The sequence below is a fragment of the Amblyomma americanum genome, unplaced genomic scaffold (assembly GCF_052857255.1).
Source record: "Amblyomma americanum isolate KBUSLIRL-KWMA unplaced genomic scaffold, ASM5285725v1 scaffold_40, whole genome shotgun sequence".
Classification (NCBI taxonomy): Eukaryota; Metazoa; Arthropoda; class Arachnida; order Ixodida; family Ixodidae; genus Amblyomma; species Amblyomma americanum.
The window spans coordinates 334,874-406,962 of record NW_027526512.1 but is presented as its reverse complement, the minus strand read 5'-3'; positions in this window follow the sequence as shown (position 1 = coordinate 406,962).

The window sequence follows — 72,089 nt, the reverse complement described above, 5'->3', positions numbered from 1 at the left end:
TGTGACCTGCCCCACCTGATCTGCTACCAGCAAGAAAAGGAGCATCTGTTCCCCGTCTACTCACTTAGCAGCAGCGGCGAAAACAGCTGTCATCGCACTAATCACTTTTCTGCGCTCTTTGCTGCAGGTTTAATTGCATCAGAGCTACGTACAAGGCTGTGTTTCCGGTCATCTGCGTTACTACACGTGGGCAACTGATTGACTGCCGGGATTCCAGCTGAGAGCGATACCAGGTCAATACAGCATATCAACTGGCCCCTGTGACCTGCCCCACGTGGTCTGTCGCCAGCTAGAAAACGAGCACCTGTTCCCCGTCTACCCTCACTTAGCAGCAGCAGCGCAAACAGCTTTCATCGCACTAATCACTTTTCTGCGCTCTTTGCCGCAGGTTGACTTGCATCACAGCTACGTAGCAGGCTGTGCTTCCGGTCATCTGCGTTACCACACGTCGGCAACTGATTGACTGCCGGGACTCCAGCGGAGAGCGATACCATGTCATTACAGCATATCAACAGGACCCTGTGGCCTGCCTCACGTAATCTGCTGCCAGCAAGAAAAGGAGCATCTGATCCCCGTCTGCCCTCACTTAGCAGCAGCTTCGAAAACAGCTTTCATCGCACTAATCACTTTGCTGCGCTCTTTGCCGCAGGTTCACTTGCATCAGAGCTACGTACCAGGCTGTGCTTCCTGTCATCTGCGTTTCCACACTTGGGAAACTGATTGACTGCCGGAATTCCAGCGGAGAGCGATACCACGTCATTACAGCATATCAACTGGGCCCTGTGACCTGCCCCACGTGGCCTGCTGCCAGCTAGAAAAGGAGCATCTGGTCCCCGTCTGCCCTCACTTAGCAGGAGCGGCGAAAACAACTTTCATCGCACTAATCACTTTGCTGCGCTGTTCGCCGCAGGTTTATTTGCATCAGAGCTACGTACCAGGCTGCGCTTCCGGTCATATGCGTTACCACACGTTGGCAACTGAGTGACTGCCGGTATTCCGTCAGAGATCGATACCACGTCATTTCATCTTATCAACTTGCCCCTGTGACCTGCCCCACGTAATCTGCTGCCAGCAAGAAAAGGAGCATCTGTTCCCCGTCTACCCTCACTTAGCAGCAGCTTCGAAAACAGCTTTCATCGCACTAATCACTTTGCTGCGCTCTTTGCCGCAGGTTTACTTTCATCAGAGCTACATACCAGGCTGTGCTTCCTGTCATCTGCGTTTCCACACTTGGGATACTGATTGACTGCCGGGATTCCAGCGGAGAGCGATACCACGTCATTACAGCATATCAACTGGCCCCTGTGACTTGCCCCACGTGGCCTGCTGCCAGCTACAAAAGGAGCATCTGTTCCCCGTCTACCCTCACTTAGCAGCAGCTTCGAAAACAGCTTTCATCGATCTAATCACTTTGCTGCGCTCTTTGCCGCAGGTTTACTTGCATCAGAGCTACGTACCAGGCTGTGCTTCTTGTCATCTGTGTTACAAGTGGCCAACTGATTGACTGGCGGGGTTCCAGCGGAGAGCGATACCACGTCATTACAGCATATCAACTGGCCCCTCTGACCTGCACCACGTGGTCTACTGCCGGCTAGAATAGGAGCATCTGTTCCCCGTCTACTCTCACTTAGCAGCAGCGGCGAAAACAGCTGTCATCGCACAAATCACTTTTCTGCGCTCTTTGCTGCAGGTTTACTTGCACCACAGCTACGTACAAGGCTGTGTTTCCGGTCATCTGCGTTACTACACGTGGGCAACTGATTGACTGCCGGGACTCCAGCGGAGAGCGATACCACGTCATTACAGCATATCAAATGGCCCCTGTGACCTGCCCCACGTGGTCTGTCGCCAGCTAGAAAAAGAGCATCTGTTCCCCGTCTACCCTCACTTAGCAGCAGCAGCGCAAACAGCTTTCATCGCACTAATCACTTTTCTGCGCTCTTTGCCGCAGGTTGACTTGCATCACAGCTACGTACCAGGCTGTGCTTCCGGTCATCTGCGTTACCACACGTGGGCAACTGATTGACTGCCGGGACTCCAACGGAGAGCGATACCACGTCATTACAGCATATCAACTGGCCCCTGTGACCTGCCCCACGTGGACTGCTGCCAGCTAGAAAAGGAGCATCTGTTCCCCGTCTACCCTCACTTAGCAACAGCGGCGAAAACAACTTTCATCGCACTAATCACTTTGCTGCGCTGTTCGCCGCAGGTTTACTTGCATCAGAGCTACGTACCAGGCTGCGCTTCCGGTCTTCTGCGTTAACACGTGGGCAACTGATTGACTGCCGGGATTCCGGCGGAGAGCGATACATCCTCATTACAGAATATCAACTGGCCCCTGTGACCTGCCCCACGTGGTATGCCGCCAGCTAGAAAAAGAGCATCTGTTCCCCGTCTACCCTCAATTAGCAGCAACAGCAGCGCAAACAGCTTTCATCGTACTAATCACTTTTCTGCGCTCTTTGCCGCAGGTTTACTTGCATCAGAACTACGTACCAGGCTGAGCTTCCAGTCATATGCGTTACCACACGTTGGCAACTGACCGACTGCCGGTATTTCAGCGGAGAGCGATAGCACCTCATTACACCATATCGACTGGCCCCTGTGACCTGCCCCCCTGATCTGCTACCAGCAAGAAAAGGAGCATCTGTTCCCCGTCTACCCTCACTTAGCAGCAGCGGCGAAACCAACTTTCATTGCACTAATTACTTTGCTGCGCTCTTTGCCGCAGGTTTACTTGCATCAGAACTACGTACCAGGCTGAGCTTCCAGTCATATGCGTTACCACACGTTGGCAACTGACCGACTGCCGGTATTCCGGCAGAGAGCGATACCACGTCATTACATCTTATCAACTGGCCCCTGTGACCTACCACACGTGGTCTACTGCCGGATGGAAAAGCATCTGTTCCCCGTCTACCCTCACTTAGCAGCAGCGGCGAAAACAGCTTTCATCACACTAATCACTATTCTGCGCTCTTTGCCGCTGGTTGACTTGCATTAGAGCTACGTACCAGGCTGTGCTTCCTGTCATCTCCGTTACCACACGTGGGAAACTGATTGACTCCCGGAACTCCAGCGGAGAGCGATACCACGTCATTACAGCATATCAACTGGCCCCTGTGACCTGCCCCATGTAATCTGCTGCCAGCGAGAAAAGGAGCATCTGTTCCCCGGCTACCCTCACTTAGCAGTAGCTTCAAAAAACAGCTTTCATCGCACAAATCACTTTGCTGCGCTCCTTGCCGCAGGGTTACTTGCATCAGAGCTACGTACCAGGCTGTGATTCCTGTCATCTGCGTTACCACACGTGGGAAACTGATTGACTGTCTGGATTCCAGCGGAGAGCGATACCACGTCATTGCAGCATATCAACTTGCCCCTCTGACCTGCACCACGTGGTCTACTGCCGGCTAGAAAAGCAGCATCTGTTCCCCGTTTACTCTCACTCAGCAGACGCGGCGAAAACAGCTGTCATCGCACAAATCACTTTTCTGCGCTCTTTGCTGCAGGTTTACTTGCATCAGAGCTACGTACAAAGCTGTGTTTCCGGTCATCTGCATTACTACATGTGGGCAACTGATTGACTCCCGGAACTCCAGCGGAATGCGATACCACGTCATTAAAGCATATCAACTGGCCCCTGTGACCTGCCCCATGTAATCTGCTGCCAGCAAGAAAAGGAGCATCTGTTCCCCGTCTGCTCTCACTTAGCAGCAGCGGTGAAAACAGCTTTCATCGTACTAATCACTTTGCTGCGCTCTTTGCCGCAGGTTTACTTGCATCAGAGCTATGTACAAGGCTGTGTTTCCGGTCATCTGCGTTACTACTCGTGGGCAACTGATTGACTGCCTGGATTCCAGCGGAGAGCGATACCACGTCATTACAGCATATCAACTGGCCCCTCTGACCTGCACCACGTGGTCTACTGCCGGCTAGAAAAGCAGCATCTGTTCCCCGTCCACTCTCACTTAGCAGCAGCGGCGAAAACAGCTTTCATCGTACTATTCACTTTGCTGCGCTCTTTGACGCAGGTTTACTTGAATCATTGCTATGTACCAGGCTATGCTTCCGGTCATCTGCGTTTCCACACTTGGGAAACTGATTGACTGCCGGGATTCCGGCGGAGAGCGATACCACCTCATTACAGAATATCAAGTAACCCCTGTGACCTGCCCCACGTGGTATGCCGCCAGCTAGAAAAAGAGCATCTGTTGTCCGTTTACCCTCACTTTGCAGCAGCGGCGAAAACAACTTTCATCGCACAGATCACTTTGCTGCGCTCTTTGCGGCAGGTTTACTTGCATCACAGCTACGTACCAGGCTGTCCTTCCGGTCATCTGCGTTACCACACGTAGGCAACTGACTGACTGCCGTGATTCCGGCGGAGAGCGATACCACGTCATTACAGTATATCAACTGGCCCCTGCGACCTGCCCCACGTGGTCTGCTGCCACCTAGAAAAGGAGCATCTGTTCCGCGTCTACCCTCACTTAGTAGGAGCGGCAAAAACAACTTTCATCGCACTAATCACTTTTCTGCGCTCCTCGCCGCAGGTTTATTTGCATCAGAGCTACGTACCAGGCTGTGCTTCCTGTCATCTGTGTTACAACAAGTGGGCAACTGATTGACTGCCGGGATTCCAGCGAGGAGCGATACCACGTCATTACAGCATATCAACTGCCCCCTCTGACCTGCACCACGGGGTCTACTGCCGGCTAGAAAAGGAGCATCTGTTCCCCGCCTTCTATTACTAAGCAGCAGCGGCGAAAACAGCTGTCATCGCACAAATCACTTTTCTGCGCTCTTTGCTGCAGGTTTACTTGCGTCATAGCTACGTACAAGGCTGTGCTTCCGGTCATCTTCGTTACTACACGTGGGCAACTGATTGACTGCCGGGATTCCAGCGGAGAGTGATACCACGTCACTACAGCATATCAACTGCCCCCTCTGACCTGCACCACGGGGTCTACTGCCGGCTAGAAAAGGAGCATCTGTTCCCCGCCTTCTATTACCAAGCAGCAGCGGCGAAAACAGCTGTCATCGCACAAATCACTTTTCTGCGCTCTTTAATGCAGGTTTACTTGCGTCATAGCTACGTACAAGGCTGTGTTTCCGGTCATCTGCGTTACTACACGTGGGCAACTGATTGACTGCCGGGATTCCAGCTGAGAGTGATACCAGGTCAATACAGCATATCAACTGGCCCCTGTGACCTGCCCCACGTGGTCTGTCGCCAGCTAGAAAAAGAGCATCTGTTCCCCGTCTACCCTCACTTAGCAGCAGCAGCGCAAACAGCTTTCATCGCACTAATCACGTTTCTGCGCTCTTTGCCGCAGGTTGACTTGCATCAGAGCAACGTACCAGGCTGTGTTTCCGGTCATCTGCGTTACTACACGTGGGCAACTGATTGACTGCCGGGATTCCAGCGAGGAGCGATACCACGTCATTACAGCATATCAACTGCCCCCTCTGACCTGCACCACGGGGTCTACTGCCGGCTAGAAAAGGAGCATCTGTTCCCCGCCTTCTATTACTAAGCAGCAGCGGCGAAAACAGCTGTCATCGCACAAATCACTTTTCTGCGCTCTTTGCTGCAGGTTTACTTGCGTCATAGCTACGTACAAGGCTGTGTTTCCGGTCATCTGCGTTACTACACGTGGGCAACTGATTGACAGCTGGGATTCCAGCGGAGAGCGATACCACGTTATTACAGCGTATCAACTGCCCCCTCTGACCTGCACCACGTGGTCTACTGCCGGCTAGAAAAGGAGCATCTGTTCCCCGTCTACTCTCACTTAGCAGACGCGGCGAAAACAGCTTTCATCGCACTAATCACTTTTCTGCGCTCTTTGCCGCAGGTTGACTTGCATCACAGCTACGTACCAGGCTGTGCTTCCGGTCATCTTCGTTACTACACGTGGGCAACTGATTGACTGCCGGGACTCCAGCGGAGAGCGATACCACGTCATTACAGCATATCAACTGCCCCCTCTGACCTGCACCACGGGGTCTACTGCCGGCTAGAAAAGGAGCATCTGTTCCCCGCCTTCTATTACTAAGCAGCAGCGGCGAAAACAGCTGTCATCGCACAAATCACTTTTCTGCGCTCTTTGCTGCAGGTTTACTTGCGTCATAGCTACGTACAAGGCTGTGTTTCCGGTCATATGCGTTACTACACGTGGGCAACTGATTGACAGCTGGGATTCCAGCGAGGAGCGATACCACGTCATTACAGCATATCAACTGCCCCCTCTGACCTGCACCACGGGGTCTACTGCCGGCTAGAAAAGGAGCATCTGTTCCCCGCCTTCTATTACTAAGCAGCAGCGGCGAAAACAGCTGTCATCGCACAAATCACTTTTCTGCGCTCTTTGCTGCAGGTTTACTTGCGTCATAGCTACGTACAAGGCTGTGTTTCCGGTCATCTGCGTTACTACACGTGGGCAACTGATTGACAGCTGGGATTCCAGCGGAGAGCGATACCACGTTATTACAGCGTATCAACTGCCCCCTCTGACCTGCACCACGTGGTCTACTGCCGGCTAGAAAAGGAGCATCTGTTCCCCGTCTACTCTCACTTAGCAGACGCGGCGAAAACAGCTTTCATCGCACTAATCACTTTTCTGCGCTCTTTGCCGCAGGTTGACTTGCATCACAGCTACGTACCAGGCTGTGCTTCCGGTCATCTTCGTTACTACACGTGGGCAACTGATTGACTGCCGGGATTCCAGCGGAGAGTGATACCACGTCACTACAGCATATCAACTGCCCCCTCTGACCTGCACCACGGGGTCCACTGCCGGCTAGAAAAGGAGCATCTGTTCCCCGCCTTCTATTACTAAGCAGCAGCGGCGAAAACAGCTGTCATCGCACAAATCACTTTTCTGCGCTCTTTGCTGCAGGTTTACTTGCGTCATAGCTACGTACAAGGCTGTGTTTCCGGTCATCTGCGTTACTACACGTGGGCAACTGATTGACTGCCGGGATTCCAGCTGAGAGTGATACCAGGTCAATACAGCATATCAACTGGCCCCTGTGACCTGCCCCACGTGGTCTGTCGCCAGCTAGAAAAAGAGCATCTGTTCCCCGTCTACCCTCACTTAGCAGCAGCAGCGCAAACAGCTTTCATCGCACTAATCACGTTTCTGCGCTCTTTGCCGCAGGTTGACTTGCATCAGAGCAACGTACCAGGCTGTGTTTCCGGTCATCTGCGTTACTACACGTGGGCAACTGATTGACTGCCGGGATTCCAGCGAGGAGCGATACCACGTCATTACAGCATATCAACTGCCCCCTCTGACCTGCACCACGGGGTCTACTGCCGGCTAGAAAAGGAGCATCTGTTCCCCGCCTTCTATTACTAAGCAGCAGCGGCGAAAACAGCTGTCATCGCACAAATCACTTTTCTGCGCTCTTTGCTGCAGGTTTACTTGCGTCATAGCTACGTACAAGGCTGTGCTTCCGGTCATCTTCGTTACTACACGTGGGCAACTGATTGACTGCCGGGATTCCAGCGGAGAGTGATACCACGTCACTACAGCATATCAACTGCCCCCTCTGACCTGCACCACGGGGTCTACTGCCGGCTAGAAAAGGAGCATCTGTTCCCCGCCTTCTATTACTAAGCAGCAGCGGCGAAAACAGCTGTCATCGCACAAATCACTTTTCTGCGCTCTTTGCTGCAGGTTTACTTGCGTCATAGCTACGTACAAGGCTGTGTTTCCGGTCATCTGCGTTACTACACGTGGGCAACTGATTGACTGCCGGGATTCCAGCTGAGAGTGATACCAGGTCAATACAGCATATCAACTGGCCCCTGTGACCTGCCCCACGTGGTCTGTCGCCAGCTAGAAAAAGAGCATCTGTTCCCCGTCTACCCTCACTTAGCAGCAGCAGCGCAAACAGCTTTCATCGCACTAATCACGTTTCTGCGCTCTTTGCCGCAGGTTGACTTGCATCAGAGCAACGTACCAGGCTGTGTTTCCGGTCATCTGCGTTACTACACGTGGGCAACTGATTGACTGCCGGGATTCCAGCGAGGAGCGATACCACGTCATTACAGCATATCAACTGCCCCCTCTGACCTGCACCACGGGGTCTACTGCCGGCTAGAAAAGGAGCATCTGTTCCCCGCCTTCTATTACTAAGCAGCAGCGGCGAAAACAGCTGTCATCGCACAAATCACTTTTCTGCGCTCTTTGCTGCAGGTTTACTTGCGTCATAGCTACGTACAAGGCTGTGTTTCCGGTCATCTGCGTTACTACACGTGGGCAACTGATTGACTGCCGGGATTCCAGCTGAGAGTGATACCAGGTCAATACAGCATATCAACTGGCCCCTGTGACCTGCCCCACGTGGTCTGTCGCCAGCTAGAAAAAGAGCATCTGTTCCCCGTCTACCCTCACTTAGCAGCAGCAGCGCAAACAGCTTTCATCGCACTAATCACGTTTCTGCGCTCTTTGCCGCAGGTTGACTTGCATCAGAGCAACGTACCAGGCTGTGTTTCCGGTCATCTGCGTTACTACACTTGGGCAACTGATTGACTGCCGGGATTCCAGCGAGGAGCGATACCACGTCATTACAGCATATCAACTGCCCCCTCTGACCTGCACCACGGGGTCTACTGCCGGCTAGAAAAGGAGCATCTGTTCCCCGCCTTCTATTACTAAGCAGCAGCGGCGAAAACAGCTGTCATCGCACAAATCACTTTTCTGCGCTCTTTGCTGCAGGTTTACTTGCGTCATAGCTACGTACAAGGCTGTGTTTCCGGTCATCTGCGTTACTACACGTGGGCAACTGATTGACAGCTGGGATTCCAGCGGAGAGCGATACCACGTTATTACAGCGTATCAACTGCCCCCTCTGACCTGCACCACGTGGTCTACTGCCGGCTAGAAAAGGAGCATCTGTTCCCCGTCTACTCTCACTTAGCAGACGCGGCGAAAACAGCTTTCATCGCACTAATCACTTTTCTGCGCTCTTTGCCGCAGGTTGACTTGCATCACAGCTACGTACCAGGCTGTGCTTCCGGTCATCTTCGTTACTACACGTGGGCAACTGATTGACTGCCGGGGCTCCAGCGGAGAGCGATACCACGTCATTACAGCATATCAACTGCCCCCTCTGACCTGCACCACGGGGTCTACTGCCGGCTAGAAAAGGAGCATCTGTTCCCCGCCTTCTATTACTAAGCAGCAGCGGCGAAAACAGCTGTCATCGCACAAATCACTTTTCTGCGCTCTTTGCTGCAGGTTTACTTGCGTCATAGCTACGTACAAGGCTGTGTTTCCGGTCATCTGCGTTACTACACGTGGGCAACTGATTGACAGCTGGGATTCCAGCGAGGAGCGATACCACGTCATTACAGCATATCAACTGCCCCCTCTGACCTGCACCACGGGGTCTACTGCCGGCTAGAAAAGGAGCATCTGTTCCCCGCCTTCTATTACTAAGCAGCAGCGGCGAAAACAGCTGTCATCGCACAAATCACTTTTCTGCGCTCTTTGCTGCAGGTTTACTTGCGTCATAGCTACGTACAAGGCTGTGTTTCCGGTCATCTGCGTTACTACACGTGGGCAACTGATTGACAGCTGGGATTCCAGCGAGGAGCGATACCACGTCATTACAGCATATCAACTGCCCCCTCTGACCTGCACCACGTGGTCTACTGCCGGCTAGAAAAGGAGCATCTGTTCCCCGTCTACTCTCACTTAGCAGACGCGGCGAAAACAGCTTTCATCGCACTAATCACTTTTCTGCGCTCTTTGCTGCAGGTTGACTTGCATCACAGCTACGTACCAGGCTGTGCTTCCTGTCATCTGCGTTTCCACAATTGGGAAACTGATTGACTGCCGGGATTCCAGCGGAGAGCGATACCACGTCATTACTGCATATCAACTGGCCCATGTGACCTGCCCCACGTAATCTGCTGCCATCAAGAAAAGGAGCACCTGTTCCCCGTCTACCCTCACTTAGCAGCAGCTTCTAAAACACCTTTCATCGTACTAATCACTTTGCTGCGCTCTTTGGCGCAGGTTTTCTTGCGTCAGAGCTACGTACAAGGCTTTGCTTCCTGTCATCTGCGTTACCACACGTGGGACACTGACTGACTGCCAGTATTTCAGCGGTGAGCGATAGCACGTCATTACAGCATATCGACTGGCCCCTGTGACCTGCCCCACCTGATCTGCTACCAGCAAGAAAAGGAGCATCTGTTCCCCGTCTACCCTCACTTAGCAGCAGCGGCGAAAACAACTTTCATCGCACTATCACTTTTCAGCGCTCTTTGCCGCAGGTTGACTTGCATCAGAGCTACGTACCAGGCTGTGCTTCCGGTCGTCTGCGTTACCACACGTGAGCAACTGATTGATTGCCGGGACTCCAGCAGAGACGAATACCACGTCATTACAACATATTGTCACATAGTGGGGACGGCAGTCGAAGCAGCGATGAAGACGGACGAACGGGTCTTCTAAAAGAACTTTTTATTGGGCTGACTTGCACCCAAAATGGACTGAATCACTCGGCGGCGGCGAGGCGACAAGCGTGCTCGGCGGTCGTCGAACAGAATGCCCGCCGCTGTCGGCCGTGCTCAATTTAAAGCTGATAGCGAACATTCGAGATAAAGGGCGCAAAGTTACTAGAACATTCCGGAACAACGTAGAATCAGCTTTGCCTGGCTGCGATCAATCGAGATAAATCTAGTCGCGTCTTGCGTCGCAAACAAAGCGATAAGGTGGTGTCGCGGCAGATTTGAAAAACGAACAAACACTGCAAATATTGGCGGCATTACTCCCCTCTCAAAGAAGCATCGACCCGATGCATTAAAACAAATAATGCGACTAGTAAGGGAAAAAAACAGATCTTGCGAAAATAGAGCATGGAAGTGCAGCGGCCTTTAGCGCGCATAATACGGCTTCAGACGGACTACATGGACAACTTCTGGTCGTACGCGGCGTCGCGGGGATGCAGTCATTGCGTCAGGGATGACTTCATAATCCAGTTCACCCAGCCGACGAAGAACCTTGTACGGGCCGAAATAGCGGCGCAAAAGCTTTTCACTCAATCCACGGCGGCGAATGGGCGTCCACACCCAGACTTGGTCTCCTGGCTTGTATTCCGCGTTGCGTCTTCGTAGGTTGTAGCGTCTGGCGTCGGACCGCTGCTGATCTTTGATCCGTAATGGGGCAAGCCTTCGAGCTTCTTCTGCGCGTTGAAGGTAGGCGGCAACGTCGACGTTCTCTTCTTCTGTAACGTTGGGCAGCATGGCGTCTAGCGTGGTCGTGGCCTCCCTGCCATGAACGAGCCTAAAAGGCGTCATCTGGGTGGTCTCCTGCACTGCGGTGTTGTAGGCGAAGACGACGTAAGGCAGGATGACATCCCAGGTTTTATGTTCGGCATCGACATACATAGCGAGCATATCGGCGATGGTTTTGTTCAGGCGCTCGGTCAGTCCGTTGGTCTGCGGATGGTATGCAGTTGTCCTCCAGTGGCTGGTTTGGCTGTAGCGCAGGATGGCTTGCGTGAGTTCCGCCGTAAATGCTGTTCCTCTGTCCGTGATGAGCACATCGAGGGCGCCGTGTCGAAGAAGAATGCACTCCACGAAAAATTTGGCCACTTCTGCTGCTGTTCCGTTCGGTAGGGCTTTCGCCTCGGCGTAGCGGGTCAGGTAGTCGGTCGCTATGATGATCCACTTATTTCCAGATGTTGACGTTGGAAAAGGGCCAAGCAAGTCCATGCCAATCTGCTGAAAGGGTCTTGAGGGAGGTTCAATGGGGTTCAGAAATCCTGCTGGTCGTGTGGGAGGAGTCTTTCGTCGCTGACAATCTCGGCATGTTTTCACATAGTGTGCGACATCGGCAGACAGTCGGGGCAAGTAATACTTGTCTTGAATGCGGCGGAGGGTGCGAGTAAACCCGAGATGTCCAGCTGTCGGCTCGTCGTGTGAAGCCTGTAGAACTTCTTCGCGGAGACAAGTAGGTACAACAAGGAGGTAGGCTGTTTTGTTCGCTGTAAAGTTCTTCTTCACAAGGACCTCATTCTGCACACAGAAAGAAGACAGTCCTCAATGAATGAAGCGGGGGGTGAAGAAACCTTGCCTTCCAGGTACTCGATGAGGCCTTTTAGGTTGGGGTCCGAGCGTTGCTGCTGAGCAAAAGAGCTTGCGCTGATGGGTCCCAGGAAGGCGTCCTCATCGTCGTCCAGCGGCGGTGCATCTACAGGGGCTCGTGAGAGGCAATCGGCGTCAGTGTGCTTGCGTCCGGACTTGTAAACGACGGTGACGTCAAACTCCTGGAGACGCAGACTCCATCGAGCGAGTCGGCCAGAGGGATCCTTCAAATTGGCAAGCCAGCAGAGCGCGTGGTGGTCGCTGACCACCTTGAACGGCCGTCCGTAGAGGTAGGGGCGGAATTTCGACGTAGCCCAGATGATGGCAAGTCACTCTTTCTCAGTGGTCGAATAGTTAGCCTCGGCCTTGGAAAGGGAACAGCTAGCGTATGCGATGACCTTCTCCAGCCCGTCACTTTTTTGAACGAGAACGGCGCTAGTTCCACGCTGCTTGCGTCCGTATGAACATCAGTATCGGCGTTTTCGTCAATATGCGCAAGGATGGGTGGGGACTGTAAACGACGCTGAAGTTCCTTGAAGGCTTCTGCTTGCGGCGCTTCCCATTTAAACGGCACGTCTGCCTTCGTCAGTTGGGTCAGGGGCTCGGCGATGCGCGAAAAGTTTTTCACAAATCGTCGGTAATAAGCGCATAGTCCGAGAAATCTGTGCACTGCTTTCTTATCGGCCGGCGGTTGAAACTGTTCAATAGCAGCTGTTTTCTGTGGGTCTGGGCGTACTCCTTCCTTGCTAACGATGTGGCCTAGAAACAGCAGCTCTTCGTAGGCAAAGTGGCATTTCTCTGCTTTCAAGGTTAGGCCAGACGACTTGATTGCGTCTAGTACTGTTCGAAGTCTTTTGAGGTGCTCTTCAAAGTTCGAGGCGAAGACAACGACGTCATCTAAATATACCAGACAAATCTGCCACTTCAGGCCTGCCAGCACTGTATCATACTCGCTGAAACGTCGCTGGTGCGGAACAGAGACCAAATGGCATCACCTTGAACTCAAACAGCCCATCCGGAGTTATGAATGCTGTCTTCTCGCGATCTCGTTCGTCGACCTCAATTTGCCAGTAGCCGCTCTTGAGGTCCATCGATGAGAATTATTTGGCGTTGCAGAGGCGGTCCAGTGTGTCGTCGATGAGGGGGAGGGGGTAGATGTCCTTCTTTGTTATGTTGTTCAAGCGACGGTAATCCACGCAGAATCGAAGTGCGCCGTCTTTCTTTCTCACTAGAACAACCGGTGCCGCCCATGGGCTGTTTGAAGGCTGGATGACGTCGTCGCGAAGCATTTCTTCGACTTGGTCCCGGATGGCTTGTCGTTCTCGCGGAGACACACGGTAGGGGCTTTGACGGAGAGGTCGGACGTGTTGATCCGTTATAATGCGATGCTTGGCAATTGGCGTCTGTCGCACCTTCGGCGATGTCGAAAAGCACTCACTGTAGTTTTGAAGCAGATTGCGGATCTGGTCTTGTCTGTTCCGGTGCAGGGCTGGGTTGATGTCGAAAGTGGGCGAGTTCTCTTGGTCAGGCGGATCTTCTGCGGAGGGGTCGGAGAGGGCGAAGGAATCTCGTACGCCAGATATTTCGTCGTAGAAAGCAATCGTCGTTCCTCTGTTAATATGCCGGTATTCTTCGCTGAAGTTAGTCAGCAGTACTTCGGCCTGGCCATTGCGGAAATGTGCGATGCCTCTTGCGATGCTGATTCCTCGGTCTAGTAGCAACTGCATGTTCCCCTCGATGATGGCTTCAGTGTTTATGGCTTTCGTGGCGCCTACGGTCACGATAACGCTTGAACGGGGTGGGACGCTCCCTTCTTCCTCCAGGACACTTAGGGCAACGTGATTTTCCCGAGTTTTCATCGAAGCGATGGCTTCGTCCGTCGAAAGCGTGATCAGCTTGGATCGCAGGTCGATGATCGCCTGATGCTCGTTAAAGAAATCCATACCCAAGATCACTTCGCGGGAGCATTGCGGTAGCACAACAAAGGTCGCAGGATAGGTATGTCCTTTGACAGTCACTCGCGCTGTGCATCGTCCTGATGGCGTAATGAGGTGGCCCCAGCGGTGCGAATTTGTGGGCCGTCCCAAGCCGTTGTGACTTTTCTGAGCTGCGCAGCGAATGTTTCATTCATCACCGAGTAATCGGCTCCTGTGTCGACTAGAGCGGTAACTTTCCGGCCGTCGATAGTCACTTCTAGGTCGGAGGTCCTGGCTCTTGCATTGCATGTCGCTCTCGGCGTCGGGTCACGGCTTCGTCGCGTATGCGAGTCACGGGTTGGGCGTGTGGTCGAAGCTCCTCTGGGTGGCGGCGTCGATTTCAAGGTAGCTTGCGTCGTGGTCGAGGTTCTCATTGTGTGCGGCGTCGGTGCAGCGAGTGTCGGTTCTTCATGCGGCGTCGCGGGTACAGCGTCTTCATGGGGCGTGGTCGGTGGAGGATCTTCGGCGTTTAACTCGTGAGCAACCTCACCTCCAGAGGTTGCTGCCTTTAGTTTCCCCTACGGGGGCTGGGCGACCTTCCTCGTACCGCGGCTGCGTAGCTGCGGCGTGGCGACGCAAAGCGCGAGGTTGACGGCGATGATGAGCGCGAAAAGCGGTTCGGCGTGTACTCTTCTCGACGCAGGTACTCGTCGATTTCCTGCGGACGTTGCCCGAAGCGTGGTCGTGGGGCGTTAATGGCAAATCCTGAAAGATCGATACGTCGGTACGGGCAGTGACGAAGATTATGGCCGGCCTCACCGCAATGGAAGCACAACGGCCGGTTGTCGGAAGTCCTCCAGGCGTCGCATTTCCTGGGGTTTGAGCGTCGGTCATAGGCTGGGCGGACGGGGGCTGGGAGGCGGCGTTGTGGAACAAGTGGCTCATCTCGGGGAGGATGTGGGGGTTGTCGTTGGGGCTGGGCAGTCCTTACTGCAGCGGCGTAGGTCATGGCCTGGGGTTCTGTGGCCGTCGGGGTGCCAAATGCCTGTTGCACATCTTCCCGTACCACGTCCATCAGAATCGCTGCTTGTGGCTGTGGGGAAGATGGCAGTAATCGGCGTAGCTCCTCTCGGACGATTTCGCGGATAACTTCCCGCAAGCTGTCGCTGGTGGTGGCCGGCGTGTCCGAACGGATTGCACAGGCAGAGGAAGGACGATTGTACTGCCGAGCTTGGACGTCGAGGGTCTTCTCAATCGTGCAGGCTTCTTGCATGAAATCCTCGACTGTTTTTGGCGGCTGGCGGACGAGGCTTGCAAAGAGGTGTTCTTTTACGCCGCGCATTAAAAACTGAACTTTCTTTTCCTCGGTCATCCCGGGGTCGGCGCGACGAAATAGGCGCTTCATCTCCTCGACGTAACCGCGGACGGGCTCATTCGGAAGCTGGATCCTGGATTCGAGGAGTCGTTCGGCTCTTTCTTTCCTCACGACACTGGTGAATACCTTCTATAGTTCTCTCTTGAATAGCTCCCGGGTCGTAAGGGACGACTCGTAGTTTTCGTACCACGTGCGTGCGGAGCCATCCAATGAGAAGAACACGTGTCCAATTTTTGCCGCATCACCCCACTTGTTGAATGACGCCACGCGCTTAAATTGATCCAACCATTCTTCAAGGTCTTCGCTTAGGGATCCATTGAAAGTTGGCGGCACCCGCGGCTGCTGCAGTATGATCGGTGTCGACATCTTCGGCGAGGTTGCGGTGCTCGTAGCCGCGTCTTTTCGCTGTCTTGTGCGGTCCGGCAGTTTCCCGAACTCAGGCTCCTCTCTCTGGAGACGTCGGCTGGCTCGCTGAGCTGCTGGCTCGTACTCGGGTGCGAAGCGCTCAGGGCTGGCTTCATGACTTGAAGGGGGCGTCCGGAACATGGAAGATACCCAGCACCTACACCAGATGTCACGTAGTGGTGACGGCAGTCGAAGCAGCGATGAAGACGGACGAAAGGGTCTTCTAAAAGAACTGTTTATTGGGCTGACTTGCACCCAAAATGGACTGAATCACTCGGCGGCGGCGAAGCGACAAGCGTGTTCGGCGGTCGTCGAACAGAATGCCCGCCGCTGTCGGCCGTGCTCAATTTAAAGCTGATTGCGAACATTCGAGATAAATGGCGCAAAGTTACTAGAACATTCCGGAACAACGTAGAATCAGCTTTGCCTGGCTGCGATCAATCGAGATAAATCTAGTCGCGCCTTGCGTCGCAAACAAAGCGATAAGGTGGTGTCGCGGCAGATTTAAAGAAACGGACAAACACTGCAAATATTGGCGGCAATATCAACTGGCCCCTGTGACCTACCCCACGTAATCTGCTGCCAGCAAGAAAAGGAGCATCTGTTCCCCGTCTACCCTCACTTAGCAGCAGCGGCGGAAACAACTTTCATCGCACTAATCACTTTGCTGCGCTCTTTGCCGTAGGTTGACTTGCATCAGAGCTACGTACCAGGCTGTGCTTCCGGTCGTCTGCGTTACCACACGTGAGCAACTGATTGACTGCCGGGACTCCAGCAGAGAGCAATACCACGTCATTACAGCATATCAACTGGCCCCTGTGACCTACCCCACGTAATCTGCTGCCGGCAAGAAAAGGAGCATCTGTTCCCCGTCTACCCTCACTTAGCAGCAGCTTCGAAAACAGCTTTCATCGCAATAATCACATTGCTGCGCTCTTCGCCGAGGTTTACTTGCATCAGAGCTACGTACCAGGCTGTGCTTCCTGTCATCTGTGTTACAAGTGGGCAACTGATTGACTGGCGGGTTTCCAGCGGAGAGCGATACCATGTCACTACAGCATGTCAACTGGCCCCTCTGACCTGCACCACGTGGTCTACTGCCGGCTAGAAAAAGAACATCTGTTCCCCGTCTACCCTCACTTAGCAGCAGCAGCGCAAACAACTTTCATCGCACAAATCACTTTTGTCAGGGTGGAACCAGCGGAACACAGACGCAGGACAAGAAAAGGAGGTACACACCAGCGGTGTGGTGTGTGTACCTCCTTTTCTTGTCCTGCGTCTGTGTTCCGCTGGTTCCACCCTGACAAAATTATGAACCGACTAGCCCAGCAATTTACGCTCCTAATCACTTTTCTGCGCTCTTTGCCGCAGGCTGACTTACATCAGAGCTACGTACCAGGCTGTGCTTCCGGTCGTCTGCGTTACCACACGTGAGCAACTGATTGACTGCCGGGACTCCAGCAGAGACGAATACCACGTCATTACAACATATCAACTGGCCCCTGTGACCTACCCTACGTAATCTGCTGCCATCAAGAAAAGAAGCATCTGTTCCCCGTCTACCCTCACTTAGCAGGAGCGGCGGAAACAACTTTCATCGCACTAATCACTTTGCTGCGCTGTTCGCCGCAGGTTTACTTGCATCAGAGCTACGTACCAGGCTGCGCTTCCGGTCATCTGCGTTAACACCTGGGCTACTGATTGACTGCCGGGATTCCAGCGGAGAGCGATACCACGTCATTACAGCATATCAACTGGAACCTGTGGCCTGCCCCACGTAATCTGCTGCCAGCAAGAAAAGGAGCATCTGTTCCCGGTCTACCCTCACTTAGCAGCAGCTTCTAAAACAGCTTTCATCGCACTAATCACTTTGCTGCGCTCTTTGCCGCAGGTTTACTTGCATCAGAGCCACGTACCAGGCTGTGCTTCCTGTCATCTGCGTTTCCACACTTGGGAAACTGATTGACTGCCGGGATTCCAACGGAGAGCGATACCACGTCAATACAGCATATCAACTGGCCCTTGTTACCTGCCCCACGTAATCTCCTGCCAGCAAGAAAAGGAACATCTGTTTCCCGTCTACCCTCAATTACCAGCAGCAGCAGCGCAAACAGCTTTCATCGTACTAACCACTTTTCTGCGCTCTTTGACGCAGGTTTGCTTGCATCACAGCTACGTACCAGGCTGTCCTTCCGGTCATCTGCGTTACCACACGTAGGCAACTGACTGACTGCCGTGATTCCAGCGGAGAGCGATACCACGTCATTACAGCATATCAACTGGCCCCTGTGACCTGCCCCACGTGGCCTGCTGCCAGCTACAAAAGGAGCATCTGTTCCCCGTCTACCCTCACTTCGCAGCAGCTTCGAAAACAGCTTTCATCGCACTAATCACTTTGCTGCGCTCTTTGCCGCCGGTTTACTTGCATCAGAGCTACGTACCAGGCTGTGCTTCCTGTCATCTGTGTTACAAGTGGGCAACTGATTGACTGGCGGGGTACCAGCGGAGAGCGATACCACGTCATTACAGCATATCAACTGGCCCCTCTGACCTGCACCACGTGGTCTACTGCCGGCTAGAAAAGGAGCATCTGTTCCCCGTCTACTCTCACTTAGCAGCAGCGGCGAAAACAGCTGTCATCGCACAAATCACTTTTCTGCGCTCTTTGCTGCAGGTTTACTTGCATCAGAGCTACATAGAAGGCTGTGTTTCCGGTCATCTGCGTTACTACACGTGGGCAACTGATTGACTGCCGGGATTCCAGCTGAGAGCGATACCAGGTCAATACTGCATATCAACTGGCCCCTGTGACCTGCCCCACGTGGTCTGTCGCCAGCTAGAAAAAGAGCATCTGTTCCCCGTCTACCCTCACTTAGCAGCAGCAGCGCAAACAGCTTTCATCGCACTAATCACTTTTCTGCGCTCTTTGCCGCAGGTTGACTTGCATCACAGCTACGTACCAGGCTGTGCTTCAAGTCATCTGCGTTACCACACGTGGGCAACTGATTGACTGCCGGGACTCCAGCGGAGAGCGATACCACGTCATTACAGCATATCAACTGGAACCTGTGGCCTGCCCCACGTAATCTGCTGCCAGCAAGAAAAGGAGCATCTGTTCCCGGTCTACCCTCACTTAGCAGCAGCTTCTAAAACAGCTTTCATCGCACTAATCACTTTGCTGCGCTCTTTGCCGCAGGTTTACTTGCATCAGAGCCACGTACCAGGCTGTGCTTCCTGTCATCTGCGTTTCCACACTTGGGAAACTGATTGACTGCCGGGATTCCAACGGAGAGCGATACCACGTCAATACAGCATATCAACTGGCCCTTGTTACCTGCCCCACGTAATCTCCTGCCAGCAAGAAAAGGAACATCTGTTTCCCGTCTACCCTCAATTACCAGCAGCAGCAGCGCAAACAGCTTTCATCGTACTAACCACTTTTCTGCGCTCTTTGACGCAGGTTTGCTTGCATCACAGCTACGTACCAGGCTGTCCTTCCGGTCATCTGCGTTACCACACGTAGGCAACTGACTGACTGCCGTGATTCCAGCGGAGAGCGATACCACGTCATTACAGCATATCAACTGGCCCCTGTGACCTGCCCCACGTGGCCTACTGCCAGCTACAAAAGGAGCATCTGTTCCCCGTCTACCCTCACTTCGCAGCAGCTTCGAAAACAGCTTTCATCGCACTAATCACTTTGCTGCGCTCTTTGCCGCCGGTTTACTTGCATCAGAGCTACGTACCAGGCTGTGCTTCCTGTCATCTGTGTTACAAGTGGGCAACTGATTGACTGGCGGCGTACCAGCGGAGAGCGATACCACGTCATTACAGCATATCAACTGGCCCCTCTGACCTGCACCACGTGGTCTACTGCCGGCTAGAAAAGGAGCATCTGTTCCTCGTCTGCCCTCACTTAGCAGGAGCGGCGGAAACAACTTTCATCGCACTAATCACTTTGCTGCGCTGTTCGCCGCAGGTTTACTTGCATCAGAGCTACGTACCAGGCTGCGCTTCCGGTCATCTCCGTTAACACGTGGGCAACTGATTGACTGCCGGGATTCCAGCGGAGAGCGATACCACGTCATTACAGCATATCAACTGGCCCCAGTGACCTGCCCCACGTGGCCTGCGGCCAGCTACAAAAGGAGCATCTGTTCCCCGTCTACCCTCACTTAGCAGCAGCTTCGAAAACAGCTTTCATCGCACTAATCACTTTGCAGCGCTCTTTGCCGCAGGTTAACTTGCATCAGAGCTACGTACCAGGCTGTGCTTCCTGTCATCTGCGTTTCCACACTTGGGAAACTGATTGACTGCCGGGATTCCAGCGGAGAGCGATACCACGTCATTACAGCATATCAACTGGCCCCTGTGACCTGCCCCACGTGGCCTGCTGCCAGCTAGAAAAGGAGCATCTGTTCCTCGTCTGCCCTCACTTAGCAGGAGCGGCGGAAACAACTTTCATCGCACTAATCACTTTGCTGCGCTGTTCGCCGCAGGTTTACTTGCATCAGAGCTACGTACCAGGCTGAGCTTCCGGTCATCTCCGTTAACACGTGGGCAACTGATTGACTGCCGGGATTCCAGCGGAGAGCGGTACCACGTCATTACAGCATATCAACTGGCGCATGTGACCAGCCCCACGTAACTTGCTGCCAGCAAGAAAAGGAGCATCTGTTCCCCGTCTACCCTCACTTAGCAGCAGCTTCTAAAACACATTTTATCGTACTAATCACTTTGCTGCGCTCTTTGCCGCAGGTTTGCTTGCATGAGAGCTACGTACAAGGCTTTGCTTCCTGTCATCTGCGTTACCACACGTGGGCAACTGACTGACTGCCAGTATTTCAGCGGTGAGCGATAGCACGTCATTACAGCATATCGACTGGCCCCTGTGACCTGCCCCACCTGATCTGCTACCAGCAAGGAAAGGAGCATCTGTTCCCTGTCTACCCTCACTTAGCAGCAGCTTCGAAAACACCTTTCATCGTACCAATCACTTTGCTGCGCTCTTTGCCGCAGGTTTTCTTGCATCAGGGCTACGTACAAGGCTTTGGTTCCTGTCATCTGCGTTACCACACCTGGGCAACTGGCTGACTGCCAGTATTTCAGCGGTGAGCGATAGCACGTCATTACAGCATGTCGACTGGCCCCTGTGACCTGCCCCACGTAATCTGCTACCAGCAAGAAAAGGAACATCTGTTCCCCGTCTACCCTCACTTAGCAGCAGCTTCGAAAACACCTTTCATCGTACCAATCACTTTGCTGCGCTCTTTGCCGCAGGTTTTCTTGCATCAGGGCTACGTACAAGGCTTTGCTTCCTGTCATCTGCGTTACCACACGTGAGCAACTGATTGACTGCCGGGACTCCAGCAGAGAGCAATACCACGTCATTACAGCATATCAACTGGCCCCTGTGACCTACCCCACGTAATCTGCTGCCAGCAAGAAAAGGAGCATCTGTTCCCCGTCTACCCTCACTTAGCAGCAGCTTCGAAAACAACTTTCATCGCACTAATCACTTTGCTGCGCTGTTCGCCGCAGGTTTACTTGCATCAGAGCTACGTACCAGGCTGCGCTTCCGGTCATCTCCTTTAACACGTGGGCAACTGATTGACTGCCGGGATTCCAGCGGAGAGTGATACCACGTCATTACAGCATATTAACTGGCCCCTGTGACCTGCCCCACGTAATCTGCTGCCAGCTACAAAAGGAGCATCTGTTCCCCGTCTACCCTCACTTAGCAGGAGCTTCGAAAACAGCTTTCATCGCACTAATCACTTTGCTGCGCTCTTTGCCGCAGGTTTACTTGCATCAGAGCTACGTACCAGGCTGTGCTTCCTGTCATCTGCATTTCCACACTTGGGAAACTGATTGACTGCCGGGATTCCAGCGGAGAGTGATACCACGTCATTACAGCATATCAACTTGCCCATGTGACCTGCCCCACGTAATCTGCTGCCAGCAAGAAAAGGAGCATCTGTTCCCCGTCTACCCTCACTTAGCAGCAGCTTCTAAAACACCTTTCATCATACTAATCACTTTGCTGCGCTCTTTGCCGCAGGTTTTCTTGCATCAGAGCTACGTACAAGGCTTTGGTTCCTGTCATCTGCGGTACCACATCTGGGCAACTGACTGACTGCCAGTATTTCAGCGGTGAGCGATAGCACGTCATTACAGCATATCGACTGGCCCCTGTGACCTGCCCCGCCTGATCTCCTACCAGCAAGAAAAGGATCATCTGTTCCCCGTCTACCCTCACTTAGCAGCAGTGGCGAAAACAACTTTCATCGCACTAATCACTTTTCAGCGCTCTTTGCCGCAGGTTTACTTGCATCAGAGCTACGTACCAGGCTGCGCTTCCGGTCGTCTGCGTTACCACACGTGAGCAACTGATTGACTGCCGGGACTCCAGCAGAGACGAATACCACGTCATTACAACATATCAACTGGCCCCTGTGACCTACCCCACGTAATCTGCTGCCAGCAAGAAAAGGAGCAACTGTTCCCCGTCTACCCTCACTTAGCAGGAGCGGCGGAAACAACTTTCATCGCACTAATCACTTTGCTGCGCTGTTCGCCGCAGGTTTACTTGCATCAGAGCTACGTACCAGGCTGCGCTTCCGGTCATCTGCGTTAACACGTGGGCTACTGATTGACTGCCGGGATTCCAGCGGAGAGCGATACCACGTCATTAAAGCATATCAGCTGGCCCCTGTGACCTGCCCCACGTGGCCTGCTGCCAGGTACAAAAGGAGCATCTGTTCCCCGTCTACCCTCACTTAGCAGCAGCTTCGAAAACAGCTTTCATCGCACTAATCACTTTGCTGCGCTCTTTGCCGCAGGTTTACCTTCATCAGAGCTACGTACAAGGCTTTGCTTCCTGTCATCTGCGTTACCACACGTGGGCAACTGACTGACTGCCAGTATTTCAGCTGAGAGCGATGGCACGTCATTACAGCATATCGACTGGCCCCTGTGACCTTTCCCACCTGATATGCTACCAGCAAGAAAAGGAGCATCTGTTCCCCGTCTACCCTCACTTAACAGCAGCGGCGAAAACAGCTTTCATCGCACTAATCACTTTGCTGCGCTCTTTGCCCCAGGTTTACTTGCATCAGAGCTACGTACCAGGCTGTGCTTCCTGTCATCTGCGTTTCCACACTTGGGAAACTGATTGACTGCCGGGATTCCAGCGGAGAGCGATACCACGTCATTACAGCATTTCAACTGGCCCCTTTGACCTGCCCCACGTAATCTGCTGCCAGCAAGGAAAGGAGCATCTGTTCCCCGTCTACCCTCACTTAGCAGCACAAACAGCTTTCATCGCACTAATTACTTTGCTGCGCTCTGTGCCGCAGGTTTACTTGCATCAGAGCTACATACAAGGCTGAGCTTCCGGTCATATGCGTTACCACACGCTGGCAACTGACTGACTGCCGGTATTCCAGCAGAGAGCGATATCACGTCATTACATCATCTAAACTGGCCCCTGCGAGCTGCCCAACGTGGTCTGCTGCCGGATGGAAAAGAAGCATCTGTTCCCCGTCTACCCTCACTTAGCAGCAGCGGCGAAAACAGCTTTCTCACACTAATCACTATTCTGCGCTCTTTGCCGCAGGTTGACTTGCATCAGTGCTACGTACCAGGTAGTGCTTCCGGTCATCTGCGTTACCACACGTGGGCAACTCATTGACTGCCGGGATTCCGGCGCAGAGCGATACCACGTCATTACAGCATTTCACCTGGCCCCTCTGACCTGCACCACGTGGTCTCATTCCGGCTAGAAAAGGAGCATCTGTTCCGCGTCTACTCTCACCTAGAAGCAGCGGCGAAACCAACTTTCACCGCACTAATTACTTTGCTGCGCTCTTTGCCGCAGGTTTACTTGCATCATAACTACGTACCAGGCTGAGCTTCCGGTCATATGCGTTACCACACATTGGCAACTGACTGACTGCCGGTATTCCGGCAGAGAGCGATACCACGTCATTACTTCTTATCAACTGGGCCCTGTGACCTGCCACACGTGGTCTGCTGCCGGATGGAAAAGAAGCATCTGTTCCCCGTCTACCCTCACTTAGCAGCAGCGGCGAAAACAGCTTTCTCACACTAATCACTATTCTGCGCTCTTTACCGCAGGTTGACTTGCGTTAGAGCTACGTGCCAGGCTGTGCTTCCTGTCATCTGCGTTACCACACGTGGGAAACTGATTGACTCCCGGAACTCCAGCGGAGAGCGATACCACGTCATTCCAGCATATTAACTGCCCCTGTGACCTGCCCCATGTAATCTGCTGCCAGCAAGAAAACCAGCATCTGTTCCCCGTCTACCCTCACTTAGCAGCAGCTTCAAAAACAGCTTTCATCGCACAAATCACTTTGCTGCGCTCTTTGCCGCAGGTTTACTTGCATCAGAGCTACGTACCAGGCTGTGATTCCTGTCATCTGCGTTACCACACGTGGGAACCTGAATGACTGTCTGGATTCCAGCGGAGAGCGATACCACTTCATTACAGCATATCAAATTGCCCCTCTGACCTGCACCACGTGGTCTACTGCCGGCTAGAAAAGCTGCATCTGTTCCCCGTCCACTCTCACTTAGCAGCAGCGGCGAAAACAGCTTTCACCGTACTAATCACTTTGCTGCGCTCTTTGACGTAGGCTTACTTGAATCAGTGCTATGTACCAGGCTACGCTTCCGGTCATCTGCGTTACCACACGTGGGAAACTGACTCACTGCCGTTATTTCAGCGGAGAGCGATGCCACGTCATTACAGTATATCAACTGGCCCCTGTGACCTGCCCCACGTGGTCTGTCGCCAGCTAGAAAAAGAGCATATGTTCCCCGTCCACTCTCACTTAGCAGCAGCGGCGAAAACAGCTTTCATCGTACTAATCACTTTGCTGCGCTCTTTGACGCAGGCTTACTTGAATCAGTGCTATGTACCAGGCTATGCTTCCGGTCATCTGCGTTACCACACGTGGGCAACTGACTGACTGCCGGTATTTCAGCGGAGAGCGATACCACGTCATTTCAGCATATCGACTGGCCCCTGTGACCTGCCCCACCTGATCTGCTGCCAGCAAGAAAAGGAGCATCTGTTCCCCGTCTACCCTCACTTAGCAGCAGCGGCGAAACCAACTTTCATCGCACTAATTACTTTGCTGCGCTCTGTGCCGCAGGTTTACTTGCATCAGAGCTACGTACCAGGCTGAGCTTCCGGTCATATGGGTTACCACACGTTGGCAACTGACTGACTGCCGGTATTCCAACAGAGAGAAGCCACGTAATTACATCATCTAAACTGGCCCCTGTGACCTGCCCAACGTGGTCTGCTGCCTGATGGAAAAGAAGCATCTGTTCCCCGTCTACCCTCACTTAGCAGCAGCGGCGAAAACAGCTTTCATCGCACAAATCACTTTTCTGCGCTCTTTGCTGCAGGTTTACTTGCATCAGAGCTACGTACAAGGCTGTGTTTCCGGTCATCTGCGTTACTACACGTGGGCAACTGATTGACTGCCTGGATTCCAGCGGAGAGCGATACCACGTTATTACAGCATATCAACTGGCCCCTGTGACCTGCCCCACATGGCCTGCTGCCAGCTATATATAGAATAGGAGCATCTGTTCCCCGTCTGCCCTCACTTGGCAGCAGCGGCGAAAACAACTTTCATCGCACTAATCACTTTGCAGCGCTCTTTGCCGCAGGTTGACTTGCATCAGAGCTACGTACCACACTCTGGTAACACTTGTTGCGGGGCTAGTTGGTGCATAGTTCTATGTACAAATGTTAGCGCAAAAATATAGGAGACAATCACAAGATCACTTAGCAGCAGCGGCGCAAAAAGCTTTCATCGCAATAATCACTTTGCTGCGCTCTTCGCCGAGGTTTAATTGCATCAGAGCTACGTACCAGGCTGTGCTTCCTGTCATCTGTGTTACAAGTGAGCAACTGATTGACTGGCGGGGTTCCAGCGGAGAGCGATACCACGTCATTACAGCATTTCACCTGGCCCCTCTTACCTGCACCACATCGTTTGCCGGCTAGAAAAGGAGCATCTGTTCCCCGTCTACCCTCACTTAGCAGCAGCTTCGAAAACAGCTTTCATCGCACTAATCACTTTGCTGCGCTCTTTGCCGCAGGTTTACTTGCATCAGAGCTACGTACAAGGCTGTGTTTCCGCTCATCTGCGTTACAACACGTGGGCAACTGATTGACTGCCGGGATTCCTGCGGAGAGCGATACCACGTTATTACAGCATATCAACTGGCCGCTGTGACCTGCCCCACGTGGCCTGCTGGCAGCTAGAAAAGGAGCATCTGTTCCCCGTCTACCCTCACTTAACATCAGCGGCGAAAACAGCTTTCATCGCACTAATCACTTTTCTGCGCTCTTTGCCGCAGGTTGACTTGCATCAGAGCTACGTACCAGGCTGTGCTTCCGCTCATCTGCGTTACCACACGTGGGCAACTGATTGACTGCCGGGACACCAGCGGAGAGCGATACCACGTCATTACCGCATATAAACTGGCCCCTGTGACCTGCCCCACGCGGCCTGCTGCCAGCTAGAAAAGGAGCATCTGTTCCCCGTCTACCCTCACTTAGCAGCAGCTTCGAAAACAGCTTTCATCGCACTAATCACTTTGCTGCGCTCTTTGCCGCAGGTTTACTTGCATCAGAGCTACGTACCAGGCTGTGCTTCCTGTCATCTGCTTTACCACACTTGGGAAACTGATTGACTGCCGGGATTCCAGCGGAGAGCGATACCACGTCATTATAGCATATCAACTGGCCCCTGTGACCTGCTCCTAGTGGTCTGCTGCCACCTAGAAAAGGAGCATCAGTTCCTCGTCTACCCTCAATTAGCAGGAGCGGCGAAAACAACTTTCATCGCGCTAATCACTTTGCTGCGCTCTTCGCCGCAAGTTTATTTGCATCAGAGCTACGTACCAGGCCGTGCTTCCTGTCATCTGTGTTACCACAAGTGTGCAACTGATTGACTGCCGGGATTCCAGTGGAGAGCGATACCTCGTCGTAACAGTATTTCACCTGGCCCCTCTGACCTGCACCACGTGGTCTAATGCCGGCTAGAAAAGGAGCATCTGTTCCCCGTCTACTATCACTTAGCAGCAGAGGCGAAAACACCTTTCATCGCACTAATCACTTTGCTGCGTTCTTTGCCGCAGGTCTAATTGCATCAGAGCTACGTAGAAGGTTGTGCTTAATGTCATCTGCGTTTCCACACTTGGGAAACTGATTGACTGCCGGGATTCCAGCGGAGAGCGATAGCACGTCATTACAGCATATCAACTGGCCGCTGTGACCTGCCCCACGTGGCCTGCTGGCAGCTAGAAAAGGAGCATCTGTTCCCCGTCTACCCTCACTTAACATCAGCGGCGAAAACAGCTTTCATCGCACTAATCACTTTTCTGCGCTCTTTGCCGCAGGTTGACTTGCATCAGAGCTACGTACCAGGCTGTGCTTCCGGTCATCTGCGTTACCACACGTGGGCAACTGATTGTCTGCCGGGACACCAGCGGAGAGCGATACCACGTCATTACAGCATATCAACTGGCCCCTCTGACCTGCACCACGTGGTCTACTGCCGGCTAGAAAAGGAGCATCTGTTCCCCGTCTACTCTCACTTAGCAGCAGCGGCGAAAACAGCTGTCATCGCACAAATCACTTTTCTGCGCTCCTTGCTGCAGGTTTACTCTCATCAGAGCTATGTACCAGACTGTGTTTCCGGTCATCTGCGTGTTACCACACGTAGGCAACTGACTGACTGCCGGGATTCCAGCGGAGAGCGATACGACGTCAACACAGCATTTCACCTTGCCCCTCTGACCTGCACCACATGGTCTGCCGGCTAGAAAAGGAGCATCTGTTCCCCGTCAACTCTCACTCAGCAGCAGCAGCGAGGAGAGCTTTCATGGCACTAATCACTTCGCTGCGCTCTTTTCCGCAGGTATATTTGTATCAGAACTACGTACAAGGCTGTGCTTCCTGTCATCTGCGTTACCACGCATGGGCAACTGACTGACTGCCGTGATTCCAGCGGAGAGCCATACCACGTCATTACAGCATATAAACTGGCACCTGCGACCTGCCCCACGTGGTCTGCTGCCACCTAGAAAAGGAACATCTGTTCCGCGACTACCCTCACTTAGTAGGAGCGGCGAAAACAACTTTCATCGCACTAATCACTTTGATGCGCTCTTCGCCGATGGTTTACTTGCATCAGAGCTACGTACCAGGCTGTGCTTCCTGTCATCTGTGTCACAACAAGTGGGCAACTGATTGACTGCCGGGATTCAGGCGGAGAGCGATACCACGTCATTACAGCATATCAACTGGCCCCTCTGACCTGCACCACGTGGTCTACTGCCGGCTAGAAAAGGAGCCTCTGTTCCCCGTCTACTCTCACTAAGCAGCAGCGGGGAGAACAGCTGTCATCGCACTAATCACTTTGCAGCGCTCTTTGCCGCAGGTTGACTTGCAGCTTCAAAAACAGCTTTCATCGCACAAATCACTTTGCTACACTCTCTGCCGCAGGTTTACTTGCATCAGAGCTACGTACCAGGCTGTGCTTCCGGTCATCTGCGTTACCACACGTGGGCAACTCATATACTGCCGGGATTCCGGCGGAGAGCGATACCACGTCATTACAGCATTTCATCTGTCCCCTCTGACCTGCACCACGTGGTCTAATGCCGGCTAGAAAAGGAGCATCTTTTCCGCGTCTACTCTCACCTAGCAGCAGCGGCAAAACAACATTCATAGCACTAATTATTTTGCTGCGCTCTATGCCGCAGGTTTACTTGCATCAGAGCTACGTACCAGGCTGAGCTTCCGGTCATATGCGTTACCACACGTTGGCAACTGACTGACTGCCGGTATTCCGGCAGAGAGCGATACCACGTCATTACATCTTATCAACTGGCCCCTGTGACCTGCCCCGATGGTCTGCTGCCGGATGGAAAATAAGCATCTGTTCCCCGTCTACCCTCACTTAGCAGCAGCGGCGAAAACAGCTTTCATCACACTAATCACTTTTCTGCGCTCCTTGCCGCCGGATGACTTGCATCAGAGCAACGTACCAGTCTGTGCTTCCTGTCATCTGCGTTACCACACGTGGGAAACTGATTGACTGCCTGGATTCCAGCGTAGACTGATACCACGTCATTACAGCATATCAATTTGCCCCTCTGACCTGCACCACGTGGTCTACTGCCGGCTAGAAAAGCAGCATCTGTTCCCCGCCTACTCTCACTTAGCAGCAGCGGCGAAAACAGCTTTCATCGTACTAATCACTTTGCTGCGCTCTTTGACGCAGGTTTACTTCAATCAGTGCTATGTACCAGGCTATGCTTCCGGTCATCTGCGTTACAACACGTGGGCAACTGACTGACTGCCGTTATTTCAGCGGAGAGCCATGCCATGTCATTTCAACATATCGACTGGCCCCTGTCACCTGCCCCACCTGATCTACTGCCAGCAAGAAAAGGAGCACCTGTTCCCCGTCTACTATCACTTAGCAGCAGAGGCGAAAACACCTTTCATCGCACTAATCACTTTGCTGCGTTCTTTGCCGCAGGTTTAATTGCATCAGAGCTACGTACAAGGTTGTGCTTTCTGTCATCTGCGTTACCACACGTGTGCAACTGACTGACTGCCGGTATTCCGTCAGAGATCGATACCACGTCATTACATCTTATCAACTGGCCCCTGTGACCTGCCCCACGTGGTCTGCTGCCGGATGGAAAAGAAGCACCTGTTCCCCGTCTACCCTCACTTAACAGCCGCGGCGAAAACAGCTTTCATCCCACTAATCACTTTTCTGCGCTCTTTGCCGCAGGTTGACTTGCATCAGAGCTACGTACCAGGCTGTGCTTCCTGTCATCTGCGTTTCCACACTTGAGAAACTGATTGACTGCCGGGATTCCAGCGGAGAGCGATATCACGTCATTACAGCATATCAACTGGCCGCTGTGACCTGCCCCACGTGGCCAGCTGGCAGCTAGAAAAGGAGCATCTGTTCCCCGTCTACCCTCACTTAACTTCAGCGGCGAAAACAGCTTTCATCGCACTAATCACTTTTCTGCGCTCTTTGCTGCAGGTTGACTTGCATCAGAGCTACGTACCAGGCTGTGCTTCCGGTCATCTGCGTTACCACACGTGGGCAACTGATTGACTGCCGGGACACCAGCGGAGAGCGATACCACGTCATTACAGCATATCAACTGGCCCCTGTGACCTGCCCCACGCGGCCTGCTGCCAGCTAGAAAAGGAGCATCTGTTCCCCGTCTATCCTCACTTAGCAGCAGCTTCGAAAACAGCTTTCATCGCACTAATCACTTTGCTGCGCACTTTGCCGCAGGTTTACTTGCATCAGAGCTACGTACCAGGCTGCGCTTCCGGTCATCTGCGTTAACACGTGGGCAACTGATTGACTGCCGGGACTCCAGCGGAGAGCGATTCCACGTCATTACAGCATATCAACTGGCCCCTGTGACCTGCCCCTCGTAATCTGCTGCCAGCAAGAAAAGGAGCATCTGTTCCCCGTCTACCCTCACTTAGCAGCAGCTTCGAAAACAGCTTTCATCGCACTAATCACTTTGCTGCGCTCTTTGCCGCAGGTTTACTTGCATCAGAGCTACGTACCAGGCTGTGCTTCCTGTCATCTGCTTTACCACACTTGGGAAACTGATTCACTGCCGGGATTCCAGGGGAGAGCGATAGCACGTCATTACAGAATATCAACTGGCCGCTGTGACCTGCCCCACGTGGCCTGCTGGCAGCTAGAAAAGGAGCATCTGTTCCCCGTCTACCCTCACTTAACATCAGCGGCGAAAACAGCTTTCATCGCACTAATCACTTTTCTGCGCTCTTTGCCGCAGGTTTACTTTCATCAGAGCTACGTACCAGGCTGTGCTTCCTGTCATCTGCGTTAACACGTGGGCAACTGATTGACTGCCGGGACTCCAGCGGAGAGCGATTCCACGTCATTACAGCATATCAACTGGCCCCTGTGACCTGCCCCTCGTAATCTGCTGCCAGCAAGAAAAGGAGCATATGTTCCCCGTCTACCCTCACTTAGCAGCAGCAGCGCAAACAGCTTTCATCGCACTAATCACTTTTCTGCGCTCTTTGCCGCAGGTTTACTTTCATCAGAGCTACGTACCAGGCTGTGCTTCCTGTCATCTGCGTTAACACGTGGGCAACTGATTGACTGCCGGGACTCCAGCGGAGAGCGATTCCACGTCATTACAGCATATCAACTGGCCCCTGTGACCTGCCCCTCGTAATCTGCTGCCAGCAAGAAAAGGAGCATCTGTTCCCCGTCTACCCTCACTTAACATCAGCAGCGCAAACAGCTTTCATCGCACTAATCACTTTTCTGCGCTCTTTGCCGCAGGTTTACTTTCATCAGAGCTACGTACCAGGCTGTGCTTCCTGTCATCTGCGTTAACACGTGGGCAACTGATTGACTGCCGGGACTCCAGCGGAGAGCGATTCCACGTCATTACAGCATATCAACTGGCCCCTGTGACCTGCCCCTCGTAATCTGCTGCCAGCAAGAAAAGGAGCATCTGTTCCCCGTCTACCCTCACTTAGCAGCAGCAGCGCAAACAGCTTTCATCGCACTAATCACTTTTCTGCGCTCTTTGCCGCAGGTTTACTTTCATCAGAGCTACGTACCAGGCTGTGCTTCCTGTCATCTGCGTTAACACGTGGGCAACTGATTGACTGCCGGGACTCCAGCGGAGAGCGATTCCACGTCATTACAGCATATCAACTGGCCCCTGTGACCTGCCCCTCGTAATCTGCTGCCAGCAAGAAAAGGAACATCTGTTCCCCGTCTACCCTCACTTAACATCAGCAGCGCAAACAGCTTTCATCGCACTAATCACTTTTCTGCGCTCTTTGCCGCAAGTTTACTTTCATCAGAGCTACGTACCAGGCTGTGCTTCCTGTCATCTGCGTTAACACGTGGGCAACTGATTGACTGCCGGGACTCCAGCGGAGAGCGATTCCACGTCATTACAGCATATCAACTGGCCCCTGTGACCTGCCCCTCGTAATCTGCTGCCAGCAAGAAAAGGAGCATCTGTTCCCCGTCTACCCTCACTTAGCAGCAGCAGCGCAAACAGCTTTCATCGCACTAATCACTTTTCTGCGCTCTTTGCCGCAGGTTTACTTTCATCAGAGCTACGTTCCAGGCTGTGCTTCCTGTCATCTGCGTTAACACGTGGGCAACTGATTGACTGCCGGGACTCCAGCGGAGAGCGATTCCACGTCATTACAGCATATCAACTGGCCCCTGTGACCTGCCCCTCGTAATCTGCTGCCAGCAAGAAAAGGAGCATCTGTTCCCCGTCTACCCTCACTTAGCAGCAGCAGCGCAAACAGCTTTCATCGCACTAATCACTTTTCTGCGCTCTTTGCCGCAGGTTTACTTTCATCAGAGCTACGTACCAGGCTGTGCTTCCTGTCATCTGCGTTAACACGTGGGCAACTGATTGACTGCCGGGACTCCAGCGGAGAGCGATTCCACGTCATTACAGCATATCAACTGGCCCCTGTGACCTGCCCCTCGTAATCTGCTGCCAGCAAGAAAAGGAGCATCTGTTCCCCGTCTACCCTCACTTAGCAGCAGCAGCGCAAACAGCTTTCATCGCACTAATCACTTTTCTGCGCTCTTTGCCGCAGGTTTACTTTCATCAGAGCTACGTTCCAGGCTGTGCTTCCTGTCATCTGCGTTAACACGTGGGCAACTGATTGACTGCCGGGACTCCAGCGGAGAGCGATTCCACGTCATTACAGCATATCAACTGGCCCCTGTGACCTGCCCCTCGTAATCTGCTGCCAGCAAGAAAAGGAGCATCTGTTCCCCGTCTACCCTCACTTAACATCAGCGGCGAAAACAGCTTTCATCGCACTAATCACTTTTCTGCGCTCTTTGCCGCAGGTTTACTTTCATCAGAGCTACGTACCAGGCTGTGCTTCCGGTCATCTGCGTTACCACACGTGGGCAACTGATTGACTGCCGGGACACCAGCGGAAAGCGATACCACGTCATTACAGCTTATCAACTGGCCCCTGTGACCTGCCCCACGCGGCCTGCTGCCAGCTAGAAAAGGAGCATCTGTTCCTCGTCTACCCTCACTTAGCAGCAGCTTCGAAAACAACTTTAATCGCACTAATCACTTTGCTGCGCACTTTGCGGCAGGTTTACTTTCATCAGAGCTACGTTCCAGGCTGTGCTTCCTGTCATCTGCGTTAACACGTGGGCAACTGATTGACTGCCGGGACTCCAGCGGAGAGCGATAGCACGTCATTACAGCATATCAACTGGCCCCTGTGACCTGCCCCTCGTAATCTGCTGCCAGCAAGAAAAGGAGCATCTGTTCCCCGTCTGCCCTCACTTAGCAGTAGCGGCGAAAACAACTTTAATCGCACTAATCACTTTGCTGCGCTGTTCCCCGCAGGTTTACTTGCATCAGAGCTACGTACCAGGCTGCGCTTCCGGTCATCTGCGTTAACACGTGGGCAACTGATTGACTGCCGGGACTCCAGCGGAGAGCGATTCCACGTCATTACAGCATATCAACTGGCCCCTGTGACCTGCCCCTCGTAATCTGCTGCCAGCAAGAAAAGGAGCATCTGTTCCCCGTCTACCCTCACTTAGCAGCAGCAGCGCAAACAGCTTTCATCGTACTAATCACTTTGCTGCGCTCTTTGCCGCAGGTTTACTTGCATCAGAGCTACGTACCAGGCTGAGCTTCCGGTCATCTACATAACCACACGTTGACAACTGATTGACTGCCGGGATTCCGGCGGAGAGCGATACCACGTCTGTATAGCATATCAACTGGCCCCTGTGACCTGCCCCACGTGGTATGCCGCCAGCTAGAAAAAGAGCATCTGTTCCCCGTCTACCCTCAATTAGCAGCAGCAGCAGCGCAAACAGCTTTCATCGTACTAATCACTTTGCTGCGCTCTTTGCCGCAGGTTTACTTGCATTAGAGCTACGTACAAGGCTGTGCTTCCTGTCATCTGCGTTACCACATGTGGGCAACTGACTGACTGCCAGTATTTCAGCGGAGAGCGATACCACGTCAGTACAGCATATCGACTGGCACCTGTGACCTGCCCCACCTGATCTGCTACCAGCAAGAAAAGGTCTATCTCTTCCCCGTCTACCCTCACTTAGCAGCAGCTTCGAAAACAGCTTTCATCGCACTGATTAATTTGCTGCGCTCTGTGCCGCAGGTTTACTTGCATCAGAGCTACGTTCCAGGCTGAGCTTCCGGTCATATGCGTTACCACAGGTTGGCAACTGACTGACTGCCGGTATTCCAGCAGAGAGCGATATCACGTCATTACATCATCTAAACTGGCCCCTGTGACCTGCCCAACGTGGTCTGCTGCAAGATGGAAAAGAAGCAGCTGTTCCCCGTCTACCCTCACTTAGCAGCAGCGGCGAAAACAGCTTTCATCGCACTAATCACTTTTCTGCACTCTTTGCCGTAGGTTGACTTGCATCAGTGCTACGTACCAGGCTGTGCTTCAGGTCATCTGCGTTAACACGTGGGCAACTCATATACTGCCGGGATTCCGGGGGAGAGCGATACCACGTCATTACAGCATTTCACCTGGCCCCTCTGACCTGCCCAACGTGGTCTGCTGCCGGATGGAAAAGAAGCAGCTGTTCCCCGTCTACCCTCACTTAGCAGCAGCGGCGAAAACAGCTTTCATCGCACTAATTACTTTGCTGCGCTCTTTGCCGCAGGTTTACTTGCATCAGAACTACGTACCAGGCTGAGCTTCCGGTCATATGCGTTACCACACGTTGGCAACTGACTGACTTCCGGTATTCCGGCAGAGAGCGATACCACGTCATTACATCTTATCAACTGGCCCCTGTCACCTGCCACACGTGGTCTGCTGCCGGATGGAAAAGAAGCATCTGTTCCCCGTCTACCCTCACTTAGCAGCCGCTTCAAAAACAACTTTCATCGCACAAATCACTTTGCTGCGCTCTTGGCCGCAGGTTTACTTGCATGAGAGCTACATACCAGGCTGTGATTCCTGTCATCTGCGTTACCACACGTGGGAAACTGATTGTCTGGATTCCAGCGGAGAGGGATACCACGTCATTACAGCATATAAACTTGTCCCTCTGACCTGCACCACGTGGTCTACTGCCGGCTAGAAAAGCAGCATCTGTTCCCCGTCCACTCTCACTTAGCAGCAGCGGCGAAAACAGCTTCCATCGTACTAATCACTTTGCTGCGCTCTTTGACGCAGGTTTACTTGAATCAGTGCTATGTACCAGGCTATGCTTCCGGTCATCTGCGTTACCACACGTGGGAAACTGACTGACTGCCGTTATTTCAGCGGAGAGCGATGCCACGTCATTACAGTATATCAACTGGCCCCTGTGACCTGCCCAACGTGGTCTGCTGCCGGATGGAAAAGAAGCATCTGTTCCCCGTCTACCCTCACTAAGCAGCAGCGGCGAAAACTGCTTCCATCGCACAAATCACTTTGCTGCGCTCTTTGCCGCAGGTTTACTTGCATCAGAGCTACGTACCAGGCCCAGCTTCCGGTCATCTGCGTTACCACACGTGGGTAACTGATTGACTGCCGGGATTCCAGTGGACAGCGATACCTTGTCATTACAGCATAACGACTGGCCCCTGTGACCTACCCCACGTGATCTGCTGCCAGCAAGAAAAGGAGCATCTGTTCCCCGTCTACCCTCACTTAGCAGCAGCAGCGCAAAAAGCTTTCATCGCAATAATCACTTTGCTGCGCTCTTCGCCGAGGTTTAATTGCATCAGAGCTACGTACAAGGCTGTGGTTCCTGTCATCAGCGTTACCACACGTGTGCAACTGACTGACTGCCGGTATTCCGTCCGAGATCAATACCACGTCATTACATCTTATCAACTGGCCCCTGTCACCTGCCCCACCTGATCTACTGCCAGCAAGAAAAGGAGCACCTGTTCCCCGTCTACCCTCACTTAGCAGCAGCAGCGCAAAAAGCTTTCATCGCACTGATCAATTTTTTGCGCTCTTTGCCGCAGGCTGACTTGCATCAGAGCTACGTACCAGGCTGTGCTTCCGGTCATCTGCGTTACCACACGTGGGCAACAGATTGACTGCCGGGACTCCAGCGGAGAGCGATACCACGTCATTACAGCATATGAACTGGCCCCTGTGACCTACCCCACGTAATCCGCTGCCAGCAAGAAAAGGAGCATCTGTTCCCCGTCTACCCTAACTTAGCAGCAGCTTCGAAAACAGCTTTCATTGCAATAATCACTTTGCTGCGCTCTTTGACGCAGGTTTACTTGAATCAGTGCTATGTACCAGGCTATGCTTCCGGTCATCTGCGTTACCACACGTGGGCAACTGATTGACTGCCGTGATTCCAGCGGAGAGCGATACCACGTCATTACAGCATATCAACTGGCCCCTGTGACGTGCCCCACATGGCCTGCTGCCAGCTATAAAAGGAGCCTCTGTTCCCCGTCTACCCTCACTTAGCAGCAGCTTCGAAAACAGCTTTCATCGCACTAATCACTTTGCTGCGCTCTTTGCCGCAGGTTTACTTGCATCAGAGCTACGTACCAGGCTGCGCTTCCGGTCATCTGCGTTAACACGTGGGACACTGATTGACTGCCGGGATTCCGGCGGAGAGCGATACCACCTCATTACAGAATATCAACTGGCCCCTGTGACCTGCCCCACGTGGTATGCCGCCAGCTAGAAAAAGAGCATCTGTTCCCCGTCTACCCTCAATTAGCAGCAGCAGCGCAAACACCTTTCATCGTACCAATCACTTTGCTGCGCTCTTTGCCGCAGGTTTACTTGCATCAGAGCTACGTACAAGGCTGTGCTTCCTGTCATCTGCGTTACCACACGTGGGCAACTGTTTGACTGCCAGTATTTCAGCGGAGAGCGACAGCACGTCATTACAGCATATTGACTGGCCCCTGTGACCTGCCCCATCTGATCTGCTACCAGCAAGAAAACAAGCATCTGTTCCCCGTCTACCCTCACTAAGCAGCAGCGGCGAAAACAACTTTCATCGCACCAATCACTTTTCTGCGCTCTTTGCCGCAGGTTCACTTGCATCAGAGCTACGTACCAGGCTGTGCTTCCGGTCATCTGCGTTTCCACACGTGGGCAACTGATTGACTGCAGGGATTCCAGCGGAGAGCGATACCACGTCATTATAGCATATCAACTGGCCCCTGTGACCTACCCCACGTGGTCTGCTGCCACCTAGAAAAGGAGCATCTGTTCCTCGTCTACCCTCACTTAGGGGCAGCGGCGAAAACAACTTTCATCGCACTAATCACTTTGCTGCGCTCTTTGCCGCAGGATTACTTGCATCAGAGCTACGTACCAGGCTGAGCTTCCGGTCATCTACGTAACCACACGTTCACAACTGATTGACTGCCGGGATTCCAGCGGAGAGCGATACCACGTCATTATAGCATATCAACTGGCCCCTCTGACCTGCACCACGTGGTCTAATGCCGGCTAGAAAAGGAGCATCTGTTCCCCGTCTACTATCACTTAGCAGCAGAGGCGAAAACACCTTTCATCGCACTAATCACTTTGCTGCGTTCTTTGCCGCAGGTTTAATTGCATCAGAGCTACGTACAAGGTTGTGCTTTCTGTCATCTGCGTTACCACACGTGTGCAACTGACTGACTGCCGGTATTCCGTCAGAGATCGATACCACGTCATTACATCTTATCAACTGGCCCCTGTGACCTGCCCCACGTGGTCTGCTGCCGGATGGAAAAGAATCATCTGTTCCCCGTCTACACTCACTTAACAGCAGCGGCGAAAACAGCTTTCATCGCACTAATCACTTTTCTGCGCTCTTTGCCGCAGGTCGACTTGCATCAGAGCTACGTACCAGGCTGTGCTTCCGGTCATCTGCGTTACCACGCGTGGGCAACTGATTGACTGCCGGGACACCAGCGGAGAGCGATACCACGTCATTACAGCATATCAACTGGCCCCTGTGACCTGGCCCACGTGGTCTGCCGCCAGCTAGAAAAAGAGCATCTGTTCCCCGTCTACTCTAACTTAGCAGCTGAGGCGAAAACATCTTTCATCGCACTAATCACTTTGCTGCGTTCTTTTCCGCAGGTTTAATTGCATCAGAGCTACGTACAAGGTTGTGCTTTCTGTCATCTGCGTTACCACACGTGTGCAACTGACTGACTGCCGGTAATCCGTCAGAGATCGATACGACGTCAATACATCTTATCAACTGGCCCCTGTGACCTGCCCCACGTGGTCTGCTGCCGGATGGAAAAGAAGCATCTGTTCCCCGTCTACCCTCACTTAACAGCAGCGGCGAAAACAGCTTTCATCGCACTAATCACTTTTCTGCGCTCTTTGCCGCAGGTTGACTTGCATCAGAGCTACGTACCAGGCTGTGCTTCCGGTCATCTGCGTTACCACACGTGGGCAACTGATTGACTGCCGGGGCACCAGCGGAGAGCGATACCACGTCATTACAGCATATCAACTGGCCCCTGTGACCTGCCCCACGCGACCTGCTGCCGGATGGAAAAGAAGCATCTGTTCCCCGTCTGCCCTCACTTAGCAGCAGCGGCGAAAACAGCTTTCATCGCAATAATCACTTTTCTGCGCTCTTCGCCGCAGGTTGACTTGCATCAGAGCTACGTACCAGGCTGTGCTTCCTGTCATCTGTGTTACAAGTGGGCAACTGATTGACTGGCGGGGTTCCAGCGGAGAGCGATACCACGTCATTACAGCATATCAACTGGCCCCTGTGACCTGCCCCACGCGACCTGCTGCCGGATGGAAAAGAAGCATCTGTTCCCCGTCTACCCTCACTTAACAGCAGCGGCGAAAACAGCTTTCATCGCACTAATCACTTTTCTGCGCTCTTTGCCGCAGGTTGACTTGCATCAGAGCTACGTACCAGGCTGTGCTTCCTGTCATCTGTGTTACAAGTGGGCAACTGATTGACTGGCGGGGTTCCAGCGGAGAGCGATACCACGTCATTACAGCATATCAACTGGCCCCTGTGACCTACCCCACGCGGCCTGCTGCCGGCTGGAAAAGGAGCATCTGTTCCCCGTCTACTCTCACTTAGCAGCAGCGGTGAAAACATCGGTCATCGCACAAATCACTTTTCTGCGCTCTTTGCTGCAGGTTTACTTGCATCAGAGCTACGTACAAGGCTATGCTTCCGGTCATCTGCGTTACCACACGTGGGCAACTGACTGACTGCCGGTATTTCAGCGGAGAGAGATACCACGTCATTTCAGCATATCGACTGGCCCCTGTGACCTGCCCCATCTGATCTGCTACCAGCAAGAAGACAAGCATCTGTTCCCCGTCTACCCTCACTAAGCAGCAGCGGCGAAAACAACTTTCATCGCACTAATCACTTTTCTGCGCTCTTTGACGCAGGTTCACTTGCATCAGAGCTACGTACCAGGCTGTGCTTCCGGTCATCTGCGTTTCCACACGTGGGCAACTGATTGACTGCAGGGATTCCAGCGGAGAGCGATACCACGTCATTATAGCATATCAACTGGTCCCTGTGACCTACCCCACGTGGTCTGCTGCCACCTAGAAAAAAAGCATCTGTTCCTCGTCTACCCTCACTTAGGGGCAGCGGCGAAAACAACTTTCATCGCACTAATCACTTTTCTGCGCTCTTTGCCGCAGGTTTACTTGCATCAGAGCTACGTACCAGGCTGAGCTTCCGGTCATCTACGTAACCACACGTTGACAACTGATTGACTGTCGGGATTCCTGCGGAGAGCGATACCACGTCTGTATAGCATATCAACTGGCCCCTGTGCCCTGCCCCACGGGGTCTGCTGCCACCTAGAAAAGGAGCATCTGTTCCTCGTCTACCCTCAATTAGCAGGAGCGGCGAAACCAACCTTCATCCCACTATACACTTTGCTGCGCTCTTTGCCGTAGGTTCACTTGCATCAGAGCTAGGTACCAGGCTGTGCTTCCGGTCATCTGCGTTTTCACACGTGGGCAACTGATTGACTGCCGGGATTCCAGCGGAGAGCGATACCACGTCATTATAGCATATCAACTGGCCCCTGTGACCTACCCCACGTGGTCTGCTGCCACCTAGACAAGGAGCATCTGTTCCTCGTCTACCCTCACTTAGCGGCAGCGGCGAAAACAACTTTCATCGCACTAATCACTTTGCTGCGCTCTTCGCCGCAAGTTTACTTGCATCAGAGCTACGTACCAGGCAGTCCTTCCTGTCAGCTGCGTTTCCACACTTGGAAAACTGATTGACTGCCGGGATTCCAGCGGAGAGCGATACCACGTCATTACAGCATATCAACTGGCCGCTGTGACCTGCCCCACGTGGCCTGCTGCCAGCTAGAAAAGGAGCATCTGTTCCCCGTCTGCCCTCACTTAGCAGGAGCGGCGAAACCAACCTTCATCCCACTATACACTTTGCTGCGCTGTTCGCCGCAGGTTTACTTGTATCAGAGCTACGTACCAGGCTGCGCTTCCGGTCATCTGCGTTTCCACACTTGGAAAACTGATTGACTGCCGGGATTCCAGCGGAGAGCGATATCACGTCATTACAGCATATCAACTGGCCGCTGTGACCTGCCCCACGTGGCCTGCTGCCAGCTAGAAAAGGAGCATCTGTTCCCCGTCTGCCCTCACTTAGCAGGAGCGGCGAAAACAACCTTCATCGCACTATTCACTTTGCTGCGCTGTTCGCCGCAGGTTTACTTGTATCAGAGCTACGTACAAGGCTGTGCTTCCTGTCATCTGCGTTACCACACGTGGACAACTGACTGACTGCCAGTATTTCAGCGGAGAGCGATAGCACGTCATTACAGCATATGGACTGGCCCCTGTGACCAGCCCCACCTGATCTGCTACCAGCAAGAAAACAAGCATCTGTTCCCCGTCTACCCTCACGTAGCAGCAGCGGCGAAAACAGCTTTCATCGCAATAATCACTTTGCTGCGCTCTTCGCCGAGGTTTACTTCCATCAGAGCTACGTACCAGGCTGTGCTTCCTGTCATCTGTGTTACATGTGGGCAACTTATTGACTGGCGGGGTTCCAGCGGAGAGCGATACCACGTCTGTATAGCATATCAACTGGCCCCTGTGCCCTGCCCCACGTGGTCTGCTGCCACCTAGAAAAGGAGCATCTGTTCCTCGTCTACCCTCAATTAGCAGGAGCGGCGAAAACAACTTTCATCGCACTAATCACTTTGCTGCGCTCTTCGCCGCAGGTTTACTTGCATCAGAGCTACGTACCAGGCTGTGCTTCCTGTCATCTGTGTTACCACACGTGGGCAACTGATTAGCTGGCGGAGTTCCAGCGGAGAGCGATACCACGTCATTACAGCATATCAACTGGCCCCTCTGATCTGCACCACGTGGTCTAATGCCGGCTAGAAAAGGAGCATCTGTTCCCCGTCTACTATGACTTAGCAGCAGAGGCGAAAACACCTTTCATCGCACTAATCACTTTGCTGCGTTCTTTGCCGCAGGTTTAATTGCATCAGAGCCACGTACCAGGCTGTGCTTTCTGTCATCTGTGTTACAACAAGTGGGCAACTGATTGACTGCCGGGATTCCAGCGGAGAGCGATACCACGTCATTAGAGCATTTCACCTGGCCCCTCTGACCTGCCCCACGTGGTCTGCCGCCAGCTAGAAAAAGAGCATCTGTTCCCCGTCTACTCTAACTTAGCAGCAAAGGCGAAAACACCTTTCATCGCACTAATCACTTTGCTGTGCTCTTTTCCGCGGGTTTAATTGCATCAGAGCTACGTACAAGGTTGTGCTTTCTGTCATCTGCGTTAGCACACGTGTGCAACTGACTGACTGCCGGTATTCCGTCAGAGCTCGATACGACGTCATTACATCTTATCAACTGGCCCCTGTGACCTGCCCCACGTGGTCTGCTGCCAGCAAGAAAAGGAGCATCTGTTCCCCGTCTACCCTCACCTAGCTGCAGCGGCGAAACCAACTTTTATCGCACTAATTACTTTGTTGCGCTCTTTGCCGCAGTTAACTTGCATTAGAGCTACGTACCAGGCTGATCTTCCGGTCATATGCGTTGCCACACGTTGGCAACTGACTGACTGCCGGTATTCCGTCAGAGATCAATACCACGTCAATACATCTTATCAACTGGCCCCTGTGACCTGCCCCACGTGGTCTGCTGCCGGATGGAAAAGAAGCATCTGTTCCCCGTCTACCCACACTTAGCAGCAGCGGCGAAGACAGCTTTCATCGCACTGATCACTTTTCTGCGCTCTTTGCCGCAGGTTGACTTGCATCAGAGCTACGTACCAGGCTGTGCTTCCGGTCATCTGCGTTACCACACGTGGGCAACAGATTGACTGCCGGGACTCCAGCGGAGAGCGATACCACGTCATTACAGCATATGAACTGGCCCCTGTGACCTGCCCCACGTAATCTGCTGCCAGCAAGAAAAGGAGCATCTGTTCCCCGTCTACCCTAACTTAGCAGCAGCCTCGAAAACAGCTTTCATTGCAATGATCACTTTGCTGCGCTCTTTGCCGCAGGTTTTCTTGCATCAGAGCAACGTACCAGGCTGTGCTTCCTGTCATCTGCGTTTCCACACTTGGGAAACTGATTGACTGCCGAGATTCCAGCGGAGAGCGATACCACGTCATTACAGCATATCAACTGGCCGCTGTGACCGGCCCCACATGGCCTGCTGCCAGCTATTAAAGGAGCCTCTGTTCCCCGTCTACCATCACTTAGCAGCAGCTTCGAAAACAGCTTCCATCGCACTAATCACTTTGCTGCGCTATTTGCCGCAGGATTACTTGCATCAGAGCTACGTACCAGGCTGAGCTTCCGGTCATCTACGTAACCACACGTTGACAACTGATTGACTGCCGGGATTCCAGCGGAGAGCGATACCACGTCATTATAGCATATCAACTGGCCCCTGTGACCTGCCCCACGTGGTCTGCTGCCGGATGGAAAAGAAGCATCTGTTCCCCGTGTACTATCACTTAGCAGCAGAGGCGAAAACACCTTTCATCGCACTAATCACTTTCCTGCGTTCTTTGCCGCAGGTTTAATTGCATCAGAGCAACGTACCACGCTGTGCTTCCTGTCATCTGTGTTACAACAAGTGGGCAACTGATTGACTGGCGGGGTTCCAGCGGAGAGCGATACCACGTCATTACAGCATATCAACTGGCCCCTGTGACCTGCCCCACGTGGCCTGCTGCCAGGTAGAAAAGCAGCATTTGTCCCCCGTCTGCCCTCACTTAGCAGGAGCGGCGAAAACAACCTTCATCGCACTATTCACTTTGCTGCGCTGTTCGCCGCAGGTTTACTTGTATCAGAGCTACGTACCAGGCTGCGCTTCCGGTCACCTTCGTTAACACGTGGGACACTGACTGACTTCCAGTATTTCAGCGGAGAGCGATAGCACGTCATTACAGCATATCGACTGGCCCCTGTGACCTGCCCCACCTGATCTGCTCCCAGCAAGAAAAGGAGCATCTGTTCCCCGTCAACCCTCACTTAGCAGCATCAGCGAAAACAACTTTCATCGCACTAATCACTTTTCTGCGCTCTTTGCCGCAGGTTTACTTGCATCAGAGCTACGTACCAGGCTGTGCTTCCTGTCATCTGTGTTACCACACGTGGGCAACTGATTGACTGCCGGGATTCCAGCGGAGAGCGATACCACGTCATTACAGCATATCAACTGGCCCCTCTGATCTGCACGACGAGGTCTAATGCCGGCTAGAAAAGGAGCATCTGTTCCCCGTCTACTATGACTTAGCAGCAGAGGCGAAAACACCTTTCATCGCACTAATCACTTTGCTGCGTTCTTTGCCGCAGGTTTAATTGCATCAGAGCTACGTACCAGGCTGTGCTTCCTGTCATCTGTGTTACAACAAGTGGGCAACTGATTGACTGCCGGGATTCCAGCGGAGAGCGAAACCACGTCATTACAGCATATCTACTGGCCCCTGTGCCCTGCCCCACGTGGTCTGCCACCAGCTAGAAAAAGAGCATCTGTTCCCCGTCTACTCTAACTTAGCAGCAAAGGCGAAAACACCTTTCATCGCTATAATCACTTTGCTGTGTTCTTTTCCGCAGGTTTAATTGCATCAGAGCTACGTACAAGGTTGTGCTTTCTGTCATCTGCGCTACCACACGTGTGCAACTCACTGACTGCCGATATTCCGTCAGAGCTCGATACCACGCCATTACATCTTATCAACGGGCCCCTGTGACCTGCCCCACGTGATCTGCTGCCAGCAAGAAAAGGAGCATCTGTTCCCCGTCTACCCTCACCTAGCTGCAGCGGCGAAACCAACTTTTATCGCACTAATTACTTTGTTGCGCTCTTTGCCGCAGGTTTACTTGCATCAGAGCTACGTACCAGGCTGGGCTTCCGGTCATATGCGTTACCACACGTTGGCAACTGACTGACTGCCGGTATTCCGTCAGAGACCGATACCACGTCATTACATCTTATCAACTGGCCCCTGTGACCTGCCCCACGAGGTCTAATGCCGGCTAGAAAAGGGGCATCTGTTCCCCGTCTACCCTAACTTAGCAGCAGCTTCGAAAACAGCTTTCATTGCAATAATCACTTTGCTGCGCTCTTTGACGCAGGTTTACTTGAATCAGTGCTATGTACCAGGCTATGCTTCCGGTCATCTGCGTTACCACACGTGGGCAACTGACTGACTGCCGTTATTTCAGCGGAGAGCGATGCCACGTCATTAAAGTATATCAACTGGCCCCTGTGACCTGCCCCACGTGGTCTGTCGCCAGCTAGAAAAAGAGCATTATGTTCCCCGTCTACCCTCACTTAGCAGCAACAGCCCAAACAGGTTTCGTCGTACTAATCACTTTGCTGATGCAGATTGCTGGTCACTGGCCAAAGTCATAAGATGAAAAGACGTTTCGGGAGCACTACTGCTCCCTTGTTCACTATGAAGCAATCGGCGCACGGATTCGTCCTTTTGTAGCACCCAGTAACGTTTTTAATGATTTAGCATAGATAGGATGTAGAGTTCCGTCGTTCCTGTTTAATGTGCTAGACGATGTCTGTATACAGACATCGTCTAACACATTAAACAGGAACGACGGAACTCTACATCCTATCTATGGTAAATCATACAGACATCGTCTAACACATTAAACAGGAACGACGGAACTCTACATCCTATCTATGCTAAATCATTAAAAACGTCACTGGGTGCTACAAAGGGACGAATCCGTGCGCCGATTGCTTCATAGTGAACAAGGGAGCTGTAGTGCTCCCGAAACGTCTTTTCATCTTTTGACTTTGGCCAGTGACCAGCAATCTGCATCAACATGATTTCTGACCAGACGGTATGCCGTCAAACCCTCGACTACATTGATCACTTTGCTGCGCTCTTTGCCGCAGGTTTACTTGAATCAGTGCTATGTACCAGGCTGTGCTTCCTGTCATCTGCGTTTCCACACTTGGGAAACTGATTGACTGCCGGGATTCCAGCGGAGAGCGATACCACGTCATTACAGCATATCAACTGGCCGCTGTGACCTGCCCCACGTGGCCTGCTGCCAGCTAGAAAAGGAGCATCTGTTCCCCGTCTGCCCTCACTTAGCAGGAGCGGCGGGAACAACTTTCATCGCACTAATCACTTTGCTGCGCTGTTCGCCGCAGGTTTACTTGCATCAGAGCTACGTACCAGGCTGCGCTTCCGGTCATCTGCGTTAACACGTGGACAACTGATTGACTGCCGTGATTCCAGCGGAGAGCGATACCACGTCATTACAGCATATCAACTGGCCCCTGTGACCTGCCCCACGTGGTCTGCTGCCGGATGGAAAAGAAGCATCTGTTCGACGTCTACACTCACTTAACAGCAGCGGCGAAAACAGCTTTCATCGCACTAATCACTTTTCTGCGCTCTTTGCCGCAGGTCGACTTGCATCAGAGCTACGTACCAGGCTGTGCTTCCGGTCATCTGCGTTACCACACGCGGGCATCTTTTTGACTGCCGGGGCACCAGCGGAGAGCGATACCACGTCATTTCAGCATGTCAACTGGCCCCTGTGACCTGCCCCATGCGGCCTGCTGCCAGCTAGAAAAGGAGCATCTGTTCCCCGTCTACCCTCACTTAGCAGCAGCGGCGAAAACACCTTTCATCGCACTAATCACTTTGCTGCGTTCTTTTCCGCAGGTTTAATTGCATCAGAGCTACGTACAAGGTTGTGCTTTCTGTCATCTGCGTTACCACACGTGTGCAACTGACTGACTGCCGGGACACCAGCGGAGAGCGATACCACGTCATTACAGCATATCAACTGGCCCCTGTGACCTGGCCCACGTGGTCTGCTGCCGGATGGAAAAGAAGCATCTGTTCCCCACTTAACAGCAGCGGCGAAAACAGCTTTCATCGCACTAATCACTTTTCTGCGCTCTTTGCCGCAGGTTGACTTGCATCAGAGCTACGTACCAGGCTGTGCTTCCGGTCATCTGCGTTACCACACGTGGGCAACTGATTGACTGCCGGGGCACCAGCGGAGAGCGATACCACGTCATTACAGCACATCAACTGGCCCCTGTGACCTGCCCCACGCGGCCTGCTGCCAGCTAGAAAAGGAGCATCTGTTCCCCGTCTTCCCTCACTTAGCAGCAGCTTCGAAAACAGCTTTCATCGCACTAATCACTTCGCTGCGCTGTTCACCGCAGGTTTACTTGCATCAGAGCTACGTACAAGGGTGTGCTTTCTGTCATCTGCGTTACCACACGTGTGCAACTCACTGACTGCCGGTATTCCGTCAGAGCTCAATACCACGCCATTACATCTTATCAACTGGCCCCTGTGACCTGCCCCACGTGGTCTGCTGCCAGCAAGAAAAGGAGCATCTGTTCCCCGTCTACCCTCACCTAGCTGCAGCGGCGAAACCAACTTTTATCGCACTAATTACTTTGTTGCGCTCTTTGCCGCAGGTTTACTTGCATCAGAGCTACGTACCAGGCTGAGCTTCCGGTCATATGCGTTACCACACGTTGGCAACTGACTGACTGCCGGTATTCCGTCAGAGATCGATACCACGTCATTACATCTTATCAACTGGCCCCTGTGACCTGCCCCACGAGGTCTAATGCCGGCTAGAAAAGGAGCATCTGTTCCCCGTCTACCCTAACTTAGCAGCAGCTTCGAGAACAGCTTTCATTGCAATAATCACATTGCTGCGCTCTTTGACGCAGGTTTACTTGAATCAGTGCTATGTACCAGGCTATGCTTCCGGTCATCTGCGTTACCACACGTGGGCAACTGACTGACTGCCGTTATTTCAGCGGAGAGCGATGCCACGTCATTAAAGTATATCAACTGGCACCTGTGACCTGCCCCACGTGGTCTGTCGCCAGCTAGAAAAAGAGCATTATGTTCCCCGTCTACCCTCACTTAGCAGCAACAGCGCAAACAGGTTTCGTCGTACTAATCACTTTGCTGATGCAGATTGCTGGTCACTGGTCAAAGTCATAAGATGAAAAGACGTTTCGGGAGCACTACGGATCCCTTGTTCACTATGAAGCAATCGGCGCACGGATTCGTCCTTTTGTAGCACCCAGTAACGTTTTTAATGATTTAGCTTAGATAGGATGTAGAGTTCCGTCGTTCCTGTTTAATGTGCTAGACGATGTCTGTATACAGACATCGTCTAGCACATTAAACAGGAACGACGGAACTCTACATCCTATCTATGCTAAATCATACAGACATCGTCTAACACATTAAACAGGAACGACGGAACTCTACATCCTATCTATGCTAAATCATTAAAAACGTTACTGGGTGCTACAAAAGGACGAATCCGTGCGCCGATTGCTTCATAGTGAACAAGGGAGCAGTAGTGCTCCCGAAACGTCTTTTCATCTTTTGACTTTGGCCAGTGACCAGCAATCTGCCTCAACATGATTTCTGACCAGACGGTATGCCGTCAAACCCTCGACTACATTAATCAGTTTGCTGCGCTCTTTGCCGCAGGTTTACTTGAATCAGTGCTATGTACCAGGCTGTCCTTCCTGTCATCTGCGTTTCCACACTTGGAAAACTGATTGACTGCCGGGATTCCAGCGCAGAGCGATACCACGTCATTACAGCATATCAACTGGCCGCTGTGACCTGCCCCACGTGGCCTGCTGCCAGCTAGAAAAGGAGCATCTGTTCCCCGTCTGCCCTCACTTAGCAGGAGTGGCGAAAACAACCTTCATCGCACTATTCACTTTGCTGCGCTGTTCGCCGCAGGTTTACTTGCATCACAGCTACGTACAAGGCTGTGCTTCCTGTCATCTGCGTTACCACACGTGGGCAACTGACTGACTGCCGGTATTTCAGCGGAGAGAGATACCACGTCATTTCAGCATATCAACTGGCCACTGTGACCTGCCCCACGTGGTATGCCGCCAGCTAGAAAAAGAGCATCTTTTCCCCGTGTACCCTCAATTAGCAGCAGCAGCGAAAACACCTTTCATCGTACCAATCACTTTGCTGCGCTCTTTGCCGCAGGTTTACTTGCATCAGAGCTACGTACCAGGCTATGCTTCCTGTCGTCTGCGTTTCCACACTTGGGAAACTGATTGACTGCCGGGATTCCAGCGGAGAGCGATACCACGTCATTACAGCATATCAACTGGCCCCTGTGACCTGCCCCACGTGGCCTGCTGCCAGCTAGAAAAGCAGCATTTGTCCCCCGTCTGCCCTCACTTAGCAGGAGCGGCGAAAACAACCTTCATCGCACTATTCACTTTGCTGCGCTGTTCGCCGCAGGTTTACTTGTATCAGAGCTACGTACCAGGCTGCGCTTCCGGTCATCTTCGTTAACACGTGGGACACGGATTGACTGCCGGGATTCCGGCGGAGAGCGATACCACCTCATTACAGAATATCAACTGGCCACTGTGACCTGCCCCACGTGGTATGCCGCCAGCTAGAAAAAGAGCATCTTTTCCCCGTGTACCCTCAATTAGCAGCAGCAGCGAAAACACCTTTCATCGTACCAATCACTTTGCTGCGCTCTTTGCCGCAGGTTTACTTGCATCACAGCTACGTACAAGGCTGTGCTTCCTGTCATCTGCGTTACCACACGTGGGCAACTGACTGACTGCCAGTATTTCAGCGGAGAGCGATAGCACGTAATTACAGCATATCGACTGGCCCCTGTGACCTGCCCCACCTGATCTGCTACCAGCAAGAAAAGGAGCATCTGTTCCCCGTCAACCCTCACTTAGCAGCATCAGCGAAAACAACTTTCATCGCACTAATCACTTTTCTGCGCTCTTTGCCGCAGGTTGACTTGCATCAGAGCTACGTACCAGGCTGTGCTTCCGGTCCTCTGCGTCACCACACGTGAGCAACTGATTGACTGCCGGGACACCAGCGGAGAGCGATACCACGTCATTACAGCATATCAAGTGGCCTCTGTGACCTGGCCAACGTCGTCTGACGCCAGCTAGAAAAAGAGCATCTGTTCCCCGTCTACTCTAACTTAGCAGCAGAGGCGAAAACACCTTTCATCGCACTAATCACTTTGCTGCGTTCTTTTCCGCAGGTTTAATTGCATCAGAGCTACGTACAAGGTTGTGCTTTCTGTCATCTGCGTTACCACACGTGTGCAACTGACTGACTGCCGGTATTCCGTCAGAGATCGATCCCACGTCATTACATCTTATCAACTGGCCCCTGTGACCTGCCCAACGTGGTCTGCTGCCGGATTGAAAAGAAGCATCTGTTCCCCGTCTACCCTCACTTAACAGCAGCGGCGAAAACAGCTTTCATCGCAATAATTACTTTTATGCGCTCTTTGCCGCAGGTTGACTTGCATCAGAGCTACGTACCAGGCTGTGCTTCCGGTCATCTGCGTTGCAACAAGTGGGCAACTGATTGACTGCCGGGGCACCAGCGGAGAGCGATACCACGTCATTACAGCACATCAACTGGCCCCTGTGACCTGCCCCACGCGGCCTGCTGCCAGCTAGAAAAGGAGCATCTGTTCCCCGTCTACCCTCACTTAGCAGCAGCCTCGAAAACAGCTTTCATCGCACTAATCACTTTGCTGCGCTGTTCCCCGCAGGTTTACTTGCATCAGAGCTACGTACCACGCTGTGCTTCCTGTCATCTGTGTTGCAACAAGTGGGCAACTGATTGACTGGCGGGGTTCCAGCGGAGAGCGAAACCACGTCATTACAGCATATCAACTGGCCCCTGTGACCTGCCCCACGTGGTCTGCTGCCAGCAAGAAAAGGAGCATCTGTTCCCCGTCTACCCTCACCTAGCTGCAGCGGCGAAACCAACTTTTATCGCACTAATTACTTTGTTGCGCTCTTTCCCGCAGGTTTACTTGCATCAGAGCTGCGTACCAGGCTGAGCTTCCGGTCATATGTGTTACCACACGTTGGCAACTGACTGACTGCCGGTATTCCGTCAGAGATCGATACCACGTCATTACATCTTATCAACTGGCCCCTGTGACCTGCTCCACGAGGTCTAATGCCGGCTAGAAAAGGAGCATCTGTTCCCCGTCTACCCTAACTTAGCAGCAGCTTCGAAAACAGCTTTCATTGCAATAATCACATTGCTGCGCTCTTTGACGCAGGTTTACTTGAATCAGTGCTATGTACCAGGCTATGCTTCCGGTCATCTGCGTTACCACACGTGGGCAACTGACTGACTGCCGTTATTTCAGCGGAGAGTGATGCCACGTCATTAAAGTATATCAACTGGCCCCTGTGACCTGCCCCATGTGGTCTGTCGCCAGCTAGAAAAAGAGCATTATGTTCCCCGTCTACCCTCACTTAGCAGCAACAGCGCAAACAGGTTTCGTCGTACTAATCACTTTGCTGATGCAGATTGCTGGTCACTGGCCAAAGTCATAAGATGAAAAGACGTTTCGGGAGCACTACGGATCCCTTGTTCACTATGAAGCAATCGGCGCACGGATTCGTCCTTTTGTAGCACCCAGTAACGTTTTTATGATTTAGCATAGATAGGATGTAGAGTTCCGTCGTTCCTGTTTAATGTGCTAGACGATACAGACATCGTCTAACACATTAAACAGGAACGACGGAACTCTACATCCTATCTATGCTAAATCATACAGACATCGTCTAACACATTAAACAGGAACGACGGAACTCTACATCCTATCTATGCTAAATCATTAAAAACGTTACTGGGTGCTACAAAAGGACGAATCCGCGCGCCGATTGCTTCATAGTGAACAAGGGAGCAGTAGTGCTCCCGAAACGTCTTTTCATCTTTTGACTTTGGCCAGTGACCAGCAATCTGCATCAACATGATTTCTGACCATACGGTATGCCGTCAAACCCTCGACTACATTAATCAGTTTGCTGCGCTCTTTGCCGCAGGTTTTCTTGAATCAGTGCTATGTACCAGGCTGTCCTTCCTGTCATCTGCGTTTCCACACTTGGGAAACTTATTGACTGCCGGGATTCCAGCGGAGAGCGATACCACGTCATTACAGCATATCAACTGGCCGCTGTGACCAGCCCCACGTGGTCTGCTGCCAGCTAGAAAAGGAGCATCTGTTCCCCGTCTGCCCTCCCTTAGCAGGAGCGGCGGGAACAACTTTCATCGCACTAATCACTTTGCTGCGCTGTTCGCCGCAGGTTTACTTGCATCAGAGCTACGTACCAGGCTGCGCTTCCGGTCATCTGCGTTAACATGTGGGCAACTGATTGACTGCCGGGACTCCAGCGGAGAGCGATTCCACGTCACTACAGCATATCAACTGGCCCCTGTGACCTGCCCCACGTGGTCTGCTGCCAGCTAGAAAAGGAGCATCTGTTCCCCGTCTGCCCTCACTTAGCAGGAGCGGCGGGAACAACTTTCATCGCACTAATCACTTTGCTGCGCTGTTCGCCGCAGGTTTACTTGCATCAGAGCTACGTACCAGGCTGCGCTTCCGGTCATCTGCGTTAACACGTGGGCAACTGATTGACTGCCGTGATTCCAGCGGAGAGCGATACCACGTCATTACAGCATATCAACTGGCCCCTGTGACCTGCCCCACGTGGTCTGTCGCCAGCTAGAAAAAGAGCATCTGTTCCCCGTCTACCCTCACTTAGCAGCAACAGCGCAAACAGCTTTCGTCGTACTAATCACTTTGCTGCGCTCTTTGCCGCAGGTTTACTTGCATCAGAGCAACGTACCAGGCTGTGCTTCCTGTCATCTGCGTTTCCACACTTGGGAAACTGATTGACTGCCGGGATTCCAGCGGAGAGCGATGCCACGTTACTAAAGTATATCAACTGGCCCCTGTGACCTGCCCCACGTGGTCTGTCGCCAGCTAGAAAAAGAGCATCTGTTCCCCGTCTACCCTCACTTAGCAGCAACAGCGCAAACAGCTTTCGTCGTACTAATCACTTTGCTGCGCACTTTGCCGCAGGTTTACTTGAATCAGTGCTATGTACCAGGCTGTGCTTCCTCAGGACTTGTCGGGCTAGTTGGTTGATCATAATGCAAAAAAGACGAACTGCGCAACAAGAACACGGACGAAAGGGAGGCAGACACACACTAACGCAGACTTACAACTTTACTAAAGGAAGGAATACAGGGCAAATATATATAGCGATCCCCAACGCACTTCAAATCTGATCAATATGGCACGTGACAATCTGCCCAGGCGATAAACAGACCACACAAGAACCAACCGCTTACAAGATAATCTTATACCGGGCCGGCCCTTTCTATGAAAACAAAAAGCAAAGGAACGCTTAGCGACAGTGCACGCTTGAGAATTACGCGTTCTGCAAAGTAAGGAAATTCATAACAAAAACCACACCATTGTAGCCAACTGATACCACTGAAGCTCGAACCGCTTACAAGCGCAGGGGCTGACACCAAAACCAAGAGACGAAGCACTCCCCCTTTTGAAAGCAAACGAAACGGGAAGCAAAAACAACCACATCGGTCATCGTCAAAAACAAAAAAACAGTGAAAAAAGGCACCAGGTCAAAAAGGTAAAAAACAAAAAATCATGAATCAGCTCAAGAAGCTACGTCACAAAAACAGTGAAAATAGGCACCGAGTCATTTAAAAAAACAAAAAGATGAACGACGGGACAACAGTTTAAGACAACAACGGTTTTTAAAAAAGGGGGGTGAATGAAATCCAAAGCGTAGGAAAACATCTCAAACCATGACAGAACCGAAACAAAAGTGAGATCGCTAATCAAATGAACAACGAAAGCATCAACGCAAACAGGAGGCACTGCTCAATCACCAGGGCACAAACAGGCCACTAGGCTACACATGCCCCCGCAAAATAGAAAATTCTTTGGATGATAAGGAAATGGAAGCCTTGCTAACGCAGTTGTCCGTAGTGCCGATGTAAAATGTTTCGACGACGAGACGCTCCCATTTGTCATTCAATCTGGCCAGAAAATCCGTCTTTTCGAACCATGGTACACAGTCCCGTTTCTTCATTTTTGTGCAGTCCGCACAATGCTTAGCCAAAAACCCTCCATCGTTGTTTGCCACGCTCAACCGGTGCTCCCTTGCTCTTTCATTAAAGCATCTGCCGGTTTGGCCTATGTAGACTTTTCCGCAACTAAGGGGAATGCGGTAAACAACGCCGGAAACGCAATCTTTGAACTTCCTTAGATGTTTGATTTTGCAAGGGGTCTTCTTAGTGTTCTTCATCATCACGCACACCTTGGACAGTCTGCATGGAGCCGAGAAGACAACGTTGACGCCTCCTTTTCTCGCCACTTTCTTGATGTTGTGCGCACAACATCAAGTGGCGAGAAAAGGAGGCGTCAACGTTGTCTTCTCGGCTCCATGCAGACTGTCCAAGGTGTGCGTGATGATGAAGAACACTAAGAAGACCCCTTGCAAAATCAAACATCTAAGGAAGTTCAAAGATTGCGTTTCCGGCGTTGTTTACCGCAGCGCACAACATCAAGAAAGTGGCGAGAAAAGGAGGCGTCAACGTTGTCTTCTCGGCTCCATGCAGACTGTCCAAGGTGTGCGTGATGATGAACACTAAGAAGACCCCTTGCAAAATCAAACATCTAAGGAAGTTCAAAGATTGCGTTTCCGGCGTTGTTTACCGCATTCCCCTTAGTTGCGGAAAAGTCTACATAGGCCAAACCGGCAGATGCTTTAATGAAAGAGCAAGGGAGCACCGGTTGAGCGTGGCAAACAACGATGGAGGGTTTTTGGCTAAGCATTGTGCGGACTGCACAAAAATGAAGAAACGGGACTGTGTACCATGGTTCGAAAAGACGGATTTTCTGGCCAGATTGAATGACAAATGGGAGCGTCTCGTCGTCGAAACATTTTACATCGGCACTACGGACAACTGCGTTAGCAAGGCTTCCATTTCCTTATCATCCAAAGAATTTTCTTTTTGCGGGGGCATGTGTAGCCTAGTGGCCTGTTTGTGCCCTGGTGATTGAGCAGTGCCTCCTGTTTGCGTTGATGCTTTCGTTGTTTATTTGATTAGCGATCTCAGTTTTGTTTCGGTTCTGTCATGGTTTGAGATGTTTTCCTACGCTTTGGATTTCATTCACCCCCCTTTTTTAAAAACCGTTGTTGTCTTAAACTGTTGTCCCGTCGTTCATCTTTTTGTTTTTTTAAATGACTCGGTGCCTATTTTCACTGTTTTTGTGACGTAGCTTCTTGAACTGATTCATGATTTTTTGTTTTTTACCTTTTTGACCTGGTGCCTTTTTTCACTGTTTTTTTGTTTTTGACGATGACCGATGTGGTTGTTTTTGTTTCCCGTTTCGTTTGCGTTCAAAAGGGGGAGTGCTTCGTCTCTTGGTTTTGGTGTCAGCCCCTGCGCTTGTAAGCGGTTCGAGCTTCAGTGGTATCAGTTGGCTACAATGGTGTGGTTTTTGTTATGAATTTCCTTACTTTGCAGAACGCGTAATTCTCAAGCGTGCACTGTCGCTAAGCGTTCCTTTGCTTTTTGTTTTCATAGAAAGGGCCGGCCCGGTATAAGATTATCTTGTAAGCGGTTGGTTCTTGTGTGGTCTGTTTATCGCCTGGGCAGATTGTCACGTGCCATATTGATCAGATTTGAAGTGCGTTGGGGATCGCTATATATATTTGCCCTGTATTCCTTCCTTTAGTAAAGTTTTAAGTCTGCGTTAGTGTGTGTCTGCCTCCCTTTCGTCCGTGTTCTTGTTGCGCAGTTCGTCTTTTTTGCATTGTGCTTCCTGTCATCTGCGTTTCCACACTTGGGAAACTGATTGACTGCCGGGATTCCAGCGGAGAGCGATACCACGTCATTACAGCATATCAACTGGCCCCTGTGACCTGCCCCACGTGGCCTGCTGCCAGCTAGAAAAGCAGCATTTGTCCCCCGTCTACCCTCACTTAGCAGCAGCAGCGAAAACACCTTTCATCGTACCAATCACTTTGCTGCGCTCTTTGCCGCAGGTTTACTTGCATCACAGCTACGTACAAGGCTGTGCTTCCTGTCATCTGCGTTACCACACGTGGGCAACTGACTGACTGCCAGTATTTCAGCGGAGAGCGATAGCACGTCATTACAGCATATCGACTGGCCCCTGTGACCTGCCCCACCTGATCTGCTACCAGCAAGAAAAGGAGCATCTGTTCCCCGTCAACCCTCACTTAGCAGCATCAGCGAAAACAACTTTCATCGCACTAATCACTTTTCTGCGCTCTTTGCCGCAGGTTGACTTGCATCAGAGCTACGTACCAGGCTGTGCTTCCGGTCCTCTGCGTCACCACACGTGATTGACTGCCGGGACTCCAGCAGAGAGCGATACCACGTCATTACAGCATATCAACTGGCCCCTGTGACCTACCCCACGTAATCTGCTGCCAGCAAGAAAAGGACCATCTGTTCCCCGTCTACCCTCACTTAGCAGCAGCTTCGAAAACAGCTTTCATCGCACTAATCACTTTGCTGCGCTCTTTGCCGCAGGTTCACTTGCATCAGAGCTTCGTACCAAGCTGTGCTTCCTGTCATCTGCATTACCACACTTGGGAAACTGATTGACTGCTGGGATTCCAGCGGAGAGCGATACCACGTCATTACAGCGTATCAACTGGCCCCTGTGACCAGCACCACATCGTCTGCCAGCAAGAAAAGGAGCATCTGTTCCCCGTCAACTCTCACTTAGCAGCAAAAGCAAGAACAGCTTTCATCGCACTAATCACTTTGCTGCGCTGTTCGCCGCAGGTTTACTTGCATCAGAGCTACGTACCAGGCTGCGCTTCCGGTCATCTGCGTTTCCACACGTGGGCAACTGATTGACTGCCGGGATTCAGGCGGAGAGCGATACCACGTCATTACAGCATTTCACCTGGCCCCTCTGACCTGCACCACATGGTCTGCCGGCTAGAAAAGGAGAATCTGTTCCCCGTCTACTCTCACTTAGCAGCAGCGGCGAAAACAGCTGTCATCGCACAAATCACTTTGCTGCGCTCTTTGCCGCAGGTTGACTTGCATCAGAGCTACGTACCAGGCTGTGCTTCCGGTCCTCTGCGTCACCACACGTGAGGAACTGATTGACTGCCGGGACTCCAGCAGAGAGCGATACCACGTCATTACAGCATATCAACTGGCCCCTGTGACCTACCCCACGTAATCTGCTGCCAGCAAGAAAAGGACCATCTGTTCCCCGTCTACCCTCACTTAGCAGCAGCTTCGAAAACAGCTTTCATCGCACTAATCACTTTGCTGCGCTCTTTGCCGCAGGTTCACTTGCATCAGAGCTTCGTACCAAGCTGTGCTTCCTGTCATCTGCATTACCACACTTGGGAAACTGATTGACTGCTGGGATTCCAGCGGAGAGCGATACCACGTCATTACAGCGTATCAACTGGCCCCTGTGACCAGCACCACATCGTCTGCCAGCAAGAAAAGGAGCATCTGTTCCCCGTCAACTCTCACTTAGCAGCAAAAGCAAGAACAGCTTTCATCGCACTAATCACTTTGCTGCGCTGTTCGCCGCAGGTTTACTTGCATCAGAGCTACGTACCAGGCTGCGCTTCCGGTCATCTGCGTTTCCACACGTGGGCAACTGATTGACTGCCGGGATTCAGGCGGAGAGCGATACCACGTCATTACAGCATTTCACCTGGCCCCTCTGACCTGCACCACATCGTTTGCCGGCTAGAAAAGGAGAATCTGTTCCCCGTCTACTCTCACTTAGCAGCAGCGGCGAAAACAGCTGTCATCGCACAAATCACTTTGCTGCGCTCTTTGCCGCAGGTTCACTTGCATCAGAGCTACGTACCAGGCTGCGCTTCCGGTCATCTGCGTTTCCACACGTGGGCAACTGACTGACTGCCGGGATTCCAGCGGAGAGCGATACGACGTCATCACAGCATTTCACCTGGCCCCTCTGACCTGCACCACATGGTCTGCCGGCTAGAAAAGGAGCATCTGTCCCCCGTCAACTCTCACTCAGCAGCAGCAGCGAGGACGGCTTTCATCGCATTAATCACTTCGCTGCGCTCTTTTCAGCAGGTTTACTTGCATCAGAACTACGTACCAGGCTGTGCTTCCTGTCATCTGTGTCACCACAAGTGGGCAACTGATTGACTGCCGCGATTCAGGCGGAGAGCGATACCACGTCATTACAGCATATCAACTGGCCCCTCTGACCTGCACCACGTGGTCTACTGCCGGCTAGAAATGGAGCATCTGTTCCCCGTCTACTCTCACTTAGCAGCAGCGGCGAAAACAGCGGTCATCGCACAAATCACTTTTCTGCGCTCTTTGCTGCATGTTTACTTGCATCAGAGCGACGTACCAGACTGTGCTTCCGGTCATCTGCGTGTTACCACACGAAGGCAACTGACTGACTGCCGGGATTCCAGCGGAGAGCGATACGACGTCAACACAGCATTTCACCTGGCCCCTCTGACCTGCACCACATGGTGTGCCGGCTAGAAAAGGAGCATCTGTTCCCCGTCAACTCTCACTCAGCAGCAGCAGCGAGGAGAGCTTTCATCACACTAATCATTTTGCAGCGCTCTTTGCCGCAGGTTTACATGCGTCAGACCTACGTACCAGGCTGTGCTTCCTGTCATCTGCGTTACCACACGTGGGAAACTGATTGACTGCCTGGATTCCAGCGGAGAGCGATACCACGTCATTACAGCATATCAACTTGCCCCTCTGACCTGCACCACGTTGTCTACTGCCGGCTAGAAAAGCAGCATCTGTTCCCCGTCTACTCTCACTTAGCAGCAGCGGCGAAAACAGCATTCATCGCACTAATCACTTTGCTGCGCTCTTTGACGCAGGTTTACTTGAATCAGTGCTATGTACCAAGCTGTGCTTCCGGTCATATGCGTTACCACACGTTGCAACTGACTGAGTGCCGGTATTCCGGCAGAGAGCGATACCACGTCGTTACATCTTATCAACTGGCCCCTGTGACCTGCCCCGATGGTCTGCTGCCGGATGGAAAAGAAGCATCTGTTCCCCGTCTACCCTCACGTAGCAGCAGCGGCGAAAACAGCTTTCATCACACTAATCACTTTTCTGCGCTCCTTGCCGCCGGTTGACTTGCATCAGAGCTACGTAGCAGGCTGTGCTTCCTGTCATCTGCGTTACCACACGTGGGAAACTGATTGACTGCCTGGATTCCAGCGTAGAGTGATACCACGTCATTACAGCATATCAACTTGCCCCTCTGACCTGCACCACGTGGTCTGCTGCCGGCTAGGAAAGCAGCATCTGTTCCCCGCCTACTCTCACTTAGCAGCAGCGGCGAAAACAGCTTTCATCGTACTAATAACTTTGCTGCGCTCTTTGACGCAGGTTTACTTCAATCAGTGCTATGTACCAGGCTATGCCTCCGGTCATCTGCGTTACCACTCGTGGGCAACTGACTGACTGCCGTTATTTCAGCGGAGAGCCATGCCACGTCATTACAGTATATCAACTGGCCCCTGTGACCTGCCCCACGTGGCCTCCTGCCAGCTAGAAAAGGAGCATCTGTTCCCCGTCTACCCTCACTTAGCAGGAGCGGCGAAAACAACTTTCATTGCACTAATCACTTTGCTGCGCTGTTCCCCGCAGGTTTACTTTCATCAGAGCTACGTACCAGTCTTCGCTTCCGGTCATCTGCGTTTCCACACTTGGGAAACTGATTGACTGCCGGGATTCCAGCGGAGAGCGATACCACGTCATTACAGCATATCAACTGGCCGCTGTGACCTACCCCACGTGGCCTGCTGCCAGCTAGAAAAGGAGCATCTGTTCCCCGTCTACCCTCTCTTAGCAGCAACGGCGAAACCAACTTTCATCGCACTAATCACTTTGCTGCGCTGTACCCCGCAGGTTTACTTTCATCAGAGCTACGTACCAGGCTTCGCTTCCGGTCATCTGCGTTTCTACACTTGGGAAACTGATTGACTGCCGGGATTCCAGCGGAGAGCGATACCACGTCATTACAGCATATCAACTGGCCGCTGTGACCTACCCCACGTGGCCTGCTGCCAGCTAGAAAAGGAGCATCTGTTCCCCGTCTACCCTCACTTAGCAGGAGCGGCGAAAACAACTTTCATTGCACTAATCACTTTTCTGCGCTCTTTGCCGCAGATTGACTTGCATCAGAGCTACGTACCAGGCTTCGCTTCCGGTCATCTACGTAAGCACACGTTGACAACTGATTGACTGCCGGGATTCCAGCGGAGAGCGATACCACGTCATTATAGCATATCAACTTGCCCCTGTGACCTGCCCCACGTGTTCTGCTGCCACCTAGAAAAGAAGCATCTGTTCCTCGTCTACCCTCAATTAGCAAGAGCGGCGAAAACAACTTTCATCGCACTAATCACTTTTCTGCGCTCTTTGCCGCAGATTGACTTGCATCAGAGCTAGGTACCAGGCTGTGCTTCCGGTCATCTGCGTTACCACACGTGGGCAACTGACTGACTGCCGGGATTCCAGCGGACAGCGATACCACGTCATTACAGCATATCGACTGGCCCCTGTGGCGTACCCGACGTGATCTGCTGCCAGCAAGAAAAGGAGCATCTGTTCCCCGTCTACCCTCACATAGCAGCAGCGGCGAAAACAACTTTCATCGCACTAATCACTTTGCAGCGCTCTTTGCCGCCGGTTTACTTGCATCAGAGCTACGTACCAGGCTGAGCTTCCGGTCATCTACGTAAGCACACGTTGACAACTGATTGGCTGCCGGGATTCCAGCGGAGAGCGATACCACGTCATTATAGCATATCAACTTGCCCCTGTGACCTGCCCCACGTGTTCTGCTGCCACCTAGAAAAGAAGCATCTGTTCCTCGTCTACCCTCAATTAGCAAGAGCGGCGAAAACAACTTTCATCGCACTAATCACTTTTCTGCGCTCTTTGCCGCAGATTGACTTGCATCAGAGCTAGGTACCAGGCTGTGCTTCCGGTCATCTGCGTTACCACACGTGGGCAACTGATTGACTGCCGGGACTCCAGCGGAGAGCGATACCACGTCATTACAGCATATCAACTGGCCCCTGTGACCTGCGCCACGTGGTCTAATGCCGATTAGAAAAGGAGCATCTGTTCCCCGTCTACTATCACTTAGCAGCAGAGGCGAAACCACCTTTCATCGCACTAATCACTTTGCTGCGTTCTTTGCCGCAGGTTTAATTGCATAAGAGCTACGTACCAGGCAGTGCTTCCTGTCATTTGTGTTACAACAAGTGGGCAACTGATTGACTGGCGGGGTTCCAGCGGAGAGCGAAACCACCTCATTACAGCATATCAACTGGCCCCTGTGACCTGCCCCACGTGGTCTGCCGCCAGCTAGAAAAAGAGCATCTGTTCCCCGTCTACTCTAACTTAGCAGCAGAGGCGAAAACACCTTTCATCGCACTAATCACTTTGCTGCGTTCTTTTCCGCAGGTTTAATTGCATCAGAGCTGCGTACAAGGCTGTGCTTCCTATCATCTGCGTTACCACACGTGTGCAACTGACTGACTGCCGGTATTTCAGCGGAGAACGATACCACGTCATTACAGCATATCGACTGGCCCCTGTGACCTGCCCCACCTGATCTGCTCCAGCAAGAAAAGGAGCATCTGTTCCCCGTCTACCCTCACCTAGCAGCAACGGCGAAACCAACTTTTATCGCACTAATTACTTTGCTGCGCTGTTCCCCGCAGGTTTACTTGCATCAAAGCTACGTACCAGGCTTCGCTTCCGGTCATCTGCGTTAACACGTGGGCAACTGATTGACTGCCGGGATTCCGGCGGAGAGCGATACCACTTCATTACAGCATATCAACTGGCCCCTGTGACCTGCCCCGCGTAATCTGCTGCCAGCAAGAAAAGGATCATCTGTTCCCCGTCTACCCTCCATTAGCAGCAGCAGCGCAAACACCTTTCATCGTACCAATCACTTTGCTGCGCTCTTTGCCGCAGGTTTACTTGCATCAGAGCTACGTACCAGGCTGAGCTTCCGGTCATATGCGTTACCACACGTTGGCAACTGACTGACTGCCGGTATTCCGTCAGAGATCGATACCATGTCATTACATCTGATCAACTGGCCCCTGTGACCTGCCTCACGTGGTCTGCTGCCGGATGGAAAAGAAGCATCTGTTCACCGTCTACCCTAACGTAGCAGCAGCAGCGAAAACAGCTTTCATCGCACTAGTCACTTTTCTGCGCTCTTTGCCGCAGGTTGACTTGCATGAGAGCTACGTACCAGGCTGTGCTTCCGGTCATCTGCGTTACCACACGTGGGCAACTGATTGACTGTCGGGACTCCAGCGGAGAGCGATACCACGTCATTACAGCATTTCACCTGGCCCCTCTGACCTGCACCACGTGGTCTAATCCCGGCTAGAAAAGGAGCATCTGTTCCCCGTCTACTATCACTTAGCAGCAGTGGCGAGAACACCTTTCATCGCACTAATCACTTTGCTGCGTTCTTTGCCGCAGGTTTAATTGCATCAGGGCTACGTACCAGGCTGTGCTTCCTGTCATCTGCGTTAACACGTGGGCAACTGATTGACTGCTGGGATTCCGGCGGAGAGCAATACCACCTCATTACAGAATATCAACTGGCCCCTGTGACCTGCCCCACGTGGTATGCCGCCAGCTAGAAAAAGAGCATCTGTTCCCCGTCTACCCTCAATTAGCAGCAGCAGCGCAAACACCTTTCATCGTACCAATCACTTTGCAGCGCTCTTTGCCGCAGGTTTACTTCCATCAGAGCTACGTACAAGGCTGTGCTTCCTGTCATCTGCGTTACCACACGTGGGAAAGTGACTGACTGCCAGTATTTCAGCGGAGAGCGATAGCACGTCATTACAGCATATCGACTGGCCCCTGTGACCTGCCTCACCTGATCTGCTACCAGCAAGAAAAGGAAAATCTGTTCCCCGTCTACCCTCACTTAGCAGCAGCGGCGAAAACTGCTTCCATCGCACAAATCACTTTGCTGTGCTCTTTGCTTCAGGTTTACTTGCATCAGAGCTACGTACCAGGCTATGCTTCAGGTCATCTGCGTTACCACACGAAGGCAAATGACTGACTGCCGGGATCCCAGCGGAGAGCGATGCCACGTCATTACAGTATATCAACTGGCCCCTGTGACCTGCCCCACGTGGTCTGTCGCCAGCTAGAAAAAGAGGATCTGTTCCCCGTCTACCCTCACATAGCAGCAGCAGCGCAAACAGCTTTCGTCGTACTAATCACTTTTCTGCCTTCTTTGCTGGAGGTTTACTTCCATCGGAGCTACGTACCAGACTGTGTTTCCGGTCATCTGCGATACTACACGTGGGCAACTGATTGACTGCCGGGATTCCTGCGGAGAGCGATACCACGTCAATACAGCATATCAACTGGCCCCTGTGACCTGCCCCACGTGGTCTGTCGCCGACTAGAAAAAGAGAATCTGTTCCCCGTCTACCCTCACTTAGCAGCAGCAGCGCAAACAGCTTTCATCGTACTAATCACTTTGCTGCGCTCTTTGCCGCAGGTTTACTTGAATCAGTGCTATGTACCAGGCTATGCTTCCAGTCATCTGCGTTACCACACGTGGGCAACTGACTGACTGCCGGGATTCCAGCGGACAGCGATACCACGTCATTACAGCATATCGACTGGCCCCTGTGGCGTGCCCCACGTGATCTGCTGCCAGCAAGAAAAGGAGCATCTGTTCCCCGTCTACCCTCACTTAGAAGCAGCGGCGAAACCTGCTTCCATCGCACAAATCACTTTGCTGCGCTCTTTGCTGCAGGTGTACTTGCATCAGAGCTACATACAAGGCTGCGCTTCCTGTCATCTGCGTTACCACAGCTGGGCAACTGATTGACTGCCGGGATTCCAGCGGAGAGCGATACCACGTCATTACAGCATATCAACTGGCCCCTGTGACCTGCCCCACGTGGCCTGCTGCCAGCTAGAAACGCAGCATCTGTTCCCCGTCTGCCCTCACTTGGCAGCAGCGGCGAAAACAGCTTTCATCACACTAATCACATTGCAGCGCTCTTTGCCGCAGGTTGAATTGCATCATAGCTACGTACCAGACTCTGGTAACACTTGTTGCGGGGCTAGTTGGTGCATAGTTCTATGTACAAATGTTAGCGCAAAATTTTAAGAGACAATCACAAGATCACTTAGCAGCAGCGGCGAAAACAGCTTTCATCGCAATAATCACTTTGCTGCGGTTTTCGCCGAGGTTTGCTTGCATCAGAGCTACGTACCAGGCTGTGCTTCCTGTCATCTGTCTTACAAGTGGGCAACTGATTGACAGGCGGGGTTCCAGCGGAGAGCGATACCACGTCATTACAGCATTTCACCTGGCCCCTCTAGCCTGCACCACCACGTCTGCCGGCTAGAAAATGAGCATCTGTTCCCCGTCAAATCTCACTTAGCAGCAGCAGCTAGAACAGCTTTCATCGCACTAATCACTTTGCTGCGCTGTTCGCCGCAGGATTACTTGCATCAGAGCTGCGTACCAGGCTGCGCTTCCGGTCATCTGCGCTTCCACACGTGGGCAACTGATTGACTGCCGGGATTCAGGCGGAGAGCTATACCACGTCATCACAGAATTTCACCTGGCCCCTCTAACCTGCACCACGTGGTCTGCTGCCGGCTAGAAAAGGAGCATCTGTTCCCCGTCTATTCTCACTTAGCAGCAGCGGCGAAAACAGCTGTCATCGCCAAAATCACTTTTCTGCGCTCTTTGCTGCAGGTTTACTTGCATCAGAGCTACATAAAAGGCTGTGTTTCCGGTTCTCTGCGTTACTACACGTGGGCAACTGATTGACTGCCGGGATTCCAGTGGAGAGCGATACCACGTCATTACAGCATATCAACTTGCCCCGGTGACCTGCCCCACGTGGTCTGTCGCCAGCAAGAAAAAGAGCATCTGTTCCCCGTCTACCCTCACTTAGCAGCAGCGCCGAAAACAACTTTCATCGCACTAATCACTTTGCTGCGCTCTTTGCCGCAGGTTTACTTGCATCAGAGCTACGTACCAGGCTGAGCTTCCGGTCATTAGCGTTACCACACGTTGGCAACTGACTGACTGCCGGGACTCCAGCGGAGAGCGATACCACGTCATTACAGCATTTCACCTGGCCCCTCTGACCTGTACCACGTGGTATAATCCCGGCTAGAAAAGGAGCATCTGTTCCCCGTCTACTATCACTTAACAGCAGTGGCGAGCACACCTTTCATCGCACTAACCACTTTGCTGCGTTCTTTGCCGCAGGTTTAATTGCATCAAGGCTACGTACCAGGCTGTGCTTCCTGTCATCTGCGTTAACACGTGGGCACTGATTGACTGCTGGGATATGGCGGAGAGCAATACCACCTCATTACAGCATATCGACTGGCCCCTGTGACCTGCCCCACCTGATCTGCTACCAGCAAGAAAAGGAGCATCTGTTCCCCGTCTACCCTCACTTAGCAGCAGCGGCGAAAACAACTTTCATCGAACTAATCACTTTTCTGCGCTCTTTGCTGCAGGTTTACTTGCATCAGAGCTATATACCAGGCTGTGCTTCCTGTCATCTGCGTTTCCACAACTGGGCAACTGATTGACTGCCGGGATTCCAGCGGACAGCGATACCCTGTCATTACAGCATATCGACTGGCCCCTGTGAACTACCCCACGTGATCTGCTGCCAGCAAGAAAACGAGCATCTGTTCCCCGTCTGCCCTCACTTGGCAGCAGCGGCGAAAGCAGCTTTCATCGCACTAATCACTTTGCAGCGCTCTTTGCCGCAGGTTGACTTGCATCAGAGCTACGTACCAGGCTGTGCTTCCTGTCATCTGTGTTACAAGTGGGCAACTGATTGACTGGCGGGGTTCCAGCGGAGAGCAATACCACGTCATTACAGCATTTCACCTGGCCCCTCTAACCTGTACAACGTGGTCTAATCCCGGCTAGAAAAGGAGCATCTGTTCCCCGTCTACTATCACTTAGCAGCAGCAGCGAGAACAACTTTCATCGCACTAATAACTTTGCTGCGCTGTTCGTCGCAGGTTTACTTGCATCAGAGCCACGTACCAGGCTGCGCTTCCGGTCATCTGCGTTTCCACACGTGGGCAATTGATTGACTGCCAGGATTCAGGCGGAGAGCGATACCACGTCATCACAGCATTTCACCTGGCCCCTCTAACCTGCACCCCGTGGTCTACTGCCACCTAGAAAAGGAGCATCTGTTCCCCATCTACTCTCACTTAGCAGCAGCGGCGAAAAGAGCTGCCATCGCACAAATCAATTTTCTGCGCTCTTTGCTGCAGGTTTACTTACATCAGAGCTACGTACAAGGCTGTGTTTCCAGTCATCTGCGTTACCACACGTGGGCAACTGACTGACTGCCGGGATTCCAGCGGACAGCGATACCACGTCATTACAGCATATAGACTGGCCCCTGTGGCGTGCCCCACGTGATCTGCTGCCAGCAAGAAAAGGAGCATCTGTTCCCCGTCTACCCTCACTTAGCAGCAGCGCCGAAAACAACTTTCATCGCACTAATCACTTTGCTGCGCTCTTTGCCGCAGGTTTACTTGCATCAGAGCTACGTACCAGGCTGAGCTTCCGGTCATTAGCGTTACCACACGTTGGCAACTGACTGACTGCCGGTATTCCGTCAGAGATCGATTCCACGTCATTACATCTGATCAACTGGCCCCTGTGACCTGCCTCACGTGGTCTGCTGCCGGATGGAAAAGAAGCATCTGTTCCCCGTCTACCCTCACGTAGCAGCAGCAGCGAAAACAGCTTTCATCGCACTAATCGCTTTTCTGCGCTCTTTGCCGCAGGTTGACTTGCATCAGAGCTACGTACCAGGCTGTGCTTCCGGTCATCTGCGTTACCACACGTGGGCAACTGATTGACTGCCGGGACTCCAGCGGAGAGCGATACCACGTCATTACAGCATTTCACCTGGCCCCTCTGACCTGTACAACGTGGTCTAATTCCGGCTAGAAAAGGAGCATCTGTTCCCCGTCTACTATCACTTAGCAGCACAGGCGAGAACACCTTTCATCGCACTAATCACTTTGCTGCGTTCTTTGCCGCAGCTTTAATTGCATCAGGGCTACGTACCAGGCTACGTACTGCCGGGATTCCATCGGAGAGCGATACCACGTCATTATAGCATATCAGCTGGCCCCTGTGACCTGCCCCACGTGGTCTGCTGCCACCTAGAAAAGGAGCATCTGTTCCGCGTCTACCCTTACTTAGCAGGAGCTAAGTAAGGTTTACTTCCATCAGAGCTACGTACAAGGCTGTGCTTCCTGTCATCTGCGTTACCACACGTGGGCAAGTGACTGACTGCCAGTATTTCAGCGGAGAGCGATAGCACGTCATTACAGCATATCGACTGGCCCCTGTGACCTGCCCCACCTGATCTGCTACCAGCAAGAAAAGGAGCATCTGTTCCCCGTCTACCCTCACTTAGCAGCTGCTTCGAAAACAGCTTTCATGGCACTAATCACTTTGCTACGCTCTTTGCCGCAGGTTTACTTGCATCGGAGCTACATACAAGGCTGTGCTTCCTGTCATCTGCGTTACCACAGCTGGGCAACTGATTGACTGCCGGGATTCCAGCGGAGCGCGATACCACGTCATTATAGCATATCAGCTGGCCCCTGTGACCTGCCCCACGTGGTCTGCTGCCACCTAGAAAAGGAGCATCTGTTCCGCGTCTACCCTTACTTAGCAGGAGCGGCGAAAACAACTTTCATCGCACTAATCACTTTGCTGCGCTGTTCGCCGCAGGTTTACTTGCATCAGAGCTACGTACCAGGCTGCGCTTCCGGTCATCTGCGTTTCCACACGTGGGCAACTGATTGACTGCCGGGATTCAGGCGGAGAGCGATACCACGTCATTACAGCATATCAACTGGCCCCTCTGACCTGCACCACGTGGTCTACTGCCGGCTAGAAAAGGAGCATCTGTTCCCCGTCTACTATCACTTAGCAGCAGCGGCGAAAACAACTTTCATCGCACTAATCACTTTGCTGCGCTGTTCGCCGCAGGTTTACTTGCATCAGAGCTACGTACCAGGCTGTGCTTCCGGTCATCTGCGTTTCCACACGTGTGCAACTGACTGACTGCCGGTATTTCAGCGGAGAACGATACCACGTCATTACAGCATATCGACTGGCCCCTGTGACCTGCCCCACCTGATCTGCTGCCAGCAAGAAAAGGAGCATCTGTTCCCCGTCTACCCTCACCTAGCAGCAACGGCGAAACCAACTTTTATCGCCCTAATTACTTTGCTGCGCTCTTTGCCGCAGGTTTACTTGCATCAGAGCTACGTACCAGGCTGAGCTTCCGGTCATATGCGTTACCACACGTTGGCAACTGACTGACTGCCGGTATTCCGTCAGAGATCGATACCACGTCATTACATCTTATCAACTGGCCCCTGTGACCTGCCTCACGTGGTCTGCTGCCGGATGGAAAAGAAGCATCTGTTCCCCGTCTACCCTAACGTAGCAGCAGCAGCAAAACCAGCTTTCATCGCACTAATCACTTTTCTGCGCTCTTTGCCGCAGGTTGACTTGCATCAGAGCTACGTACCAGGCTGTGCTTCCGGTCATCTGCGTTACCACACGTGGGCAACTGATTGACTGCCGGGACTCCAGCGGAGAGCGATACCACGTCATTACAGCATTTCACCTGGCCCCTCTGACCTGTACCACGTGGTCAAATCCCGGCTAGAAAAGGAGCATCTGTTCCCCGTCTACTATCACTTAGCAGCAGAGGCGAGAACACCTTTCATCGCACTAATCACTTTGCTGCGCTGTTCGCCGCAGGTTTACTTGCATCAGAGCTACGTACCTGGCTGCGCTTCCGGTCATCTGCGTTTCCACACGTGGGCAACTGATTGACTGCCGGGATTCAGGCGGAGAGCGATACCACGTCATTACAGCATATCAACTGGCCCCTCTGACCTGCACCCCGTGGTCTACTGCCGCCTAGAAAAGGAGCATCTGTTCCCCATCTACTCTCACTTAGCAGCAGCGGCGAAAAGAGCTGCCATCGCACAAATCACTTTTCTGCGCTCTTTGCTGCAGGTTTACTTGCATCAGAGCTACGTAAAAGGCTGTGTTTCCGGTCATCTGCGTTACTACACGTTGACAACTGATTGACTGCCGGGATTCCAGCGGAGAGCGATAGCACGTCATTACAGCATATCGACTGGCCCCTGTGACCTGCCCCACCTGATCTGCTACCAGCAAGAAAAGGAGCATCTGTTCCCCGTCTACCCTCACTTAGCAGCAGCGGCGAAAACAACTTTCATCGCACTAATCACTTTTCTGCGCTCTTTGCTGCAGGTTTACTTGCATCAGAGCTACATACCAGGCTGTGCTTCCTGTCATATACGTTTCCACAACTGGGCAACTGATTGACTGCCGGGATTCCAGCGGACAGCGATACCTTGTCATTACAGCATATCGACTGGCCCCTGTGAACTACCCCACGTGATCTGCTGCCAGCAAGAAAAGGAGCAACTGTTCCCCGTCTACCCTCACTTAGCAGCAGCGGCGAAAACTGCTTCCATCGCACAAATCACTTTGCTGCGCACTTTGCTGCAGGTTTACTTGCATCAGAGCTACGTACCAGGCTATGCTTCAGGTCATCTGCGTTACCACACGAAGGCAAATGACTGACTGCCGGGATCCCAGCGGAGAGCGATGCCACGTCATTACAGTATATCAACTGGCCCCTGTGACCTGCCCCACGTGGTCTGTCGCCAGCTAGAAAAAGAGCATCTGATCCCCGTCTACCCTCACATAGAAGCAGCAGCGCAAACAGCTTTCGTCGTACTAATCACTTTTCTGCCTTCTTTGCTGGAGGTTTAATTGCATCGGAGCTACGTACCAGACTGTGTTTCCGGTCATCTGCGTTACTACACGTGGGCAACTGATTGAATGCCGGGATTCCAGCGGAGAGCGATACCACGTCATTACAGCATATCAACTGGCCCCTGTGACCTGCCCCACGTGGTCTGTCACCAACTAGAAAAAGAGCATCTGTTCCCCGTCTACCCTCACTTAGCAGCTGCTTCGAAAACAGCTTTCATCGCACTAATCACTTTGCTGCGCTCTTTGCCGCAGGTTTACTAGCATCAGAGCTACGTACCAGGCTGTGCTTCCTGTCATCTGCGTTACCACAACTGGGCTACTGATTGACTGCCGGGATTCCAGCGGACAGCGATACCTTGTCATTACAGCATATCGACTGGCCCCTGTGAACTACCCCACGTGATCTTTTCCCAGCAAGAAAAGGAGCATCTGTTCCTCGTCTACCCTCAATTAGCAGGAGCGGCGAAAACAACCTTCATCGCGCTAATCACTTTGCTGCGCTCTTCGCCGCAAGTTTACTTGCATCAGAGCTACGTACCAGGCTGTGCTTCCTGTCATCTGTGTTACCACAAGAGTAAAGCAGAAATTTGGGCAAGTTGGTACGTATCCATTTTGAAACAGCGCAACAAAGACGGGACGTGGAAACTGAGGTGTAAAGACAAACAAAAAAAAACAGAAGGAGAACCTTTCACTAAAGGTGCATTCCGTTGCAAGAAATGCAAATGTACCCCCGACTATAAGAACACTAATATCGTGTTTCGCCATTGTGATAAGATGACGCGAGAAGTTTTTGAAGCTTTTCTTATACGTGAGAAAGGCGCAACGTGCATTAGTTGCCCATCGGTCGCCCTTTCCGAAGGGGAGATTGGATATCTGGCGTCACATGTGGCATGAGTTGACTATGGTGGCGATTAGTCTTTCCTAACTCTGTATATATTTTGCGTGTTTTTTTCAATAAACCCAGTTGTTAGTCAGCGCTTGTTTGTCTTTACACCTCAGTTTCCACGTCCCGTCTTTGTTGCGCTGTTTCAAAATGGATGTGTTACCACAAGTGTGCAACTGATTGACTGCCGGGATTCCAGTGGAATGCGATACCACGTCGTTACAGAATTTCACCTGGCCCCTCTGACCTGCCCCACGTGGTCTGCCGCCAGCTAGAAAAAGAGCATCTGTTCCCCGTCTACCCTCACTTAGCAGCAGCTTCGAAAACAGCTTTCATCGCACTAATCACTTTGCTGCGCTCTTTGCCGCAGGTTGACTTGCATCAGAGCTACGTACCAGGCTGTGCTTCCGGTCATCTACGTTACCACACGTGGGCAACTGATTGACAGCCGGGACACTAGCGGAGAGCGATACCACGTCATTACAGTATATCAACTGGCCCCTGTGACCTACCCCACGTGGCCTGCTGCCAGCTAGAAAAGGAGCATCTGTTCCCCGTCTGCCCTCACTTAGCAGGAGCGGCGAAAACAACTTTCATTGCACTAATCACTTTGCTGCGCTGTTCCCCGCAGGTTTACTTGCATCAGAGCTACGTACCAGGCTTCGCTTCCGGTCATCTGCGTTAACACGTGGGCAACTGATTGACTGCCGGGATTCCGGCGGAGAGCGATACCACTTCATTACAGCATATCAACTGGCCCCTGTGACCTGCCCCACGTAATCTGCTGAGAGCAAGAAAAGGAGCATCTGTTCCCCGTCTACCCTCCATTAGCAGCAGCAGCGCAAACACCTTTCATCGTACCAATCACTTTGCTGCGCTCTTTGCCGCAGGTTTACTTGCATCAGAGCTACGTACCAGGCTTCGCTTCCGGTCATCTGCGTTACCACACGTGGGCAACTCATTGACTGCCGGGACTCCAGCGGAGAGCGATTCCACGTCATTACAGCATATCAACTGGCTCCTGTGAGCTGCCCCACATGACCTACTGCCAGCTAGAAAAGGAGCATCTGTTCCCCGTCTGCCCTCACATGGCTGCAGCGGCGAAAACAGCTGTCATCGCACAAATCACTTTTCTGCGCTCTTTGCTGCAGGTTTACTTGCATCAGAGCTACGTACAAGGATGTGTTTCCGCTCATCTGCGTTACTACACGTGGGCAACTGATTGACGGCCGGGATTCGAGCGGAGAGCGATACCAGGTCATTACAGCATATCAACTGGCCCCTGTGAACTACCCCACGTGATCTGCTGCCAGCAAGAAAAGGAGCATCTGTTCCCCGTCTACCCTCACTTAGCAGCAGTGGCGAAAACTGGTTCCATCGCACAAATCACTTTGCTGCGCTCTTTGCTGCAGCTTTACTTGCATCAGAGCTACATACCAGGCTGTGCTTCCTGTCATCTGCGTTACCACAGCTGGGCAACCGATTTACTGCCGGGATTCCAGCGGAGAGCGATACCACGTCATTATAGCATATCAACTGACCCCTGTGATCTGCCCCACGTGGTATGCCGCCAGCTAGAAAAAGATAATCTGTTCCCTGTCTACCCTCAATTAGCAGCAGCAGCGCAAACACCTTTCATCGCACTAATCACTTTTCTGCGCTCTTTGCCGCAGGTTTACTTGCATCAGAGCTACGTACAAGGCTGTGCTTCCTGTCATCTGCGTTACCACACGTGGGCAACTGACTGACTGCCAGTATTTCAGCGGAGAGCGATAGCACGTCATTACAGCATATCGACTGGCCCCTGTGGCCTGCCCCACCTGATCTGCTACCAGCAAGAAAAGGAGCATCTGTTCCCCGTCTACCCTCACGTAGCAGCAGCGGCGAAAACAACTTTCATCGCACTAATCACTTTTCTGCGCTCTTTGCCGCAGGTTGAATTGCATCAGAGCTACGTACCAGGCTGTGCTTCGGGTCATCTACGTTACCACACTTGGGAAACTGATT